The sequence below is a fragment of the Pagrus pagrus genome, assembly GCF_965226575.1.
Source record: "Pagrus pagrus genome assembly, chromosome: 2".
Lineage (NCBI taxonomy): Eukaryota > Metazoa > Chordata > Actinopteri > Spariformes > Sparidae > Pagrus > Pagrus pagrus.
The window spans coordinates 13,513,426-13,585,514 of NC_140186.1; the positions used below are offsets into that span (position 1 = coordinate 13,513,426).

The 72,089-nt window shown below is 38.9% G+C and overlaps 4 protein-coding genes and 1 long non-coding RNA gene across 5 annotated transcripts in view; 1 reads left to right on the forward strand and 4 right to left on the reverse strand.

Moving 5' to 3' along the window:
* Positions 1–6,617: 6,617 nt before the first annotated feature.
* rnf24 (ring finger protein 24) lies at positions 6,618–39,696 on the forward strand. The gene is made up of 6 exons (XM_084345401.1): positions 6,618–7,206; positions 21,145–21,294; positions 25,117–25,159; positions 25,988–26,029; positions 31,600–31,679; positions 35,004–39,696. The coding sequence occupies exons 2-6, from the start codon at positions 21,152–21,154 to the stop codon at positions 35,143–35,145; spliced, it is 450 nt and encodes a 149-aa protein (XP_084201527.1). The 5' UTR covers positions 6,618–7,206; positions 21,145–21,151; the 3' UTR covers positions 35,146–39,696.
* Positions 39,697–41,661: 1,965 nt separating this feature from the next.
* Positions 41,662–42,133, reverse strand: LOC311264503. Its single transcript, XR_014623471.1, has 3 exons — positions 42,063–42,133; positions 41,876–41,930; positions 41,662–41,784 (listed from the first exon to the last, which is right to left on the reverse strand). It is a non-coding gene; the product is annotated as an uncharacterized lncRNA (long non-coding RNA).
* A 2,695-nt stretch (positions 42,134–44,828) lies between these two features.
* On the reverse strand, positions 44,829–49,388 carry ccdc86 (coiled-coil domain containing 86). The gene is made up of 4 exons (XM_084373612.1): positions 48,787–49,388; positions 46,743–46,872; positions 46,581–46,655; positions 44,829–45,008 (listed from the first exon to the last, which is right to left on the reverse strand). The coding sequence occupies exons 1-4, from the start codon at positions 49,281–49,283 to the stop codon at positions 44,850–44,852; spliced, it is 861 nt and encodes a 286-aa protein (XP_084229738.1). The 5' UTR covers positions 49,284–49,388; the 3' UTR covers positions 44,829–44,849.
* A 728-nt stretch (positions 49,389–50,116) lies between these two features.
* On the reverse strand, positions 50,117–62,140 carry LOC311266988 (polyunsaturated fatty acid lipoxygenase ALOX15B-like). The gene is made up of 15 exons (XM_084369754.1): positions 62,098–62,140; positions 61,130–61,298; positions 60,608–60,809; positions 60,372–60,453; positions 58,197–58,319; positions 57,972–58,075; positions 54,269–54,435; positions 53,972–54,115; positions 53,234–53,437; positions 52,952–53,038; positions 52,668–52,837; positions 51,957–52,078; positions 51,711–51,811; positions 51,142–51,312; positions 50,117–50,917 (listed from the first exon to the last, which is right to left on the reverse strand). The coding sequence occupies exons 2-15, from the start codon at positions 61,271–61,273 to the stop codon at positions 50,738–50,740; spliced, it is 2,001 nt and encodes a 666-aa protein (XP_084225880.1). The 5' UTR covers positions 61,274–61,298; positions 62,098–62,140; the 3' UTR covers positions 50,117–50,737.
* Positions 62,141–67,467: 5,327 nt separating this feature from the next.
* The window catches only part of LOC311266984 (polyunsaturated fatty acid lipoxygenase ALOX15B-like), a 12,008-nt gene continuing 7,386 nt past the window's right edge, over positions 67,468–72,089 (reverse strand). Inside the window, exons 13-15 of the mRNA XM_084369744.1 lie at positions 70,840–70,940; positions 68,415–68,585; positions 67,468–68,257 (exon numbers count right to left, since the gene is read on the reverse strand). Of these exons, the coding sequence (XP_084225870.1) occupies positions 68,078–68,257; positions 68,415–68,585; positions 70,840–70,940 (452 nt within the window). The 3' untranslated portion in view covers positions 67,468–68,077. The remainder of the gene's footprint in view (positions 68,258–68,414; positions 68,586–70,839; positions 70,941–72,089) is intronic.

The window sequence follows — 72,089 nt, forward strand, 5'->3', positions numbered from 1 at the left end:
TTTATTTAGCATTATGTCACTAATACATGCTTAATAGACTTGCTGTTCTGATTCTACCACAGGTATCCACTGGGCCCGCTCAGTCAGATTCAGATTAGCTTAGAGTGTCAGAGATGGCTGTTGACTCAACAGGATTTATTTTGTTGTTACAAGATAGCATGAAGCCAAGCAGATGAGCTACATCAGTGAGCCACTGATGCAGACACGAAAGCAGTGCTCGGCCTGAACCAAAGAAGTATGTGACACTTTTATATCTAGGTCTTTGTAATCAGGGTTAGTTCATACACAATAACTCACAGATGAAGACCAGATACCTAAAAGATGTGATGCTTTTATAGACAAGCAGTGACATTTCAAAATCAAAGTAGTCCAGTGTACTTGGGTGAAGAGCTCTGCTTCATCTGTCCCAGTAACAACTGTCATAACTCAAATGCTATTTTGAACAGTCCTGGACACAAATACACCAGTCCAGTACCTGAAACATAATCATGACATCTGTAATACAGTAAATGCTCTGGAGTAGAGGTCATTTTCAGGAGACTCCACAGTAGCCTGAAAAAAGCACAGCTCTGCCCTCTACAGGCCGGGCTGCAGAAACAGTGCAGCTGAGCCCACAAGGCATGAATGACGTGAATCACCCTCTACAGCCTGCTTTCAATGAATAGAAAACTATACAAGTACAAAAATAAACATAAAAACAGTCAAACAAAGCATGTGGAGCTGATTAGGTAAAGACAACAATTTATGAAATATCTCATAGTCTACATATGATTATCCGACATGCAGGAAATACAAGTATAGCTTATATAAAACCTTTTTATACATGACTTTTTTTTTTTTACATCTTTCTCTGATTCTTTAAGTTACATATTGTGTGAAATATAGTGTGAGTGTTTTTGAAACTCCTTCACTTTGGAAGCGAATTGGCTGAACGTGTAACACAGACTGATCACCACTAGAGGGTAGCAAATAAATGTTAATACAATCATCTGTCTCTGCGCAAATGCAACATTCAGCTATTACACATTGTTACTTCATACTCTCTCAGTAGTCTACATAGTACAGTAAGTCTGTGAAAGGAAAATGGCATGAACAATTAATGGTTTTTTAAAATGTTTTATTTGTTTTTTCTGGTAGATGACATAAACGTTCCACTTAAACTCCTGAAAAACAACAGGATGTCACTGAAATATATGTGGTGGAGGTAAGAAGCTGCAGGGAAACCAGTAAAACAATATGTAACATATCTCATAGATGTTTGGTGTACTGTATAATATGCTCTATTGATTTGTATTACAGTAAGTGCACTATGCGTATTTGATGTTACAGTAAGTGCTCCTGAAGAGCTTTACTGAACCTGCTGCTTGAGAGACTGAGTGCAATTTCATCATAGTCTCCTCATCCATCTTCTGTGCACAAGCTGTCAAACAGTTACAACTGGACAAAACAAAGAACTGCTGACCAGAAACATTTGTTTCCCCCTTCTGTCCAGAACTTAAAATGGTTTCACTATTCCTCAACTTTCCATATTTACAAGTAAATATGGAAAGTAAATTTACAAGTCATTAAACCTGATCCACCATTATGTCACCACATGTCTATGATTAGATGCACACACATTTGTGTTAATTGTAATAACGGCAGATTTGTGCTAACTATGGGTGTCATTTACAGAGGTGACTCTAGGGACAAGTACCCACCACTTGTTTTAAGCCCCAATTGTTAAAAATGTTCTGAGAAAACGCTTGCAAAAAGTTTTAAAGCAGAAATAGGCAAATTTTCAACTTTCCCACCTCGCACCATTTCTTTAGCAACACGGCTACAGCTAGCAGCCTGGCTACTGTCCAAAGCCGAAAACCAACCACAAGAATCCCAATTTGACTGAGAAAGCCTGAGGTGGAGTTAAACACCTGTTGTAATAATAGGTAGGCAGGTTTTGTCACTTACTGATCCAGTAGAAAGAAGTCAATTTTCAACCATCTTGAGTCTCGCTGGTAAGGGGGGACACATACAGTATCAGCAGAGTAACAGACTTTGACACAACACCGCCGCTCTCCATTGAGTGAATGCCCATCCTTTCACTCTTATTTTACCTCAGTTTCTATCACACTGCCTCCTTCATCAGCTGAGTTTTTTTAAATTCCAGTTGTTTCACCGTTACAGGAAAAATCGAGCCCTTTCAGACACAATGTCATAGTGAAAGTTGTGGAGATGATGCATATGGATGACCTTTATTTGGTTATTGTGTGTTTCATGCTTAGGATTTTCATACTGTTGACTCTGTAATAGACTAAGCCATGCCCTGCTGATGCACCATTATGCATAAATGTTTCCCGCCTACACTAAACCTCAGTCATACTGATCATCAAACATGTGATTATTTTCTTTTTATAGCCAGTCTTACTGGTTTGGCAGCATTCGTGGAGTTACACCATTCTCTATTTTGGACTGGAACCTGAGAGCACACACGTTTGCAAATTAAGCATTGTTCTTGAAAGAACAGGAGAAAACAAGACTACTATTATGGACCGTATACAGTATTTTTGATCCCAGAGAGAGAAATTATAAACTATCAATACTTTTTCTGATGAAGCAGCTATCAGTTTAGGGGTGCAAGATAATAGAAAGTGTTGTTGAATGCATAATCGTCATAAATGTTGCTTCTTTCAATCATTACTTTTTGTAACTGAATAAAATGACAGTATTTGTCAGTCATTACTTCGACCGACGGCAGAGTAAAACGATACATGATTACATTTCCACAAATCTCATTTTGTACCATTTCATGTGTTTGTGGTGCTGAAAACACAACAGCCTATTCTTAAGCTGTGTGGTAAATCACACAAGACAGTAGTGTATGTGCAGAAGCGGACATAATGGCCATCAACAGACTGAAGGAAGTGTAACATGGTGATTATAAACCTCCTCTCTCCAATTCTTTCCGAATAGTCCCTCCATTGAGTCAGTACCAAGCAGCAGCCTCCTCCTGCCATCCCATGGAAGGGAAGGAGGACCAGTGCCAGTCTTGTACCTAGTCTACAATCCCTCAATGGGCCTTTGTGGATGCTGCCATCCTTCCCCCCCGGACAACCCCCGGCAGCCCATTCAGGAGTGTCACATGGCACTCCCACTCTGCGCCCATCTCACAATGCAGCCCCTGTCATTCGCACCTCATTGACATGCGCTCATAGTGATGTGCATTGGGGAATGGTCGTGCTCCTCCACTAGTTTCAAAGGGAATGAAGTGCCGGGCTGGGTGGCCAAAGTGTGGCTTCCTGGATACGGTATTCATATTTCTTAGGAGGAAGTGCTCGAATGTGTGTGTGTTGGGAGCTGGCAGTGAGTTTCAGCAAATGTGTCACACCAACCTCCCACACCTTCAACTGTCAGTTACCATGAGAAAATGTTTGATGTTATAAATGTTCGCCACACGATGTTGCTCACATCATATCTTACAATAAAGGATGGAAGTCAGATGAATCTTAGTGCGAGGCCATTGTGTGGAAACTGTCACCTTTCATATGAGAGATAAGGTAAAAGAAGGATGGCATTGATCAGGAATGAAGACCCTGGTTCCAGATCTGCATTTCACCATCCACATCTAGGGAATCGATCGTTATCCCAAAGACTGGGTTGGTGACTACGGGTCACTCTGGAACAGAAACTTTGAAAACTTATTCTTTGAAAACTAAAATTCCAGTTTTTTCTGGGCTCATTGCTTGTTTAAATGTTTTCTGTCATTGTTCTGGTATTCTGGTTATGATGTGTACTTGCATAATATTGTCTCATGGTTTGTTTGTCAGCAGGATTACACAACACCTACTGAACGCATCTCCATGAACTTAGAAGGAGGATGGGTCTCAGTGCTACAGGGTGTCACTTTCTGTAACATTGCGAGATAAGGTGTTTTTCAACAATTTTGTTAATTCCTCAGGGAATAATGCGATAATCTTAATGAAAAAAAAGTTTAGTTGGCTGCTATCTATGAGTGAGTACAATTTGATGTGGATAAAGGGGCCTGCTGGGCCTTGGCGGAGGTATGCACTCTACTGAGTGCCATTCTTGTTCTTCTCTTCTAGTATTTAATTTACTGATTTTGGCATTTGCATTTTGTTGTTTTAATTGTCTTTTAACTTATCTGTACAGTATTTTATTTGTACAACCTTGTTAAGAAAGGTGTTATCTAAATAAAGATTATTATTATTATTATTATTATTATTATCATTATTATTATGAAATGTGTGAGAATTGAAGATTTCCCATGCCCACATAACAACAATTGAAATATAATTTCTACAGCAAACAGGTCAAAAGTTGTAGTAATTATTGATATATGTCTTTAATAGGATTTCTACTTCTAGAGAGTGCTCAGTCAAGAGAGAGTACAGCTCTCTCTTGAACAATCAGAGGTGAGCTTGCAGCTCTCAGCCTCCTGCCTCTTTGTGGTAATCTTGTTATATGAGAGCCGATAAATGATACTGAGTCTTCGTGGGCCAGGCAACGTGGATTACTCCATCGTCAGTCTTTCAAAGCCGAGATAAGTGTTTATGTTTAGGTGTTTAATCTAATGTGGACTCAATGGAATTATAATCTAGTCTCAAATCTAGTATTTTTCATACCTAATAACACAGAAGAAAGAAATTATTGGCTGATATACAGCGGCTCTCTCTGCATTGTAGTACAGCACAGAGATGGGACGATTAAGAGCTGATTGTGGCTTAATGTCAAATGTCAACATTCAACTTCAAACTCTCTTGGTCCCTTAGTGGCAACAGAAATCATAAATTAGTCATTGATGGTGTCTGAATTGCCATCTAAAAACAAAACAAACAATCCAAACCTCAATGTCAGATTATTTCACATTTGGGAATACATTGTTTATCTTTGTCGTAAGCTTATTTTGTTCCATCCCCACACACAACATGTTCCAGAACAAATCGACCGTGCCTCTATTGTACAGTAAATGACAAAATCACATGAGGAAAAAACACCCCTAAAAATAGCCATGACGTCCAAAAAGATTTCATGAAGCAATTTTGAGTTGATTACTGTCATTTGTGTGACTGTCTTTCTCAGCCTTCCCCACCCCTTACAGAAAGAGTGGAGAATCACCATCATCGTCATTGAGAAAGAACCAACAGCTCACTACAGCAGGCAGACATGAATAAACACTGCTCCCTGCTATTGTAACAACTACCCTAAAAAATAATAGTTACATTTAGAACCAGTGGTGGTTCTCAATGGTGACGGATTTAACATTTGTCTTTTTTTGTTTGTTTGTTTGTTTGGTGCCTAAAAGAACACATACTAGTGTTTTTAGATGGTTCTTAACAGTGTATGTCATTTTTTAAAATCATCATAAGCATCTTTAGCAGCACTTTAACTTTCTAGTATATGAAGCATATGAAGTGACTTAAAGTTCCACCACGACCATTTATAAGACTAAAATGCAGCTTACACATGAGGGCATGTATATTAATAAACAAACAAATAATAAGTTGATGCAGCACTCGACATGAGTAGCTGTATCACTGATAATACCTCTGTGCTTTTTTCATATGAAATATTTTGGTTATGGAAAATGTATTTGCATTAGTATTTTTTTTTTACAGAAAGATCTGAGTACTTCTTCCACCAAATAACTGAAGCAGACTACCCATTATAACCTATTCAAAATAAGCTGCTCCTGTATATTAGCAAACTCTCCTTTCACATAACTGCAGTTGTCAATATGACCAAATTTATTGTGATTTTTAATCTTTTTTTAGAACCTTTTCTGTACCGAGACGGCGGCCATGTTGGTGTTGGAGACATGTGAGAAGGGCAATGTAGTTCACTGAGCAGTTTAACACAAGACTAGGTGATATTTTACTTGAATAACAACAAACAGCTACTTTTGAGTCCAACGAGAAGTTTAAAAAAAAACTTGGCGGTGGTCATGGATTAAAATACTCTGGCCAAAATCTTGAGGAGTCAGACAACGCTTGTGTATGCAGGGACCGCTTCGTGAAACAAGATGGCAGTCATTCAGTGTTGCGTTCGATCCGATGTCGTTGACCCAGCCGCACACAAAATAGTTACAAGCCTCGGGACTTGCGTTGTACGCCTTCATTTGACTAACCGTGTAGTACATTATGAAGTCTGCAGGACTAAGTAATTTGTGATCTCGATCGCCTCCACGCCAGACAAACCGGCCAACCCATGGGGAAAAAAATGGGACCATGTCCCAATGTGTCTAGACATGCTCTGCTGATACCTGCAGGTCCATCTGAGGCTTTAGCGTATTCACTTTCCTCCATTGTTCTTCACTTCCTGTCCCCCCCATCTGACTTTTGCAAACAAGCTATAGACTTTCACTGACTGATTAGGGCTGCATTTTTTTTTTTTTGGAGACAAATGTGAATAAAAGCTCAGCTGACTTTCTTTAAGCTTGGGCTGACTAATAAACAGGAGACAGTCTGATCTCACCTCACCACTGAGGAACCAGCATTGGTTGCAACTTGAACCATTATTTGGTTCAGGCTCACTTTGCAATCAGCTACGTGACCATGTGCAGCATCCCCTCCTCCTCCTCCTCCTCCCTCCCTCCCTCCCTCTCTCTCTCTCTCAGCATCACACCCCTCGTACACGCTGTCCTCAAAACCTCCAGCGGCACTATACGCGTCGGTCTGTGTGTGCTGAGCCGTCAGGGAGGAGGAGGAGGTGCGATCTAGCTTCTGGTGGTAGTGGGCTGGTAAACGTTTACGAGCGAGACGTGCAGGTCGTCATTACAGCGATTCCCACCGCCAACGACGAGGTTGTTTTGGGGGAAATCACGACGAGAAAGCCCATCGCAGGACCCCGACCCCCCCACCACCACCACACATCTCAACGACGTACGTTCATCCACCGCTGTCTTTAATTATCGCCGCGGAGACCCAGCGAGGCTTCCCGTTAACCACAACCGCCACCAACGTCAACATCACGGGCAGAGGGGGGCTGTGTGATGACTGGGTCGCCCTGCAGCGGTGCTTTGGTTGTGTTGAGATAAGGCAGTTCTCGCGCCCGGACAAGTGTTTGCTTTCAGTTTGGGTCGGTTTGTCGCCCTTGTTTTTTTTTTTTTTTTTTCTCCTTCTTCTTCAATAAAGCCTCCCAGCACCCCGAGTGTGTGTGAAGAAACACGCAAACAGAAGAGCACAGCTACTACTGGGGCTGAGGGAATCGCTGGTGAGTGAACGGTCCTCTTTTCTCAACCCCTCACGTTAGGTTAGCTGCTAACCGTGAACTGTTAACGGCGAATGCACTGAACTTACCCATCATTGTCACAGTACGAGTTCATTATCAATGAAACGCACGGTTTGTTTACTAGTTCAGCATGCGAGTGATTATATAATGCCATGCAGACTTTTTTCCGGGAAGCGTGCTAATGTTTATGCTGTGACTTAATGCTATTTAACATCATTTATGTGGTTGTATTTGGACTTAACGGCCGCTCTGGGTTAACGTTAAGTAGCGCTATGTCATTTGGTAGCTAGGTTAGCGCTGCTAGTTAGCTAGCGAGCCTACGCCCAGTTATCCCCTGTCCTGCAATGAGCTGTAACCACACCACGAATTGATTAGCTACAAGCGTGAAGAGCCCAGCATGCCGTCATGTAAATAACACTGTGTGAAACCATTTAAAGTTAGCTCTCAAAGCGCCCAGTGACGGGCTTAATGATGTCCTATCACCGTGACAATCGCACATTTTTCGCTTATTATCGTCATGTCAGTGCTTCACAGTGACGTGCACTGATAGTGGTTTAAACCTCAGCTCCACTCCATTATCCAGACAGTGATGACCCTTGTGAAAAACGCATGGCAGGGGAAAACAGTAAGGCTTTTCTCTGTGTTTCCGTCAACACTGACAGCATTGTTTGGGCTGTGCACGCCTGAGCTATAACACGCTAATCCTCCGTGGGCATGGTTGGCAGCGGTGCAAGTATGAGACCGTATGGGCTGTATGTGAAGCCTTTGCCCTCCTCACTTTGCCTCCAGAGAAAGGTATATGCGTAGAAAAATGAGTGCTTATGATCTCCCATCTGATTAAGTGCTGCATGAGATGCAATTAGTGTTTGTGAATCGTGCAGAAATTATGTTCGTATTTTTTTTTTTGCTGTGAAATTAGTCATGTTAGTGGTCTGCAAAGCTGTCATGATACCAGAATGTTAGATTTTGACAAAATACCAGTGTAAGAAAAAACACTTGATTACCTCTTTCGACACAACAAACACATCTCAGTACATTTGTAGTAATGTTAATATCTGTGCAACTATCTATTTAATAGTTTTTGTACTTCTGATACTATCGAAGACGGATATCATATTGCTTTAAGCACCAATACTTTTGACTAGAGCTAGACCGATATGCCATTTTCAGGGTCGATACCGATTATTAGAAATCAAGGACACTGAAAACCGATATTTGGGACCAATATTTATTTGCAGTAAAGTGTCAAACACAAAACAGTGATGGAATAAACCGAAGTACGATTTACTTAAGTACTGTTCTTAAGTACAATTTCCAGGTACTTGAGTATTTCTGTTTTCTGCTACTTTATACTTTCTCTCCACTGCATTTAGTTACTAGTTACTTTCCAGATTCAGATTATTCAGTATTTATAGGATAATAATTGTGACGTGTTACCAATCGGATATTGTTGTGGGCGGGACATTGTGTGAGAGATGTTTCATCAGAGCCAAAGTAGCACATTTTTAAATGAGTTATTTGATCGGCAATGTCACAGAAAAATCACTGATACTGATAATTGGAAAATGCTGAATATCGGCCGTTGCCATGGCAGATAATCGGTCTTCCCCTACTTTTGACAACCTCAGTAATCTGTAGACAGAATATATTAAATCTCAACATACTTTTTACCCCTCTTCTGCCATTCGATAGTCTAAGGATCAGTCTTGTTATATGTTGCAATTGCCTCAGAAGGCTTTACATCTGTATGATTTGCTTTCCTTAAAAGGTTATGCTAAAGCTTGTGATAGATGGTGACCTGCATCAAAAGTTCAAATTGATTAAACCTTAGATGCACTGACCTTTTGGTGATACCATGAGTGTGCATCTTGTCCAGAGTGGACACTAAATTGATTGGCACTGTCAGTGAACTCGCTGACTGTGCTCCTTAAGAAGCAAGTAGTATTGTAACTGAACTATGCAGCCCTGATGGTGCAAAAGCATGAATACATTTCTGTATAGTGACTTCTTATTGTGAAAGCATGAGGTCAAGTAATCAGTGTCCCAAAAAACTCTTATCTGTTTAAAATCTGCGGACCTCCACATTGTATCTAATTTAGGTCATTTGACTGACTACAACCTTGCACCAATGCAGGTAATGGGACAATGAACTTTTCCGAAAGTTCAAATTTGATAAACCTTATGTGCGCTGACCTCTGAGAGCGATGCCTCTACAGATTACAGAGTGCAATTTTACCTAGCTGAATGCCATATTTAGGTGTACAACACAAGTCCTGAGGGGCTTGATTTGAGACAGTATTGGCAGAGTTCAGACATGCTTTACATGGAGCCTTAGCACTCACTCAGGGCTGGAGGGGTTAAACATTGCACTGCACTTTGCATTTAACAAATGTGAAAGCACGCTAGTATTCGCATTACCGGTTCTTAAATACATTAAGCTCTTCTCAGCAGCTTTCAGGCATTCATGTTTGGAGACTATTATGTGTTTAAGCAGTTTCAGAAACGATATCAGTAAGGCAGGAAAAATGAAAGATAAACAGACATCTGCCAAAGAATCAACTCAGTCATTATGTCAAAGCAAGCAGCAAACGGATTTATATATGATCTGCAGGCATAAGCTACTTTACAGTTGTAAGGCTTAGGAGAAATGAATACAGTACACAATAATACAGAACACTTAATCATCTGGCCTACAGCTTGTATTACTTTGTGCTGCCAAAGAAGCATCAGGTATCTGTTTTCACAGCTGTTGATTTGCCTAGTATTATATGGACCATCTATCTAGCAATATTGGTAAATCATTTAGCATGATGTTGTTTCCTGAGAGGTAATCCCAGAAAATATTTAAATTTTTCAGTCAAAGGCAAACAATGAATTACATCATTATTAAAATAGCTCATTTACCTATGACTAGTGCAACCTGATCCTTAAGAAAACAATTGTAGCCGGTACCTTCCTTCATTTACATTTAGTGAGGGTTTTTCCCCTGAAGGGATTGTGTAGGTGCTACTAGGCTACAGTCACTGTAAGGTTTTAGTGCTAATACAAGTTGTGTAATTTTCCACGTAAGAGGAAATGAGCATTACTGGACATTCATGAAGTGTAGGGAACTTACTGGAGGGCCCCACATTCAAGGCAAAGGTTAAATAGTCAAATACCACATTCAATAACAGATGTAAGGCAGACTTGTGTTTCCTTTAACCACGTTTAGCCAGTTCATCATGTTTTAAATACATGTTTCTCTCCCCGGAGAAAATACAAGCTTGACTGCTGCAGAATTTGAGACGTGGGTGATCAAGAGACATCCTTCAGTCTCCTCCAGTCTCCTTCAGTATCTGCAGTACTCACATATAATGAAGGTACAATATGCAGGATTAGTAAGAGCGGGAAAGGACCTATGGGGATTTCTTTTTCAATGTAACACAGTATTGCCTTATGCTCTTGTCATTGGTGGCTGAAAGTGACTTGTAGAAGCATGTAATCATCTGAAAGTATATTTATATTTACACATGTTAGTTTAATAAAATAAGACAGGATAACGGGTAGTGTTTGGGGACAAGAAAGTATGGAGAGATAGGTTCAAAGAAGACAGGAGCAAGAGGAAAGAGGCACAGTAGATGGACGGGAGAGCAGGAGGAGAGGCAAGACCAACCACAGGAGAAAGGCTGTCTGGACAGGTCTTGAAGCATTTTATTAAATGTATTTTGACACCTACAGCTGTGTACAAATATGTGTCTGAAGCCCTTTTTGTGTCAGTGGACGTGGTAAATATCTTATAGCAATATGAAGGGGGAAACACTTTAACAACCAAGTACCAAAGGCCTAATTTTGAGACAGTTTTGGCAGCGACGCTTTGCAATCTTAGCATTAGCACTTACCTGATCTTGAACTGGAGTGGTTAAACATTTCACTGCAATATGTGGAGCACAAATGTGAGTGCCTGCTAGTATTATGTGCTCTTCAACACATGAAGCTCTTCTTTGCAGCCATCAAGCATTCATGTTTGGAGACCGTCATGCTTAAGGCATTTCAGGCACCATATCAATAAGGCAGGGGCACAACAATACAAGTAGATTGCCCAGAGAAACGGCTGAGTGCTGTTGTGTATATTCGTATTGACACTCCAACATCAGAGAACACAGCAGGTCCTTTGTATAGGTTGCAATGTCTTTTTTGTCAGTATGTGGGGGACAGCTTTGTTTGAGGTAAATGCCAGCAGAGAGTCGTCCATGAAGCCTGCATGTGCATTTCATGTTGATAAATAACTGACCCCCTTTCGTCTTATCTAGTTAGTCTATGTATCAAGTTCTTGGCAGAGTTTTGGATATTTTTGTGTGTTTTTTTTTGTTACTTCTTAGTTTTATCAACTACTAATTATCACAAATGCTGTTATTCTTGGCCTCAAGCACAAGGAACTTGGCCAACTTTAACACTAGTTTCTCAAATAGATTGACCAAAGTAATGAAACACTGAGTGCACATACAAAGTTGGTCTTAATAGAATATTTTAGATTTAGTTACAGTTTGTTACTTGAAACCTTTTGTTTTTTCTGTTTTGTCTCTGTATTTGTTTATTTCCTGCAGGTCAGTAGTTCATGACCCCAATTTATCTGACATGACTTGCAGTGGGTTAAGGTTGTTTTCATGTTTAAACTTGACTTATTCACTCTCACATGACTACAGGTTTTATTTATAGTGGCCGTGACCCTGCACTTAGCAGACCAAGTCTCATGTTTCTTTGAGGAAGGTAGCCATGTACATTTCATAGAATAAGGCTTGGTACAAGTTGAATATCATCTTTTTTCAGCGATTGTGTTTGAAAAGTGTATTTTCAAATTTAATATCTCATTTCATTACTTAAAGGGGCGTGTGTGTGGCTACTAGATAAACTTATTTAAGAGTCAACAGTCTACAAAAATAGATCAAGATAAAGTAGAAAAGAAAGTAAAAGTAAGACAGAAAATTGGCTTCAGTTGATGAGGTGACATGGTATACTACAAGTAGAAACAAACCCTCCAGAACTAGCACTAGATACAAGGAGACAAGAGTGCTATGAGACAGCTGTGTGTGTCAGTTCCTCTTGTTTGTGTCGGCTTGTGTTACTATCGGAGTCCAATGAGGAATGATGGGCTTTAAGGGAGGGGAGAGAGAAAGCAAAGCAAACGTTTTCAGTTTGCTTTCATTTAGATAAGTTTGGTTGATGATTGAACCTATCTTCTCCCCTAGTCAAATCAAATACGAGGTATTAAGAGGTTCAGTACTCAGTTTGCCGTTGAGCTCTCAGCCATTAGTAAAGACATGCAGTTTTGCTCCCAGCCATTATTCAAGTAATGCAGTTCAGCCCCTAGCCATTAGTGAAGCGTAGAATTCATCTCCCAGCTTACACTTTGTTTTGAATCCTTCATTCCTTTCCCACTTTTTCAACTATTTATACTATTTATACTTTTATCTACTCATTCATACTTTAAACCACAAATTCAATTTGGACTGCATTCAAGTTGAAATTCAATTCAACCCTTTTGTTCCACGTCTTTTATACAATATGAGTTTTTTTCAACTTTTAAGTGCCACCATGCATGTGAATTAGACCCTTTCTCACTTTTGCAACTCTTCATTCTCCTTTCGTAATACCACTAAATACAATGTTATAACTTGAGGCTGAGGTAAGTTGATGGACTTGAATATTTCTGTTATACCAAATGAATAATACAAAAGAAAACATGTCATTATATGGATGAATAATCACACTTTTAGGATGTGGTCACAGATTGTGAGTTACTGGTCAGACATAGCTAGTAGTTTGTCAAAATCTACATTTAGTTTTGACTATATTTAGGCTTACAGTGGAGGAATAGGTTAGGGTTTATCTGGACCTTATACTGTACACCATAACAGCGTGGTTCTGTGTAAATCCCTGCTTGATAACATCAGCATTCGATGCTTGCAGTAATGTCAGATTGCATGTATGAAGTGACAAGACACTGAGCATGTGTTGCATTAGAAATGAGAAATTATGACTGCCAAGGTTTGATAGCTTATGTGTTTGGTGGTACGTGTAGTGGCATTAGATGTAAAGCCAGTAATTGGAATTCTATCAGCAGCCGACATTAGGTTGACCTTGTCAGCTCCACTCAAGTCCTGTGCCTCCCACATCTCCATAACTGGAGTTATAGTTACAGCGACCTACTTACTGTAGAACTTGGACCAACTTTGGAAAAACAAGCTTTTTATAATACATATTTCAGGGCTTCAAGTGGAAACACAGTTGGCCACTTTCATAAGTAATGGGGTGTGTGATCATTAATGTCATCGTCTTCATTCTTCCCAGGAAGTAACATAATAAAACTCTGCGCATTGTCTTTGAGTTTAAACAGAGAAAGGACCTTTTTTAAAGCTTTCTACACACATCAGTCATAGTTGTATCCTAGGTTTGGATGGTGTATGCTTTCTGACTGATCGGTTTACCTCCTCTCTGGCTAAAAGGATGATTTAACAAGCCACTCTTGTCATAAAACATTAAAACTAGGAGCCATTATGTTTTGATGGATGGTCAGATATCTAAATGGCTAGTGCCCTATGATTTACCCTGCTCATATTGTTGAAAATGTGGTATATTTGTTCAGTATCATCATGAATGTGGGCATTTCATTTACCACAGCCAGCACATTTTGAAGAGTCCCTTGCTCTGCCTCTGAGGCCCTAGTGTTTGTTGCTGCCCTTTGGCATATTAAGTTTCAGATGTGCAAATCTCACGGCTGGCCGTGGCTGCTAGTGGAAATTTCCACTTCTCGTTTGGACAGCATCTTGTGAATATGATGATGTGGGCTCATGACATGAATCTCCTGAACCGAGTTAAGGTTTTGGGGTTGTTTTTAAAGGGAATTTGATGTGATAAAAAGGAAAGATTCACAAAAAAAACCAATTAAAGGTAACAAAGGAAAAAGGTAGATTAGAGGTACATTAAATTCCTCTCTTTTAGTTAAGGATTTGGCAAACTTAACCTTGGAACAAAACAAATGGTAATCAGCAGTTGCATGAGACTTATTTTTCCACATGATAACTATGAATTGTCATGGGTCCAAAGTCCATTATCTGTCCATGCAGCCTCTATTGATTATGAATACGGGTATAGAAGAGGACTGGGGAGGGTGGGAAGAGTGGCTTGTTCAGTAGGTTTGATTAAGCTCTACAGTCATCACATAGTATGATGAATTATTTACTGGCTGAGCAAGAAGAAAAGGGAGAGTTCTTTGGTCAGATGTATAAACGTGATTGTGGTTAAGTTAGTGCATTTCTCTGGTAATGGATCAATAATATCTTCACTAAGTTTGCTTGTGTATTTGAATTGGTGCAGACTGAAGAATCATTTTGTCTGTTTGGCTAAATGGTTACTAGCTAACCAGTAGTAGTGAAATGGTAAAAGAAACAAACAAACAAATGGTGTGGGCCATGTGACAGAGGTTTTATTAGGTAAGGACAATATATGGTTGTCTAACATGGTATAATGTGTCTGAAGAAAATTTTGCTTTCTCTGTGTGCAACATTACTAACTCCTATCTGCTCATCATTGAAACTGAATAACATTTTGATAAATATTTTGATATCAATCTTTAAAACTGGTATCACATGAAAATATCAAGCTGAACTGTGATGTGATACATTTTGAAATTGGTTTAAGGAAGTCAGTGTACTTGTTTGACATGGCAAAGTTCACAATGAAACGATGTTGTTACCCAAATAAGTGATGAGTCATTGGCCTAGAAGAGATAGTCCTTCAGAGAGTATTTGAGGTAGGGTAGTTAATTAACACTCAGAAGAATTGGCTGGTAATAGTGAAACTATTACTAGTCGACAGAGGGAAAGGTTTCATGCCGAGGCAGTACTTTTGCGACACTTAGGGAGCGATGTTATCCCCAGGCACAGCTAAGAGTTCCCAGCTCAGCTCATAAAATAGCTTTATTCTATTAAATTCTCAATGGAAGCAAAGAGTATACTGTCCCGACTCCGAATCCTAACAGAATTTAGCATTCATGTTAAATATTTTTTCAGCCCAACATACAAGGAAAGTGAACCCAAAATACAAATGGGCGATTTTGAAGTGTATCATGTATTGTGAATAGTTTACTGGATAAGTACTTTTAAGCTTCTTGGTGATGCCTAAAATGTGCCCATGTGTGCAGTCATATGAGTGGGGCAACCTTTTTTTTTTGTCCAGATTTTTAATATGATGACGCATATTTTGGTTCATTTTCTTTATTGTTCCCATTTTCCTTTTGTTTTGAGGAAAATTATTATTTATTATTTTTGTTTTTAATAATTTAGGTGAGCTGACACTTTAAGGCTAACACAGAAGGTTAAAATATACAGTACATATTTTCTGTTCCATCATACCACAGGAAACCGTGCACAATGAATGTGATTCGCTCACTCACACTCATTTCCTATGAATGTAATGTGCCGTGCGTGGTCTCATTGCTGGTTATGTAATAGGGTGAGGCCATGTGAAAATGTCTGAGTGAGAGAGGCAGATGGTGGCAGAAATGGTGGGATGAGGAGAGCAGATGCAAATCACATCTGCCCTTTCCAAGCAGAAGACGCTGTTTGTTGCCAAGCCATCACGTTCACTCTGAATGCTTTTTAGTGTCATCATTGGATTATCCTCTTTGTGAGATGTACACAAGAACAGTGAGTTTGTTACTGGTATACATCTCTACTTCAGTTGTTGTGCAGTAGAGATAGCTCTGTCAGCGTTGCCTCACTGTACATTCACATTTCACAACTAGTTTTAGGCCAATACCCAGTGAAGCATGCAAGTTTGGCTTTTGTCCTGAGTGGGCCCTTCAGTTTCAAAGAGGGAGAGGGGCAATGGGGTATTTTTAGATGCACAGGAAGCTATTTAGTTGCAGGAAGCATCAAGGAGGGAATTTAGGACCAACTGTTGGACCTTGTGCCTAGACTGTGGAAAGTTTTTAAAGTCATGGCTGACATTTGCCCTTCTTTTTTTTCTTTTTTTAAAATTCGACTGTAAGATTTGTTCAAATTTGTGGGAAACAGAAATGTGTGGCAAATTAAAACCCAACATTAGTTGTCTTTGCAAGCTGTAGAGCCACTACCAGCTGCCAGAGGAGCTTCAACAGGCCTTCCATAGACTACAAATCTGTTTAACTCTACTTGAAAGACTAACACTATTTTTCAAAAAGGTAATTCCTCATTAGGTGTTTTGATGATGGTGATCACTCTCATCCAATCATTCAGTCATCCTCTGTGGCCTATAAGGAAGCAGTTGTACATCTGTTTCTCCAGTCGCTCAGTCACATTTTTCCTTAAATTTGTGTATATGCTGAATTGTATCTATATTGATTTCTGATTATTTCACAGCAGTTACTACAAGGAGGAAGGGGTTCAACTGTATTGCTCAATGGCTGGTTGCATTATCATCCTTTTTTAGTGGTAGTTCAGCAGTACACGTTGGTTCATTTGTAACAGACCCCCTGAGTTTGACGATGCAACACCCCCAAAAGGGTGCTTCTGGTATGTGGGTTGTTTACTGCTAAGGGGTCCGATTTCTAGATTGCCGGATGAACCCATGATCCACAAGGTCAGTGAATCTTGATACTGTAGGGGTGTTGCACTGAGCAAAGGGGACAGCCTTAGAGCAGAAGACTGACTGAAAGTGGAACCTTTAAAATCTGTCATATGGTCTTACCTGCATTGAATTACATACTCACACCTCCTAAACTCCTGCCAGCAAAATGACACACGTCTGTCCTGTAGCTGTCCATAGAACTGTAAAGGTGGATTTATGTGTCTGCATCGGGCGTTACAGCAGGTCTGATATAGCTCCCTTAGGCGCAGAAACTGAGTTATACTTTGGTGTAGGTGTTGATCCGTTGATTGTCATAGCACCACAGCTACTTTAGATGGATGATTCATAGATTATCGGGCCATGTCATGCATCCATACATCGATTTGAATAAATTGTGATAGAGCAATGTTTGCCGAGACTTGCCTTGTTTCAGTCTGTTTTTTGTGGTAATTTTTAAAGCTAACTGTTGATGGTTTAAATCATCAAGCCAGAAGCCCCCAAGGAGTGAATTGCCATAAATATTTATATGTTGAAGAAACAGAGCATGGACCACAAGTACATGACATTAAAACACCTAAGGCACACCTACCTAGCTTGGTAACCAGCTAGCTATTGGGAAAGATGACGTCTGACATTTTATCTTTGCCTCTCCAACTGGTGGTAAATAGCTGACCATTAGCACAACACTAGACCTATTTAAATGACTGAACAAACTGCAGATGTGAACGATTATTCAGAGGTCTGGAACCAGGCTAGCCCCCTCTGGCTTTTGAAATGTAAACTACTTTCATGCATAATTAATCTATCTATTGTTACGTCAGATTGTTTGATGTCTTCACTATCGATAGTACACAGCTCACTATTTAAAACTGATATGCCAACAAAGAAGTGCTAAAAATGTCCACATCACAATGCGGAGTTGCTTTTACATGCATAGGAATTAGCTGTTGGTAACCTCAGTGGCTACAGGAATTGTGGCTGGCAGCTGGCAATAGAGATAATCAGTTGATGGTCAAAAGGAAAAGCAGTTTTTCTTTGTCTTTGGGGGTAGGGTTGTTGTGGCTGGACTACTACTAAGGCTCCAGAAGAGTAAAGAGTGATGTGAAGGTTAAGAGTCAAAGAGTTAAGTAGGGATTGAGTTATGTTAGGAGCTTGTTTCAAGGGAGAGAAAGAGAAGGCTATGTGAGAGACAAGTCAACCACTGAGAGGGGTCTCAAGGACAATTCAAGTAACTTCTCAAGGACTTGAGTTATAGATCTATAGACATTTCTGCTCTTCAGCATGAAGGCGCCACTTGGGTATGTGCACAGTGTGTTCACCGCCAGGCAATCTTTATTTAAAGTAACTGGAGAAAAGTAAATGTATCAGTGTGCTAACAAGACGTTTGCTAGTTTCATTTCATTTGAGCTTAAACTATTTAGCCTTTTCTCTGTTTTGTGATCTTTTGACTTATATGGAATTATTTCAAATATATACGAGTTGACAAAGGTTACCTAATCACACACTCCGAGGAATGGAATGTCAGCAAGTCAGTGTCATGTATTTCAGGAGGGGCTTGTTAGTTTGTATGAAAGGCATGTAGCTCCGCAGCATGATTGTGTATTCAGATAAGCAAGAGGGAGGTTTTCTGGGCTGTGGAGGCAAAGACTAAGACAAAAGCAGGTCTTCAGTTTGGCATGGAGCCTTGAAGTTGGGCAAAGAATACCAAAATGACAATACTGCATGATTTATCTACAGCTGATTGTTAGCTGGCGAAATCAACGGCTAAAATGTTTGGAAACTGCACCTGCTTGAGTCATTATTTGATATAGATATGGTTGGGAATTGTGCACACAACTATGGCTGAACAAATGATCATGACTACACCTGGACCTGAGAGGAGATGTTGCCTCTCCATCCAGAAGCCTCAGTTTATAGGCGTTTAATTTGATTACAGTTGAGTGTAGTTTCAGTACCTCTGTTCAGACTCTCCAGGCCCCAATACAATGTCCCGAAGACAAGAGCTGTGTGTTAAACAAGTGTTCCAGTGTCAGTAATTCTCTCTCCTCATGGGGACTGTTGGATGAAGTTCTCATGGCAGTCCTGTTAGCTTGTGGGTGAAGTATCCTCTTGTTTGCCTTTTCATAAAGCCAGCACACTTGCTCAATCTCTTGTCTAAGCTATTTGTCCCATCAGTAGATGTATCTTAAACGCTGGACACAGTGTCCCAGCCACCATTTGAAACCCAAGGACATGATGATGCCGTCTTTTGGCTCTCACATCAGCAAAACATGCCAATGATATTTACTGTGAGTGCATGCACACTGTGCTCAATTTGCCAACTTTTATATGTTTAACTTGCCTGACAACATATGGTGTAAAAAGGCAGTTGAAATAAGATTATCTGGTAACATGGTGAGAATTTGAAACATGGAAAAAACACTTCAGGTTACAAATCCTGTCAACCCTGTTCTTTGATATCATGAGCCAGGTGTCACTGACACTGTCTAGTGGCTCCGCATTGAGGCACCCATCATGACTGCCAATACTGTCTGGAGTAATGTTACATATAGGTATTGAGAGAATGTTCCCTGTACTGACATACCAAAGTTATTTAATAAAGAGCAAGTTTTGGGGGCGCTGTTACATAAATATGGTGTAATCATGAGCAGGAGAGGATTGTTAATGGCCTCAGCAAAACCTTCAAAACTTTCCACTGTCCAGAGTGTGGAGGAATGAAGCTCTCTGTTTAGTGAAGAGGAGGGGCACAAGACACGGTTCCCAAAGGAGCAAAGTTATTCCTGTCCTCGCCTCCTCCTCTTCTCTGGGTAGGCGTAGACATGTCTGGTCTTGTCCCTTTGGTGTACTGAGTAAGAGAACTTGACCAATAGATCCTTGTTGGTGTGCTCTGGCTTTTTATGAATCAGCTCTTCAGAAGGATGCTAACACAATATGAGCAAATAAATGTTAATATGTTGCATTTATAAACATTGTTTTCTTTTTATTTTTACTTCTTCGTTAGCAGTGCAACAGTATGTCTACTGTTGACTTTCATGATAGAATTTGAGGTTTCAGCATCAGACGAATTTAAGCAAGCCCTTTACCAGGAGAGTTCTGCTCTGTCTCGTAAATCAGCTGTGCAGGAATGGCCATTGGCTCATCACTGGAGGGAGGAGATAAAGGGGCGAAGTGCATATTTCTCCATGACCTACTGTGGCTTTGTATTGAATTACTCTAATATTTACTTTACTTTACTTTACTTTATTTGTCTGTGTTTCTGGGAACCAAATCACCTTTCTACCAATACTGAACCAGTTAATCAAGTTTAAATGAACAGGTGCACCAGCTGACATGGCATGTACAAACCATGTATGAATTAGAAATTGGAACAGTTTTAATATATTGACATGTACTATGTCCAGCCCATATTATGTATGTTTGTTAATGTAAATTACATATATGTATTTGTATAAATGTGTAATATACAAACTATACATATAAGCATAGAATATTATGAACATATATATAAATTATTGTTTTAATGTATGTCTATCATATATGCAATGTTTCCCCACATAACCAAGGATGCAGGTAATAATCATATATTGCCTTATCTGTAACCTATATGGCAGTATCACTCTTGATAGAGGGCCATATACGTATGTCATATATTACATTTCTGTATAGGTAATTAAAATGTTTTAGTGTGTAGAGGCAGGTAGAAGATAAACAGGGATGGATTTTTTTTTTCAAAAGTTTTAAAAGTTCAGATCCAAATAATGTGTTCATCATCTATAGCCCTATCACATATGCTGTAGTTTAAAAGTCTTCTGTTGTGTTATATATTGTAGTATTGGAGGACACAAACACACACACACACGACCCAGAGTGGACTGACTTTGCATGCTGTCGCTCTTTCTCAAATGCCAATCCAGACAATTGACTTTAAGATAAACAACAATGTGAAAAATTGCTGTTGAGTCATGGTTCAGAATGACAACTCCCCAAAAAACATTAAAAGTAGGCAAATTGTGTTTTCAGAATACTGCCAACTGAGATCTGCCTCCTAAAACATGTTTCAAACAGTCCTGAACAGCTGTTCTTGAAGACGTGGAAACCTTTTACAGGCTGATCAAGCCAAAGATAACATCAACACTTACAATAACACTAAACTGAAAATGAAACCCAGCCCTGAAATATGTTCCTGTAATACTGAAAGTGTACTTAAGTTCCAGTTTTTCTCTGTGTCATTTATTGGTGTCTCATTATTGGTTGAGGTTTTTTTTCTGTCAACAGAGTGTATTTAAGGGTGTGTGTAAATACTTATAGACTCTGTCATTTGTCTCTCTCTACCAGAATATCCATGAGCTCCGATTTCCCACACTACAGTTTCAGGATGCCAAATATAGGGTTCCAGAACCTTCCCCTTAACATCTACATTGTGGTGTTTGGGACAGCCATCTTTGTCTTCATCCTCAGCCTCCTCTTCTGCTGCTACTTAATAAGGTAAGACCCATGCAACCATTAGCTTTGGATTTGGCTCAGCTTACAATTTTTTATCGTGTTTCACGTTGCTTTGCTGTTTGGGTTTGTGGCAACAAGTGTCATACAGGGATCTCTTTGGCGAGGCAACATTGTATCAATGGGGGCAACAAGTTTGTAATCTGGTGGTAGTGCAATACTCATACACAGCCACTTTCCAAAAAAACAGGTTGTAAAACACAGAAATATGTATTTTTCAGCCTTTATTTCAGCCTCACACATTGATACCTCCACAAATATAACAGCACTGAAAGATTGCTGCAGTTTTATTTTAAAAGGATGTGGTGCACTCTAGTTTTGCTTGTCCTACAAGGTCACATTTACACATTCAAATTAAAACGCAAATTCCAACCATTGTTGCTTATCATTTAAACAGATTTTAAATTTACATGTGAATTTACAAATCACGGTGCTTTGTTCAGGAAAGGCTTTGTGCAGCCTGAAGACCATGACAGCTTTGAACGTACTGTACCTCCTTTGACAAGCAGATTGTCAGAACCACCACTTATGTGAGACTTGAAAATTATAATGAGGACTGAATGTTGATTGTTCCCGACTGTCATTATGCATCTTTCCTCATAACACCTCCATGTACATTTCAGGTCATGTTGGCTCATGAATTATTTGTTCAGAAGTGCCCTCATGTACTTCACTGTAGCTGTATGAACAATGGCAACTTTATGTCTGGTAATCTTAAAAGTAGAAAGACAGCCTTGAAGGTCAGTACTAAACTTGTGTGCACCCTGAACTTATGTTCTTGAAATCTATGCAAAATAATGAAATTAAATGTCTAATATTTGTGTAGTTTCTATCCAACAAACTGTATGACACTTGTCACAAGGGCTTTTAGTTGCGGCTGAACCAAAAGGATGTCTTTTTTTCCCTTTCAGAAATGTGTGATTTTGTATGTCTTGCTAATAGTTATTTCACAGGATGTTCAACAGCACAGTTTGGAGAAAGTAGCTATGATACCACAATTTGGTAACTTTAAAATCTAAATCTATATGAAAAATGATAATATGCTGAGATCCAAAGCTGCTTGTCTACATTATTAAGATCATGGCACTTGGCTTCAAAGAAACTCTAACCCTTTTATCTTTTAGAGCCACGTCCTCACCAATTCCTACAATTACTAAATTACCATATTAGTATTCATTATATTTGCCTTTGGATGTTTGAGTATCGTATTTATAACCATTAATATTTACAATGTTAAAGCTCCCTTCTCAAGCATATAGCCTTGAGTGTAATCCAGTAATTATTTCCCATAAAGGAAAGGTGGAGGTGGTTACCAGTCATTCCCTTGCCCCCCTTTTTAACCCCACTGGTGTAATCAAATTGTCCTGGCTGCTGTCGCTGCAAGGGGTTTTCTCCTGGCAGCGACAAACTGAACCCAAATAATGTCCAACATTTTTTATCTAAGACAGTGAGAAGCAGCAGTTTCCAACAAAATTCACCCCTCGCCTCCCTGTCATATCCTATCTTGCAGGGCAAATGGTAAGTAGGTTAACAACTACTCTGTTCCACCAATTCCTTATCTAACTCTAAAGTTGCACTTTATGACTTTGATGCAGTACCATGATTCATCACTGGAAGTCAAGATAACCAGCGTTAACCACTGAAGGAAAAAAGAGCGATTTTGCTCCATAAAAGGTGTCTAAAGATGCAGTCTCCCAAAGAACTTGCCCAAAATAACTTAAATTATATGGACCACGATGCATGATGATTCTTGATAAAGGCCACCTTAACAGGGGAATCCTAGGGTTTCAGTGCAGCAGTTGTTTACACTGACAGTTGAACTAAGGGACCAAGGAATTTACGTTAGAGCTGACGTGTGACGAGTCATCATTCCAACAAAAATAAACATTCACACGTAGTTTGACACAAGGCAGACTCTCACAGAAATACTCAACCACCTCCATCAGTGAGTCTTCATTCCACACACGCATGTGTGAAATATGCAATGCAGTATACATTACAAGGAATGAAAAGTGTTTTATGAGCATGGGGTGTTTGTTAATGTAAGGGGCAGGAGGCCTTGAATTCATGCACTTGGCCTAAAGGATTTTTGAATAAGCAATGTAAAGAAACTTGTCCAACACTACAATTTGTAACATTTATTCAGTCTCATGAGTGTTCAGTGAAGTGACCCAACCATTTGGACATGCTTTACTACACTGCTCAAAAAAATTAAGGGAACACTTTAATCACACATCAGATCTTGATGAATAAATCATTCAGGTTGAAAATCTTCCAGAGTGCCTGTGAGCACTCCCGACAATGCTCGGCATGCTCCTGATGAGTCGGCGGATGGTGTCCAGGGGCATCTCCTCCCAGACCTGGATCAGGGCATCAGTGAGCTCCTGGACAGTCTGTGGCCATACTTGGAGAAGTTGGATGCACCGATGCATAACATCCCAATTGGATGTAGGTTTACGAGAGGGCCAGTACCAGTGCTTTTGCCTCTCCATTGCACCTGTTGTCACTTTCATTTGCACCAAAACAGGTGAAATTGATTCACAATCACTTGTGTTTCCTAAATGGACAGTTTGATATCCCTGAATTTTAACTGACTTGGTGTTATACTGTGACGATTAAGTGTTCCCTTAATTTTTTTGAGCAGTGTATAATCATGGCTGATGGACACATTTATGAGTTGCCCATTGACTATAGTCAAATTATGAGAATGATGATTAAGCTATGGTTTTAGAGGAAACTTGGATGCCTGTTTCAACTGGGCTACTCTCCTTGCTCACTTTGACTTTGTACTCAAGGTCCATTGAGCAACCCCCATTAGTCACCCAAGGCCAACTCACCCATGACCAGTTGTCCACTACCCTTGGGAGTATCTGCACCTTTTCCTGCTGACCTCTTTCCAAATGTCAGTTTCTCTCCTAGACTGTGCTGCTTGTTTTACAGATCCCTCTCACTCTGCTGCGAGAGGTTAAGGTTACTTATAATGGAGGTAAATCTTACAAACCTATGAATTTCTCCTATCTCTCTTGTTCTCTTCCTTTTTTTCTACATGTTGTGTTCTCCTTCTCAGTACCTAGATTATTTTCTTCTCCAGTGCTCATGTTTTGTTTTACTCATTTACAAGAGCGATGTTTATTAAGAGTTAAACATTGATTGCATCTGTGGTGAGTTTGGTAAGCCATTTTAGAGTGCCTCAACAACCTGCAGTAATGCTGTTGTTGTCTGATTCAGACCGATCTGTGAGTTGACCTATTACTTTTCTGTTTTGACAAGAAATTAAGGCCTTAATCATATCTGTCAATATGTAACTTGGATTTCTACTCCTGTGCTAAGCAAAACAAATACTAAACAGAGTTCAGTAGGGTGTTATTCTGGCTCTTTCTGTAATTTCTTAATCCAATTTAAAAAAAATTTCATTCAAAAAGTCACATGGTTATTTTACTGCCGCCTGCCTGTGGCAGAATGAGCTTTAACGCAGAGCATACACAACCCAAACATGTTTATTTAGAATAGCTGTCTCTTTTTCAGATATGTAATTTTATAAAATATAGAACTGGTATGCATGCCAAGTTATTATTCTATTCTGTATGGATTGAGAATTGCCTTTTAATTATAACATCCATTGGATACCACAGTGTTAGACTAGAGCAGATTGGTATCAGAAGGCAAGTATTTAATAAGGAAACTGCATACATGTGTGTCAATTTTCTCTCTTTTTCAGGGATGTAGAACTACTTTGTCTCTGTTTTAATATAGTCAGTCGGAGCCACTTACTAATCAAAAAGATGTTTTGTCTTTACGTCTCCCCAGGTTACGGCACCAGGCACACAAAGAGCTATATGCATACAAACAAGTAAGCACTCCAGTGACACACACACATATGCACACTGTTCAGAAATGTGAAATAATACATGACTTAATTTAAGCAGAAAATAAGTGTCAGAGTATGTGTACTTTAGCAGAGATTATCATGAAGTGGTCCCTAAATATCGCCTTAGCTGGCGCAGGAATTCATTTACTGACTCTTCTGGCAGCTTCAGGTATTTCGAGGGTTGTGCTGCTGGATGGATCTAGCCCATTCAAAATTATTTACAGGTTTTTGGTGAGCAAGTGTACTACCAAACATTATGAACTGCACTCAGGCTGAAGGGAAGCAAGTGGCTCAGCTGGAAAAATCTGCTTCACAGTTAGCTCGGGCTGAGCATGATGGCAAAGTATAGCCTGCGATGCTAGTAAGAGGGAGTGATTGAGGGCATAAACATGACTCTCGTGTCCTTCAATTATGTAATGTAACCAACATGCGAAAACAGCCAAACATGTCAGAGATAAACACACACTCACACACTGGTGTAGTAGATGCAATTAACTCTGTAATTTGTTTCCTTCCTTACAACCTGTCAGCTAAAATCATTAATTTGCAGCTTCTCTGTGGGTTATGTAAGACTCTTCAAACTCAAATAGTACACACAGACAGACACACGTTTGTGTACTCACATTTTCTGTAAACCAGCAACTATATTATATTACATCTGATATTTGTGTGTCTTTTACTGCCTGACTGATTAGTTTCTCATATCACTGTCATTTTTGTTTATCCAGAGGAGCTGGTTTCTGTCACCGTATAACAGTGTTTGTGTCAACCAGTGACTAATCTCTCCTCATCTCTTATTATGCCTTTCAGGTCATTCAGAAGGAAAAAGTCAAAGAGTTAAATTTGCATGAGGTAAGCAGCTCTCATCTTCTTTTGTTCAGTTATTATCAGTTACTACAACTGTTTCTGTATCTTGTGGACAGAACATTCTGTAATGTAACCTGACAAGTACACACTGTACTGTCCTATCAGGTAATTTGGACGAACCAGTCGCGATGTGCTACTTAATTTGAACAATGCTTCTGCCACAATGTTTTCCATTTACTCCGGTCATTTTTTGTACTCACATCCTCTTGGATGTTCTGTTTCATGGAAAGCCACAAACCCCACACTGTGCTCTCCATTCATTTAAGATAAAGGGCTAAGGCTCATGCTGTCATTATCACAAACGCTGTTCGCTTCAATTTGGATAATGAAAGATTCCTAATGGTACACACTCCTGGTAGGTAATATGATATATGCCTGCAGATAGTAAATTATCTGTTCTTCTGTTTGTGAGAGTTTTCTGGGTTTAGTTTAGTTTGGCACAGCGATGACATACAGATAATTAAGGGTGCATAATAATATCAGCACTTCATTGGTATCAGCAGATAAAGGTTTTAAAATGGAACATCAACATCAGCCTGAGATGAACATTACTGCTTATATGACTTGCCGTTAAGATGACACACATGACTAAACATTTTCAGTTTCTTTTTGCGTGTGCTGTGAAAAACCATGGATCTGCTCCTTCATTCACATAATTTGGTTAGAATTTAAATTAAAATGTGTTATTGGGTGCACCTAAATTATGAGCTGGTGCACCTAAATGAAAAAGATAGGCGCACCAGTGCAGCCAGCTCAAAAAGTTAATCTGGAGCTCTGTACGTACATGCAACCTGAACTGTTGACGACGTATTTTTGAAAATAATTATATTTCTGCTATCATCATAAAAGTAGGTATAAATATATGTTAATTCCACTATAGGAAAGTCTTGATGTTTTCTGCTCTATTAGGTGGAAAAAATAAGTGCATTTATCAGTATTGGAATCCACATTTGGCCAAAATCCAGTATCGTACATCCCTGTTACTTAACATTCAGTACATGGGTCTTGTGTCTTGTGATGTGAAAACTAGCATCTTGTGGTCAAGTCATGAGTGTTCTTCCTTGTGCTTTTATGTAATGCTGTATGTCAGCTCAGCTTGGTTGGAAAGTGACATCCAGCAGTTGGTGAGTCAAGTGGCAGCACTGGCTTTGGTGTGGAAAAATGGTAGTCCCCAGCAAGGAACACTATCCCTTTAACACTGTTGTGCAAATGAAATGTTATCAATAGCATCTTCATGTGTGCTTGGACACAGTTCCTTGTCATCAGTGTTGGAATTTCCCACTGTTCCACCAGGCCTCAGACTGTATTGTTTATGTTATTAGAAACGGAGAGAAAGCATCAGAAGGTGTCATGTGAGTGAAAACTGTGACAGAGTAACCAAGCTGTATTTGTTTAAGGACAATAATACACACATGCACACGCACAAGCCTGGGTGGATGACCCAGTTTTAGAGGCTCCCACGCCAAAGGATCACCCTGGAGATATGAGTATAGACTGAGCTGCGAGGACTCGATCTCAGCATTTTAAAAGAATTTGTAGAATAGGAGTGCTAATACGGGATCAGTTTACTGCTCAAGTCATGTTCAAGTTTGTTTGTGTAACCTGATCAGTTAACCTTTTTGTAGTGTGACTTTGACCCCTATCCCCAGTGTAAAAAAATAAATGTCAAGAATTCATGTAATACAATACGGTATGAGAGTAACGCTGCTGTATACCACTGATCATGTGAAGAATATCAGTATCAACAATCAACACGCTGGGGCTCAAACAGCCTTCCCCGACCCTCCAATACCCAATAAAATAATATCTATTGACAGTAGTGTTGCTTATTTTAATGTTCTGTGGGTCAGACTGCAGTTTGCCTTTCATTCAATTTGCGCTCACAATCTGTGTGTAATTTGTGAGATTTACTAAGACCACAGATCATTTTGTTGTCAGCTACTCAGGCTTAAAATGATGGATTTGCTTCAAATGAGCAAGCTTAGAAAACAACCAAAATGTGCTAATGTAGAAATATAAACACTCAGCAATGAAGTGATGGCATTAGAAGACGAACAACTAAGATCACAATCAGTGATTCCCATTCCTACTTACTGTATCTCCAGTTATTTTTGCAACCCTCATTTTAATGCATATAATTGATGCCTAGAATTGCACTTAACTGATTAGGCACAAGTTGTACGCTGGAAGGATAAAGGCATCTACAGTTGGTTGGAGCCTCCTGCAATCGCCTTTGTGCAGTGTTCTCTAATAAGTCTCAAATCCTTTGTGATGTGCTGCTTCATTATCATTTGAGAATCACTATCAATTTTTAGGTTGGCATTCTCAATATTAATGGGTAGGATTGTTTCCTGTTGTTTTTTTTCCTATCCGTATGGGCTTGATTTAATAATACCACATTTAAAACCTTTATCATAAAGTAGTCGTATATGGCATCATAAAGTTCAGTGTAACCACTGCTGTTTTCATTTTGATATTGTAACTGGTTCCATGTTGACAGTGTTGTTGGTATTAGATTAGATTGAAGGCTTGTTAATATTTATGGCATGATATAGTCAGGAAATGGCTTTCACTCATATCTCCATGCTGCATATTGACATTAGTGCCGACTTTATATATTTACTTTTTAGATTGATAATTTGTGAAGAGTTTATGGCACGTTTTTTTATCGTTTAAGTCCAGTAAGACATCCAATACACCATTTATCCATACTAGTATCTTTTCCGTCACTTATACATTTATTTTGTCTTTGTGTCAGTGTCACTGAACTGGTTTGTGCGTTGTGTTTATTGCCACCTGGATTTGAATTCTTTTTTGAGGCGATGATGTTAATTTCTCTTTACACAACAGAAAAGTTGGTGACAACAGTGAAAGTAGTTGTGCCAAAGATAAGAAACCAAGGGCATCATGACCTCATCACTAAACATCCAGAAAGAAAGGGCCTGTTGGTGTGAATACCCATTTAGGATAACCATTGTTTTTGAGGATTATTCTAAGCCTTGGTACTTCTCTTCTTCTCACTAATTCTTATTTTAACCCCACTCCATTGCTTGGCTTTCTTGGATCAAGCCTTTTTTAAACAGTACAATATCTTCTAACTTGTTTCTGCTTAACATCTGTCAAGTAAGAAGAACAATGAATCTTAAAGCATGCTTGTCTTGAGGAGCATAGGTTAATTTGTTGTTCTCTGATCTAATCCATGATCTTATAATGTTTTTCCTCAAAGTTAAGTTCATGCGTTTTGCATGGAATTTGTAACGAAAGCTTACTGGGTTTATTCACTTAATGGGGAGAAAAGGGTTCTGTCAAAAGTTGGCGCAGGGTGCCAGATCCCAACTGTGAGTGTGACACCGTAGACAAGGCACTGAAAAGAACAAAAACACTGATCTATTCACAAATAAAGAGAGCAAAGCTGACATCTTAACAGAGGATTGTTCTGTGTCCAAAAATCATCAGGAGTGAGAGCTAAGAGCCCCCATGCTGTTCTTTTCATCCCTCCTTGTCCATCCATCCCCCATCAAGTAGAGTTGAGAAAAAGAGAGTCTGTGTGGCCAAAGGAGTAATAGTTGCAGGGTTAGACAGCCAAAAAACTAGTGTGCCAAATTAAAACCCTCTCTCATGAAAGTGTTACCCACTGGTTGGATGAGGTTTGGTGATGGGAGTGCTGTGTAGACTGTATTCGTTTTTGCCCATTTTCTCACAATTTGAAATACCCAGTTCACCGCTGTTGTCAATGTCATTGCAACTCTGATGTTGGTCTGGTAACGGTGTGGTCAGCCATCTGCCACCGACATTATATGTGGTGTTCTGAGTTGTACACTCTTATTCTGTTAAAAAATATATATAAATATAAATGCATATTAAGTTATATTGATGGTAACTATGTAAATATATGTGCCACCTTGCATTACCCAAGATGTACAGTAGTAACTACTGTATGCATAAAGCACTTGGTGTGGCATGTGGTCCCCTGGAAGGCCTGCAGACTCGCCAATCCAAGGACAATCATAATGGTCCCCTGCTTTGCCACTCAGACAGTAGACGAAGAAATGTTAGTGTCCTGGGAAGTGTTCCCTGGTCTTATAATTGAAGGTGAGGGTTAGCGCGACGGGGAGTGCAGCGTCTCAAAAGTCTCAGTACCAGTTTAGACTCCTGTGGTGTCTTGATTCACCAGTAGATTTAATCTAGCCCTCACCGGGGGTCATGACTGGAATATAATAAGGTTGTATATACAAGATGACAAAATGATTTTCCTTTGCGTGGTGTCTGGTCTGACCTTTAGGGACAGAGTGAAGAGCTCTCGAAGAGAACATCTGTTCCTTTGCTTTAAAACAAGACAATTGAGACGGTTCTGCCTTCAGGTTGGGATGGTTCCCAGACACCCATTATACTTCCCTTTGGATGTGTATCAGGTTTATTAGTTTATTGGGATCCCCAATAGCTATGCCATGACATCAGCTTGCCTTCCTGGGGTCTGAAACAGGCACCTTTAGTATAAGAAGAGACAGCAGGCAACTCAGAAAATGCTGGATGGATTATACATCCCGCCTGGACTTGGGATCTGTAGGAAGAGCTGGAAGATGTGGATGGCAAGAACATCTGTTTAATCTGCTGTTACTTCAGTCTAAAATAGCAGGGAAAGATGGTTGGTTGGGCCATTGTAGCTCATGTTTAGTTATCACACTTCATACTTTTTCAGCAGAATCTTGCTGAAATGTATTCATCCTAGATAGTACCTGGGATGCATGTAGAAATTGTACATGCATCTTATTTGCAGTATAACAAGGATATACCAGCAGTCAGTTGTTTAAAAATCAACCCAACAAGACAACAAAAAGGAACGGAAATTGACAATTTGGAGCTGAAAAAGATCTCCCTTGCACATTTAGTCTAGACTTGCAGGTCATGACATTTCAGTGTTGTTCCTGCTGAACGCCTGCATGAGTATGTGTGTAAAACAAAGGCATAAAAAGACAAACAACTCCAACCTGTCCATCAGGATTTCCTCAGTGACCCCTAAAAGGACACCAGTTATCACTACGATTAATCAGTTTAATCTATTTTGACAGAAACCAACAGCACTGAGATCAAAGACTCAGAGTGTCTGGTAGAATGTCGTGCGATAGATAGCCAGTAGAAACGTGGTGTGGGTCAACTTATGTGGCTCTGGCTGTCTTTCAAATCTTTCAGTCTTTATTAGTCTTTGGCTTTTCAAGCAAAAGCTGAAAAAAAGATTCTTCCTCTCTATCACAGTGATCTTTGGCCACTAACGGTAGCCTCCGTCCACCAACTGAACAAGTCCCCAGTGTTAGAGTTATATAACAGAGCATAGCTGGTCAGTTACAGCTCTGTTGTTTGTGTCAAATTCTTTGCAGATGTTGGCCAAAGTTGTCTTTTTCCATGAGTTCTTGACCTCGGCTGTTTGTTTCCAATCTACCAACACAAAGATCAGATTAAAACTGAGAGAAACAAACCACCAAAGAACAACCAACAAATTCAAAGCTGTTTCATTGCCTACTCCAGAAAATATGTCTAACTGCTCCTCTCTCTTTCAGATATGCGCAGTGTGCTTGGAAGAGTTCAAGCAGAAAGACGAGCTGGGGATCTGTCCATGCAAACATGCCTTTCATAGGAAGTAAGTATAAGGTTTTGTTGACATTCATTAACACACAAACTCATGTGTGCACACACAAAGAAGTGAAGTATTTTTTAATGTGTTCTTATTTCTTACCCACAGTGAGTAGATGGTAAAGAGAGACTAAAAACTAAAGTGAAGTTATTGTAAAGTTATTGCTCAGATGAAGTGTATGTTTGTGTCCTGACAAAAAGTTCAAAAATGTATATTTTTATACACTAAACTAAAGCCATGTGTGTATGAAGTGGGGAACTACACAGGACATGATGGATTGCTTGAGCCAACTTTATCCCACACCCCCTCCCTCTCTGTGCCCCGGCCGTTTCGACTGAGTTGTTTATATCAGCACGACACCTCCCTTGGCCTAGTTTCTTCCCCCAGTTGCAGCAAGAGTGGTCACCACTCACTGAATCCACTGTATAAACACCCCCTTTAGTGTGTGTGTGTGGACACAAGTAAAGCCGTGCTGTTTTCCAGAAAAAACAGACATTCCAAGCAGACCGTTACCAAAAACATTCAGTGGTGAAGAGCATGCTGTCTTCACATACAGATAAACATAAAACGTTAACATAAATACGCTGCCAAAATCAAGGTTAAAACACTACATTTATGCTCATGTTACATACACTTTGGAAGTTACAACTCAAGTTACTATAATAACTTGAAGGGTTCTTGATAAACTACCATTGATAACTACATTACAATTTCAGCCTAATGAATCTCGCACTTCCCAACTCACACACAACTGCAACAATGATGTGAGGTTGCTACTAACAATTATTTTCATTGTTGTTTAATTCAAAAATAATCTGAAGATTGATGGATCAGTTGTTTTGTCTATATATGTCAAAAGATTACCCGTTAAAATATCCCAGGGGCCAAGGTGATGATGCCTTCAAATAGTTTTTTTTTTACTGGTCAACAGTCAAAAACCCAAATATATTAAACTAACACTGCTATATAACAGACTAAAGCAGCAAATCCTCACGTTGTTTAAGTTGGAACCAAACCGGTATTTTGCTTTCTGGCTTGAAAAAAAAATGGCCAAGAATAATTGTCGATTCATTGTCTGTCAATTGGCTGATCAGCTAATTGACAGAGCTTTTTAAGCTCTACATTAAAGAGGTCATATTATGCTAATTTTCAGGTTCTTAGTTTTATTTGGGGGTCCTAGTAGAAAAGGTTTACATACTTTAATTTTCAAAAAATGCATTATTTTTCTCATACGGTGCATTGCTGCCGGATCCCTTTTCACACTGTGTCTTGAATGCTCTGTTTTAGCTATAGAGTGAGACATCTCGCCTCTGTTCAATCTTTGGTGAGAGTTGCACATGTGCATTACTTAATGGGCAGGATGTGGCCAATCAGAAGCAGAGTAGAGCGGGCCAAGCAAGGTAGTGTGATCCATGACTGCGATATAGCTGTATATATTTATAATATATAAATATATATATTTATACAACACTTGTTACATAGTCACGCACATAGGTTACGGAAGTAAAGGCTCAACTCCAAACCAGACGTTTCAGGCAGTACAGGAGCAGTGTTTTCTGTGGGAGAGAGAAACTCCTTTTGGCCTGGACCTCTGGCTACATAACACAAAAAAAGGCAAGGCAAAAACACAGAAAGCATAATATGACGTCTTTTTATGTCGCTCAGAGATCAGAGAACTGTTGGGTGCAGCAGTAATATGGAGGCTAGAGACTGCACAGCTGCTGCCTCTGTGTCAGTGATTGACAGTGCTGTCACCCCAGCTGAATGTTTTGATGTGCTATGTGTCACATAATGCTTGACCTTACCCACTTAGTCAGTGTGGTTGTAGAATGTGATTGTGAGCTGAGTATATTTAGCTGTGGTACGTGCATAGCCACCACATACTGACTCTGAATAGCCGCCTCCTCCTACCCCAGTGATTCAGTACTCCTGTGGGCAAGGAGAGTGAAAGCTGGGCCGATGAGCTGCCCCTGAGCCACTCAGGACTACAGAGTAAACAGCTGCTCATAGGAGATTGTATACCACTGAGCATCCAAAAAATGTTTTTTCACTGTGACATAGTGACTGCAAAGGTTTGTAGTTTGCTTCCTGACAGAACAGAGGCTGTGGTCAGCTTGGATTCTTGACATCTACAATGGATTCATATAATAACAAGTTTCCTTTGTGAAAAAAATATAAACACTGAAAGGAAATCAAACCACTCGTGCACTGTTGAACCCTTATCTGCAGTCTGTCTGTATTACAGACTTTTTAGGGTAATACCATTATCAAAACTGGGGAGATTCAAAAAATGGGATACACCATAATGATACATGTTCATTTTTTTCTTTTAACATCATTAACAGTCACTTTTTAACGGTTCTCTTCAATTTGTTTTTTCAGAAATGGTGTGTCAAAGACATGTACTGAGTGGGACATTATACATTTTATAGATACATTTGTCTGTGCCCTCTGGTGGATACATTATGTAATGGCAGCATGAGCCAATACGATACATTTATGATAAGCTAAATTTATCTGAGAATAACAGATATTGTACTTTGTATTAGAGCTATAGATATAGATATTATTGGCCGATATTGGCCTATCAGCTATATAGCGGTACTGGCGTATATGTTGTCTGATATGCAACGATATGAAAACATTATCCAGCAGAATACGATGCTTGGGGTAAATTTATAATAATTAAATTCCCAGTGACGTTCACTGTTTCAGTGCTCTGATGTCATTTTAAAGGTTAATGTTTATTGTTAAGCTGTAAAATATTTGACTTCTATTATGTATAGATATCTTTGATAATCACAATTGAGGGATCAGTGTAAAAAATGTGTTTACAAAATGTGTTTAAATATTTATACTGTGTTCAGGCTTATGCGCTTGTGGCAGAACACACAGGCGAAGAACCGATTAACATCCTTCCTCAGGTGTTACAGCCAGTGAGAGAAGTGACTGCTAGTTTGAAAACAGCAATGATTGGCGTAGATGCTGTTAGCATCAGTTATATCAGAGCTAGAGAGTTTATTTAGTTGAAAGAAGAGCAAAGAAGAGCACTTAAGGCTTTTCTCTCACTCCTCTCCCGACTGATTCGGTTTTGATGGCTCTGCTGGTGGTAGCCCTCTCCTACTGTTGATCTGAGCCCATGACCGATGGTGATAGACAGATCCAATCACCTGTCAATAATTTTTTGAAAGTACCTGTCCTTTTCAGTTTCTAGCAGCTCATTTTCATTTAACCGTCCAGTGTATCAGGTTAAAAGTATGATGCTTCATTCCAAAACTTAAACACAGGCCTACTCATATTGAGGTGCTCACTACTTTTTCTTTCTTCCAGGTGCCTCATCAAGTGGTTGGAGGTGAGGAAAGTGTGCCCGCTGTGCAACATGCCTGTCTTGCAGCTCGCCCAGCAGGCCAGCAGCACGGATGCCCCTGTGCCAATACAGCAGCCTCTGCCCGGGATCGAGAACCTGGTGTAGCGGACTCACAACCTCTCGTACAGTACACTACATTCACTCATCGCATCATTCATACACCCACCTGTACAGGTACACTTCAGTATGAGTCTGTGGGCAGACCGGAGAAAACTGGAGTTACTGCGCAGATACTCACAAGAACTGTGAATCTGCACCTCTCTTATCATTGTATCAGTTCTCAGAAAGGATTTCCTGATATCAGTTCGGACTGATAATCAACTGCTTTCATGTTTTTTTTTCTTTTCGCGGACAATGAAGAAGTTGATGAAGAAGAAGTTTCGTTCTTGGCCAAGATGTGGTCGATAACTTTCTCACAACCAAAGCACTTTTTCTGGGGACACCAGCTAAAGACCAGGAGAAAACAAACAAAAAAGCCAAGAACTACAACACACTAAAACATAAATTGTTGTTGTTTTTTTTTTTTTTTTAACAAGCACTTTACGAGAAGTCGAACCTTAATTGCTTGTGATCTTAGTAGCAAGGTCATGTTTTATATTTTATCATTAACTATTATTTCTATGTACAGTACAGAGCAACATGGGTTTTCACTTTTAATTAGTAAACTTTTGATTTTTAAGCATAAAAAATATTTGAAAGGGACAACAATACCTACAGTATGTCGGTAGATGTCAGGAAATTGGACAATGCTTTGTGTTCTAATTGCGCACACACACACACACACACAAACACACACACAAACACACACACAAGAAATTAAGCTCAAAGCAACCTCGAGACTTTACGTCTGACTAAATGTGAAAAGTTTGAATGTGTTGAAACCCAGAAATTTTCACACTAAGCCTACAGAATTTTGTTTACCCTCATCTCCTGTTTGTCATTTGCTTCAATGTGACTCTTGTTATTATCCGTTTATATTATTCTGTCAATACAGGAAGGAGATTCAGTAGAAAAATTGTATTTTCATTAAAGGACTATACCGGATAGCTTCCTGTATATACGAGTACTGTTAGGTAAGCGGAGGCTTAATATAAACTGTCACCCCGGGCAGAAAAACAATCCAGGACTTCTCCAACAGAAAATCAGACTATTTCAACTACTGTGATTATCTAAACCAGTATTAGTGTTATAAACTGGTGCTTTATATATAGAGCTGTTCAACAGAACAAACACCAGAAATGAGGAAATATTAAACAGGAAGATCTACAATACGTAACCTTAATGTTCCAGTTTGATTTTGCTGATTGTTACAGTGGCTTGCTTCTCAAAACAAAATTACAAATGTCCAACTAGTGTCGCATATCCTGCAAGAAGATGATTGCTTATTTAGGAATAGACCAGGATGAAGCAAGCTTTTGCCTTCCGAGCTGTTTAACACCTACATGAAATGTGCTGCAGACACAGTTGCAGTTATTTTTGCTTCCACCCTGATAGATTATTTGTATTTATTTTTTTTAATTTATTATCATTTCTTGGTACAGCTGCGTAGATCGAATGAGTAAGCAGACCGACACCTGCATCAGAATCACTGCCCTCAGCATATCATCAGCATATTGTTTGCTTAAGATACACACTACTTTGTAAAACACACACACATGCACCGAGGGAGGGGCTCGAGCCGTCCCCTGCCTGGGCTGCCAGAGAGTCTGTGGTCAGCAGGTTGTAATAATGCAGCATTTTCATTCATACACAAACACACACATACAGGGTAGTTGTGCTTTTTGGCTGCAGCATTCTGGTGCTTTCGCCTCTCTCCCTCTTTCTGTACGGTACAGGGTGCTTTTTGTTTTGTGCCACACTACAGTAACTCTGAGCCCCCTCTCTTTTTGTCCGCATCCCTTGTTAGTTGCATTTAGTGAATGTGCTGTGGGTAAATGTGCTGATCTACAAGGGTTGCTTGAAAAAAAAAAAAAAAACAGCTGCGCTTCAGAGTGATGGACCTAAGATAAGCTGGAGAATGTCTTTTACCTGTGATATGTATTGTCAGATGACAATCATACATTATGTTTCAAGGCACAATCTGTCCAAATGTAAGCAAAGGATTAGTCTCACTATAAGAAAATAAAAGTTGCTCAGGACTGACACAATTAATCTCATTTTGCAATGTGTTCTGGTGCTGTAAAAGGCTTCCAACATAACCAGAGCTGCAACATTTAATCACTTGATCGATTAGTTGTCGGCTATTAAAATTTTCAAAATATTTTGACAATCTGTTTGAGGAATTTTGAAAAAAAAAAAAAAAAGCCAAATTCTCTGATTCCAGTTTCTTAAATGTGAATATTTTCTGGTTTCTCTACTCCTCTCTGACAGTCAACTGAATATTTTTAGACAAGACGAGACATTTGAGGACTTTGGGAAACACTGATTGACATTTTCACCACAGTCTGACATTTTACAGATCAAACAACTAATTGATTATTTGAAAAATTAGTCAACAGATTAATAAACAGTGAATATAAGCTGCAGCCCTGGAAGAACAAATAACTAAACAGGCCTCTGATTGGTTTAGAAACAACAACAACAAAAACCAATTTCAGTCTAACTTAAAGTCTAACACAAATATCTTTGTGAATATACATAAAAACTCAATAAAATCGATTGTGCTTTTAAAAATGCAAAATCCCCAACTACACTTTATTCCCTACAACAAACACTGTCATGTAGTTAAACAGATTTTATGGATGGTTATAAAAAGAGACAATGCGTTTCATCCTTTATGGCAGGTGAGCATTGTTACTCTGACCTCTGTGGTGTGAATGTTTGTCATCTCTGTTGACCGTCTGCCCAACGCCCCACAGGTATGACCTCCTGCGGTTGGGTCAGAGCGTGCTGCAAGGTGAAAATGTCAGCTCAAAGATGAGAGCCAAAGCAGGATTCTCTCTCCTCTGTGAAGCGTATTAGTCAGTTGTTCCATGACCTCTGACAGTAATGCAGCACTACGCCGCTGCTGATGAGGAACTATTAACAATTTAAAGCAGCTCAAATTCAAAGAGAAACATTATCCACATTAGCCTTATTTGAACAAAAACTGCCACAATTACAAAAAAAAGAAATCAACCAGGGCTGTGTTAATTTACAATCTCATAACCTCTTCACTCTACAGTACATTAATAATACTTTATCAGAAAGTCCTTGTTATTGCCTCGTCTGTTCGTGAAGAGGTTGTGGTTTTGTATTCAGTATGTTGTGTGATGTACAGTGTTTGGTACCTTTTTTGCTTCGTTGGTTCTGAAGAGGCTGCGACTGTTTCTGAACGTATCTCTCAACATTCTCCTTCATACCCTTATCCCCAAAGCATCACTCTATAAACTATACATTGGCGAGTATTTCTGCCACTGTCCCTGAAAGATGACATATTTTGTAGCTCAACGCTAATAACACAAGTCTTAAAGCTTTGTTCCTGCTAACGATGTGTCTCAGAATGTAAGGTTCGCGAGAGAAAGCCAAGAATACGAGAAGATTTAATGTGAAAGCATGCTATTTTGCATAGTGAAGTTGCCACTGATATCACCATTTTTAAATGTATGTAGAGAGTAGTATCAATAGTAGTTTATTTATACATGAGGTGCACAAAAAAAGCTCCCTCATAACAAACTAAATGGCAGCTGAACACTTCCTGCCATTTGGCCATCTTAAGTGTTGTGTTTGATTGTAAACACTTTTAGCCTTTCCACCTGAACTTCCCCGTTTCCTTCCTGTGTGCCGTCCTAATCCCACTGAAAACAAAGTGCCAACTCAAAATGAGCTGTTATGAAAAAAAAAAAAAAGTCCCGGCCAGTGAGAAAGACGAGATTAGACGAGGGGTCTCTGGTCAGATTGATGTCCAAAAAAAGAATGGAAACTGAGCCAGTCGTGAATATAGAAATAAATGGCTTCCCGCAACTGAAATCACCATTGACGTCAGTGCTGCTTCTGAGTGAACTCCATTATAAATAGACGAGACACAATCAGATGAAATGCGACAGGCGGGAACACCGCTTCACATCAAAGATTTAAGAGAAGAAAGCGTCTGAATGATGGCATCGGAAAGCGTTTTAGTTAAAAAAAAAAAGAAAACAACAGAAAAACGTGGTGCACACATCCTCTGGAGATGAGGGGTTTCATTATATTTCCATGGTTGGTTTTAGCGACCAGACCGTTTAGGATTTTGAATCTCTATCACTGCCTCCCTGAAGTGAACTTTCTCTGTTTGTATGGTGTGTTATTTATTCCCATGTAGCTCTCGTAGTGCCCTTCCAACTCACAAAAAACTCCCCCTTCTCGGTCCAAACAAACCTCCCACCTTTACCGCCGTACCTGACCACCCTGCCCCCCTAAACCTGCCCACACACCCCTTTTTGTTAACACTGATTATGTTTGTGGACTCTCACAGACATTGTTTGTAAAACTAAGAATTCTGCAGCAGAATATTTTTGGAGACAATTGCTGTACAGTATTTGTAAGCTCTATTTTTGTATATTGCTATTTTGGAGAAAATAATATGCATTTTTTTTTTCTTTTCTTGTTTTTGCTAATTTCATGTTTATTCATTTTAAGAAAATGTTGCATGTGACTGACTTGAACTGTAAATAAAATTTCCAAGTTTTGGGAAGAGCGGAGTGTTTTCTTTCTTTGCCTACACAGTCAAAATGTCTTTCAGGAAAATCTACACTATATATGATCCAAAGTTATATAATGCTTCAGGTAGATCGCATTATATGCTAAATTGTTATTTTTCTACCTCATACAAGTGAGACAGGGTTTGTTGACCAGATTCACTTAAGGACTGATCGCAGTCTGACTTTATTTCAAACTGATAACTTTTTAAAGCTTGTGTCATACCGCCACCTTGTGGTTAACTTACAATAGTTTAAATGCATAACTGGTCTATCTGATGACTATATTTACATTTTCCTCATGATTTCACTAATTAATTTAATAGCAACATGTTATCATGTTTTATACTGAATATAATGTTGAGGCCTTCTTTTAAAAGGCTGGAAACACTGGAAAGGGAATTTTAACCATCCAAACTATTGACACAGCAGAGACATCAGGTGGGTTTAGAAGCCCATTTCCTCCAGTAAAGGAAAAACTGAGATGAAAATTAAGCTTAATGAAAAATTTTTACCCATGTAAGAATAAAAAAGGCAAAATGAGATAAAAGTAAAAAATGTGCAATTGAAAAATAAGATGAATGAAAAAGTTAAAATAATGAGATAAAAGTAATCTTTGGATAAAGTCATAGATATGAGATCAAAATGTAGAAATTATGAGGTACAAAAGTCAAATTTTTGAGAGAAAAGTCAACAATTATTTAACAATTTACCTTTTATTTCAAAATGAGACTTTTTTTTATCTCATAATTTATTTTTCTCAAATATTTATGACTTTAGTTTTCATCCATTTTTTTCTTTAACCGGCAGAAATGGGCCTCCATAAGTAAGAATATTTAATATCTGAAGTTGAAGCTAACCTCAGAGATTGTTGACACATTTAATACATTATGTATGAACACCTTTAACATTGTTGGGTTATAGCATTGGACATTTTTGTTTAAAACTGGATCAAAACTGATGCAGCAGAACAGGAGATATCACCTCTTTCTTATCCAGCGTAGCTCTCTATCTTACCTGACGCCTACATGTCTGCAGGCACTTTTATGTTAAATAGGCCACACACCAGTAACACGTGTGGAAATGATCAGACAATCATCCTATTGACTAGGGTGGGAACAACAAATCAAGAAGCCTAAAGTGACTAAACACTTTGAAATAATGACAGAATACAGCCAATCAAACTGCTTCTAACAAACACTGAATGCCGAAACATGAAGTCAAATCAAATTAAAAAGAACAATGCTTATGGAGCCAGAGTTTGTGACACTTTTTACTTTATTATCAAGATTTTACAGTGCTGCAAAAGTCGAGAAACATAATTTATATGATATAATTATATATAATGTAAAATTACTGATGACCCCATTTTATGATGGGCGGTTACTTCTTAAAACATGAACACATGGCCCTCACATGAAGGTAGATTATATCGTCATATAGGTATACCATTCATTTTCACACAGTCAACTAAGTATCCTCTCATAAATGGAAAACACTGGTACAAGTTTAGTCAACAGCCGTGAAATGTTTCGAGGTGGTGACAAAAAAATTACAAGCCGAGATATTCTGAGTTCAACCAAACTTTTATTCTAACATGTTAACACACTGGATCATCTAGATTTTCCAAACCTATCAACACATGTTTCATAACATGATGATTATATTTTAGCATAAATAACATTCCCGGTTGGAAACAATGACTGTAGTCTGTGAAAATAGATACCAAAACCCAGTTACACTGTAAAGACGAACTTGTAGAGCACAGTGCTGACGTAACACACAACCAGACTGCTCATGTACATGATGCCGGCATGTGCAGCAGCAGCAGCGTTGGTGGCAGTGGTGTTTGTCGTTATCGCCGTTGTGGCTGCTGTTGTGGCAGCAGCAGTTGTTGTAGCTGCTCCAGTTGTAGCTGCGGTGGTTGCGCCCGCGTTTGTCGTGGCTGCAACTGTCGTGGCTGCGACCGTCGTGGCTGCAACCGTCGTGGCTGCGACCGTCGTAGCTGCGGCAGTGGTGCTGGCCGCTGTCGTGGCTGCAACAGATGTTGTAGCTGCTACGGTTGTGGTTGCCTGACCATTTGCTGATGCTATTAAGCAATAAATAGAGCGTTAGTAAAAGACAGGGCTGTGACCCTTTTTCAAAAATTGCAACTCACAAGAAAAATTAGTTTTACTTACCGATGATCAGGAGTTGTATCAGAATTGGAAGTAGCATCTTAAATCTCCGTTGCATCTAAAAAAAAAAGAAAAAATATTTTTTTCTTACATCAGAGATTTCTAGCAAATATCACTTAAAGAATAAATCTGAAAAATGCACTTAAGTCAGTTATCTACACAGTAAAAGACAGAAAAAGATTATACATACCAAACTTCTCTGGATTTCACTCATTAACAGCTGCTCTCAGCTGTGACTTCGTTCTCTTGCCTCGCTCTTTAATCAGTTCACCCTCGGATGTGCCCCACTCTGAGTTTGTCTGTCTTTATATAGTCAGTGATGGACATGAAAAATGATGTGAAAGAAACACAGCTTTAAATACATATGATGGATGATCATTCCTTCCACATTGTTCACCTCTGTGTTGCAAGTTGCTTTGTTCATCTGCGCATTTTTAAAGGACGTCACATTATTCTGCTGCAGCTGAAGGGATTTACAAAGCAAACAGGTCGGTGACGAACTCGAGGAGCTGTCTTGCCATGTGATACAAAGACCGCAGTGTGTACTCGATGACTGTGAATTATTTGTGCAAAGGATGCTGAGGCAGAACTTAAACAATGAATGTGTCATGTAAAGTCAGAGGAATGAGAATAAACGAGAGAGAAAAGAAGCGTGTCTTTGTACGCAACCTGCTCTCCAAATTTACTCTTTAGGTTCATTCAGGACAGTGTTTTTGACTCAAACTATGTCTTGTGATCATGTATGTTGCATTACAACGTTATGCGTCACAGTCGTTAGCAGTGTGTATGAATAAAGCTGTACCATTGCCGAACATTAACAAAACATTATTATTCAGTTTCAAAAACTGCTCCAACCACTTCAGTACGTTCATGACCTCATGTGAGAATCTCAGTCGACCTCATGTTGACTTTGAGCACCTCAAATCAAAATGTCCAATAGCTATTGATAAAGGATTCAAACAGATTGCTAAGTGACCAACAAACAGGTGAAACAGTTGGATAAAAGTAATGTAAAAAAAGTGGTTTAAAATAGTTTTTTAAGTTTTTTAAATAACAAATGCAATGGATAAATGGCTGAAATGTCCAGTTCAGTCCAGTCCTGGTCTTAAAATAATATCTCAATTTCTTTTTAGGCTCAAGACACAATATATCTTGATGTTTTTAAATGTCCTCAAAAGGACTTCATAAATGCTAGAACTGGGTGACAAGATGACAAAATGTTTTGACCAAAGACAATAAACTTTAGGGACGGCAATTTGTACTTTCAAAAAATATGAACACGATGAGATTTTTGATCAGTTATCATCATTAATGTGGATACAGTGACTAAGTGGGTAAAGCAAAGTATTAGAATAAGTAGAACAACATTACTTCAATTTACTGTATTTCAGCCTTTAAAACCAGGAAAAGACACTTATGCCATATCACAATATAACAATGTCCAAAATCTATGGCGATATATAGTCTGATATCACGGTTATTATATAATATCAGTATATTGCATAGTCCTACTGCCAAGTGGTAGTAGAGCAAATGTAAACTCGACCAAACACAACACGCACTGATAAAAACTGTAAGAAAAAAAATCACATCCAGTTGAAAGTACGTTTAAAATATAGAAATATGGTTATTACTGTAGTCAGATATTTAGTTAAGTATACATTTCAGCTTATCTATTAATATGCAATCGTGCAATCGGTTAGTCATGCATGTATCAGAAAAGTAAAGCTTCCGTTGTGTGTTTTAAAAACATATTCAAAAATATGTAAACATTTTAGTTAGTTTTAGACTGGAAATTCTTTTAGATATTTGTATTTTTAAAATGTTTGTTAAACATTATTTAAAGCAGGCACTACTTTTCCCCTCTGTCTGACCCCCTAGTGGCAATAAGGCCCGAGGCATGTGCCTGGATCAAGCCCAGTTGTTGATGTAGGTCGGTGCTTTAGCGTATCTGACATGGCTGTAGGGCTACATTAGAGAAAAAAGGTTTGGGGCCAAAATGTGTTTCATTCATATAGAGGATGAACTGTGACCCAGTCACTTGTGACAGTCTCTCGCTTAACACGTTAAAAAATAAACAGTGTGTCTGTCCCACCCAAAATTCTCACACACTGTACATATCAGGTGAAACCACAATAGACAGAACTGATTGTCTTAATTAATAGATACATTGTTTTTGCCTATAAAATGCCAGAAAGTAGTGAAAAACAGCCTGTTATCATTTCCAAAGGTCAACTTGAAATAATAATAAATACAAATTTCACAGCACTCATATCATCAGCACACAAAGGGAATATTTACTTATACAAAGTGTTCTTACCAGGTAATTTTTTTAATAATAAGGATCTAACAGACCAACATCAGATCTTCCAATATGATCTGTGGTATGCTAATATATAGTTCACCCTGTCAGATTTATCAGTTGGGTTTCACAGTAAACCTACAGCATGACTTCATGGGTTGACTCTAATGTGAATACCATCATAAAATACCATTACTACACTTTAACGCAATTAGTGTTCATTCTGTGTATTGTGTAGCATAACAACTTTAACAATAAACTTAAGATGAAGGTAAACGCTTCTGTCTTTATATGACAATATACACGGAGGGCCTCAACTTTACAATTGAAACACATATATTCAGCATACCTTCACTGAGCCTTTTTTATCCTTTGTGCAGCTTTCCTGGCCATTAGTGTGATGGTTTTAATAACAATTTAAATGTTTTTTATTTAAATACATTTAAAAACCCTGCGAGTGAAACAACGATGGTCATATGTTTTGTTTCACAGACACATAGGATCTAACAATGCCAAAAAAAACCACACAAAACTATTGTATTTGAGAATACTTTTCTATTTAGAAAGCTTTTATTGTGTTAATGTGTAAATAAATCCTCTCAGACACGTGACTGTTGTATTCCAGACATCCAAATATAAGACATGTACACAAAATACTGAACAAATGCATTTTTATTATGTCACAGGGTCAAGCTTATTACTTTTTTGCCCTTTGGCTTTCACATTCTGCTTCTGTGACTTCTGCGACTTCTGCAGCAGGGCCAGTGTGTCTCGCTTCTCAATTTTCCTCAGTTGTTTCTTCTTCATCCTCTTGATCTTTGTTGTGTTCTTGATCTGTGATACAAAAAGAGACAAGAGAATATAAGCAAAGCTCAAATCACCAAGAAAAAGACTGTGTGCTTATGCTGCTAATTAACAACTCCCTTTTCACTTGACTACCTTTTGTGTTTGTTGTACGAGTCAAATTATGAAGCAGTTTACAACTTTCATTGTAACTTTGAAGCAACATTACGTTGAGTTGTGTAGGCATTTTGTGCAATTTGGTGCCCCCTACAGTTTCTGAGTGCAACACCACTGTAGTGATACAAACCCCAGGTCTGTAACAATTTGTAAGATGTAATGTGGGCGCTAACTCATTACTTCATAATAATGTTATGTGTTGAAAACTTGTATGTTGAAGTAAACATGTATGTAAAGCTGTGATCCTAAATTCTCACTGAAGTTACATAGAGCAGAGACACCATTCACCTTGTTACAAGACACTGTACCATCAAAATGATTTTGAAGCTGTTATTTTATGGTAAAAAGTTACATAATGTTGCTTTAATTTTACCCTAAGGTGTAAGAAAACATATTTCATCTAACATTTACCTTGTGTAACTAGGGCCATATGGTATGAATGAATGATATTAATACCAATATATATATATATATATATATATATATATAAAAAATGTGGCAAATACATGCAACATACATTTTTTTCAACAATTATTAGTGTTCCACTATTTGTGCAATTAATAATTATGGTTTAAAAAAAAAATTGCTTACTTAAATTGAAAATTGTCTCTTTGTAAAGATTGCATTAATGTTTTTTGGAGGCTCATGTTCCATTTTATGCTTATTAAGTCTTAAATTCTCAAACTCAGACTACATCCAGAAGACTTTAAACTTATTTTAAGTATTAAATCAATAAAATTCTGAATTAAACATGTTTTTCACAAGCTGATACAAAAATTGCTAAGGAGTGAGACATCTCGCCTCCTTCTCATCTCTGTTGAGAGTTGCAGCACTGATCAGACAGCTGATGAGCACTGAAGCCACGAACAACGGGTACTTTCATATATTTTACTTATGTCTCTCTTTCAAACTCAGCGCTGACTGAACGATGTCTTTATTTTGGCCATTGAAGCAAACTTCAGGGCCAATCGTCTGTTAAGGGACATTAATTACATCATTAACAAAAGACTGGCGGTGTGGCACAGTGAAGCTGCAGCCCATCTGTACACGTCAAACAACAAACGCTCTTGGTTTTAACGACTTGTGCATGCCTGGTTGTAGTTTTTGTAAAAAAAATGATAATATTTACCAGTTTTACAATATAAAATATGCTTGGCAGCGGAGGACAGTATGAGGAGGTATTAGCTCTGCAGATTGGTTTTCCAGTTCTTTTTTTATCCACTCGAACTAAAAAAGCTACCGAGAAGCATTTTAACTTTACTTTTTGTTTGCACTGTTAAAGGCTCATGTTAACACTTCAGTGGTTTATTATACAGTTTGTTCTCTTATATTCTGTAGACTACATGTACAAACTGTAAATGGTGTGTGTTGTGGTATTAGGGTGTCAGAACATAAACTTCATGAACACTATGTGAACAACAACAACAACAACAACAGTTGACCTACCACTTGCACAATCTCTGCTTTGCGTTCGTTCTCTGCACGACGTTTCAAGTTTTCTTCTCTCCTCTTCCTCTTATCCTATAAAGCCAGGAAATATAAAATACATGTAAAAGGTGCAAATACTTAATGTTACGAAGGTTAAATTGTCACACAGCTTTAGCTCACCTCTTTCTGTTTGGCTTTCTCCTCTTTAAGCTGCAAGGAATACTGTTTCACCAGCTCTTTCTCCCGCTTGGCTGCCATCTTCTTTTCCCAAGAAGAGCACAGCTGCTTATCTCTCACCACTGCAGAGAACCTAAAACACAAAATCACATACAGCAGGTTAATAGATAACACGAGACTCATTCCAGCAGTGTATCTATTGAATAAGGTCAGTTGAGTATTGTTGCAAGTATTTTTGATAATGTGTGAACATTTTGGTATAAATTCCCTTCCCTCCTCTATACAATAGAGATATAGAAATGACACAACTATAAGAAGCATCGTCATGCAGACTTCTGCATCGATGCAGAGCCCGAGCATAAGTGAGATTGCAGGCTATGTTGGTTTTCATGCAGCTTTTTATATTGTAGACTGTTGTAGTCTGAATTTTAAAGGATTCTCTTCATAAAAGAGAAGTTCGATTTATCTTACCACTTGTATTTAATAAAGAAAAAAAGCTATGTGCAGTAATACAGAAAAGTGAGGATGCCAAGCACTGAGACGCATCGTGAATTGTTGTGCATTCGAATCACTGACAGCTGAATCGTATTTGAATCGTGAGGCCAGTGAAGATTTGCTCTTTGCTCAGTATAAAACGGGTTTCTACAAAATCAAATTTCTTTCAGTGAAATCGGCCAAACTTCTCAAATTCATCTGTTACATTTTGCTTTTACACAACCTGCCATACAGTGACATAGGAAAAATTGTTGTCAGCGTTAACAGCGTAAATCTGCTTTTGTGAAGTTTCTCTTTTTATTCTATTCACTTTTTTAATTATTTATTATTTTTCTCCAGAGAGCTGCAACAATCAACCAATTAGTTAGCAATCATTTAATTAATTAATAACTATTTTAATAATAAATAAATCAGTTCAAGATGATTTTTAAGAAGAAAAAAGAAATAAAAACTGACTCCAGCTTCTTAAATATGAATATTTTCCAGTTTCTTTACTCCTCTATGACAGTAAACTGAGTAACTCTGGGAAGACATTAAAGACATTAAAGGATGCCACTGGTCGACATTTTGCACAATTTTCTGAGATTTTGTAGTCCAAACAACTAACTGATTAGTCAATAAATAACCAACAGATGGATGGACATTAAACTGATTGTTGCAGCCCTATCTCTCTGTTCATCTGCAATTATTTCTGTCCACCTGAATTTCCTCTCTGGAGATCAATTAAGAAATATCTAAAATTATTTTTCAAAATGATGTTATATCTAATCCAATGATAACTTTAACATGACATATTTGGATAGTTGCAAATACATCAGGTCCGATTATAAAATTTTAATTATATTTCAACACCAATATTATAGTTTTTTAAGGGCAGATACAGATATTTGCAAGTGATTTACATTTGCTGTAAAAATCAAAATCTAGGTGTCAAAATTAAGAACAACCAATGGACTGATGGAGAAGTACGGTTCTTAAATACAATTTTGAGGTACTTTACTGGCATTTTCTTTTTCTGCTACCTTATACTTAGATTTCACTACATTTATTTGATAAATGTATATACTAATTACTTGCAAATTTGGATTATTTTCTTGTTTATAGGCTTTTAATTGTGATGTGTTACCACTCAGATAGTGCTGGGGGTGGGGTGAGAGGATGCTACATCAGAGCCAAAGTAGCACATTTTTAAATCAGTTTATCGGAAATCTGACATAAAAATCAATGATACCGATAATCTGAAAAAAGATGGATATCGCCCCGATAATCAGTCAGACGATAAATAGTTTATCCTTAATTAATTTATTGTTGGGTAGTTTAATCTATAGGGAGGCAGCCTATTTTATAGACTGACATGTTTTTGTTTGTATAATCTTAATCTGAAAAGTAACTAAAGATGTTAAATAAAGTTAGATCAGTAAAAATGACAATATTCCACTTTTAACCGTGTTGGAGTGGAAATATTAAGTACCCTAAAGTGAAAATGCTCTGTAAAAGTAGGAGTACCTCCAGCAGAGTAACGTTACTTGAGTAAATACTGAGTCTTTCTCACCTCTGCTTGTTGCGGTTCTTCCACACTCTCCCAGATTTGGGTTTTCCCAGCGGGATCGCCGGGCTCTGGTTTCCACTTGACCCCAGACGAGGCTTCTTCTTTGGGATGGTCTCGGTACTTGTGGGCGCTGTTTCTGCCGGTGCGGGCTCGGGCAGATGACTGTCTTCGGCTGTGCGTGTGTCCGCTGCAGCCTCGGTGTGCGGCTCCGGTTCAGCGGCCATGCTGAGCTCCTCCTCGGGCAGACTCTCGGGTCTCCGCTCGACCACCTCTGTGTTTTTCTCCTCCACCGCCGGCAGCTCCTGGAGGACAGACCTCCTTGTTCTCCGGGTGGGAGTCCTCACCGGGGCTTCTGAGTCTAGCAGTGCGGCTGGAGTGCGCACTTTGCGGCCGCTGCGGGTCCGTCTGGTCTCAGGCGGCGGTTCCTGGACCTCCTCCTCCTCGTGTCCCACCTCAGAAGCGGTGTTTTCTTCTGGCATAGCTCTCTGCCTCTTTGACATGTTTTTAATAAACTGAACTTACCACATTACTCTGACAGACCTGCGTACCCACGTGTGACCAACACCAGCGTTGTGTACGTTGATATACTTCCGCTTCTGTGGCGGATGGCAAAGATCATTGGAGCGCATTACCGCCACCCAGTGGTCGGGAGGGTGAACTGCAACCTCCATTCTGCACTAACGTTCTTCTTCTTCTTCTTCTTCTTCTTCTTCTTCTTCTTCTTCTTCTTCTACTACTACTAGGCTACTACTACCATATATATATATATATATATATATATATATATATATATATATATACATATATATATATATATAAAGGCCTTTATATATATGACTACTACTACTCCTCCTCCTCCTCCGCCTCCTCCTCCTTCTTCTTCTACTACTACTACTACATCTACTCCTACTCATGGATGTACTACTACTCCTACTTCTTCTTCTTCCTCAATTCTTCTTCTTTTTCTTGTTCTCCTCCCTCAATTCTTCTTCTTCTTCTTCTTCTACTACTACTACCCATAGACATATATACATATACACATAGACATATATCTGATCGATCCAAACTCCATTCAGGGAACAAGCATTTTAAAAGTTGTTTGCTTGTCATCTAGCTGACAGACCTGATGAAGCAGGAATTTAGGCTTTATACAAGGCGGCATTATGATGCTGTTATTTCGGCGTCCTTTTGATCCATTTATTGCAGTCAGATCACAGAGAAATCGCTTTCATTTGGGTTCATACCGATGTAGTTTGCGGTTATTTTATTCATTATCAAATTCTAAATGCGGCATGCTTTTTCAGAGAACAAAAACACTGAAGATGGGTGTTATATCAGCTCTTTATTAAATGCAGAATAGAATGAGAGGAACACACCTTAGTGTCTAAGGGCAGACAGGTGTTGGAGCACAGGACCTTGGAGACAAGATCTCTTTCTCTGGTGACAAGAACCTCCATTCTACTGTATCAAGTAAACTATGTTCTGTGTGACAACTACAAGTTTTCACATGAGATGAAACAGACATGGTGCACTCAGAGTTTTTGTCTTCCTTTCAGTAATAGGTTAATTTTTTTTTAACATACAGATACATAAAACAACATAAAGTAAATTTAGCTAAGCAAAGGTCCCTACAATTATTTAAAACTTCATCACGACAATAAGTCATGAGGCATAGTTTACTTCTACAGCGTTACAATCAATGTGCTAAATAATATCATTCCCCCAGTAATGTAGTTTGATTAGATGCCCTGTATGTTCACTAACAACATAAGTTTTATAATGTGGATTTAGGATATAGAAGAGTACATTTTCACCACAGTTTAATCAAGTAGACTGTATGAAAAGAGAAAAAGTACAGTTATCCTTTAAAAACTGAACATGCACATCCTTTCTCACTTTTGGTAATGTGAACCTGACTTTTGCTCACCGCTGAAGAGCTCACACCATCTGATACTCAGATGGCCACACTATTTTCTACCTTCTCTGGTTGCAAGTATGTGTATGGGACTTTCAGATCCTCATTTCTGACTTCGATGCGTGTTTTCAGTATTTTAAGTTCTCCATCGAATTCCTTTATCAGCTTGCGGGGAATCTCCTCAGTGAAATGCTCCTCCGGATAGTCACCAAGAGGGACCTGATGAGATTAATCATACATTCAAAGTTTGTTTATTTATTTTTAAAACATTTGTTTATAAAACACAGACTATTGGCAACATAATTTACAGTTATAGAAAGTGAGCAGGGTGTCTTGCATTGGCTCAAAGGTGGTATTTTGGTTGTAATGATATATTGACTGACAGTAATTTACACAACTTGAATATTAAGTGTGATTAATGTAATTGTTCATGAAGCACTTACAAAGTCAGTGGACTGCTTGGTGAGCAACCACAAGGCGGCCATTCCATGAACTGTTGTGTTGATGTCAGGGAACGTCTCCAGCATCGTGGCCTCGTCTGATGCTCTCTTTGTGGTTGGTGGGGGAAGTTGCAGGGAGGTGGGGGCGTTGGGCATCCAGCCACCGAAGTCATACTGCAATGAATAATTCACATTATGACTGATTAAAGAGGCCACAGTTATATTATATTATATTGTGTTAGCCTTTCAATGCATCTAAATAAGTAATCCTCAACCTTTTTTTCTGCCAGCGACCCCATATCCATTATCCAGGCCCCTTACCGTCCCCATCAGATAAAATGTAGGTTAATTGCTGTCCCTGAATGTTGATGATTAATCTGTTCATAATTATGATTGTTATTAAGATTGTTAGCATTGCTATTATTTATATCATTTGTCATATTAATTATTATTACATTCATTATTATTGTTTATTTATATTATTTATTTCTCTTTCCAGTTTTGAGAAAACTGCAAAAACTCATAAACCCATTCCACAAAAATAGCATTAAACCAGTATTAAGAAGATTCACCTGTCCAGAGTTGACAGCCGCGTGCTGTGCTGAGCAGGTGAACATCACCATGGTGACGAACTTGACCAACTCAGCCACAGAGGTGAAGCTCTGAGGAATTCCTGAGAATTAGACAGAATAGACTCCACTGTTTAAAGACATCTAGATGACTATATTAAAGTTTGATTTATGCTTGCATAATGATAATAAAATTATACATTAATGTACAAATTTATCATTAGGGTTGAGTTTTTCTTTAAAGCCCACCTGTGCAATCTTGGGAGAGGAATCCATGAACAAAAATGTCTGAAATCCACTTCTGCAGTTCGGGGTCTTCCTTTATCTCAGCGTCAGTCTTGTAGTAGTAGCTGAGCACTCCCTGCACGAACCTTTAAGAAATGTGGATACATTCTGTAAAACACATATCTAGTTGAATTGTACATTATTTATAAACACAGCAGTAGTAAGACACTCTGCAAACTGAGCCACACACATTATGACTGACTACAGAAACGGCAAAACAGAATTTTCTTTGACCGTGACAACGTGCTGGTACCTCCCTCACACCGGGACAGACTCCCAGCATACAGCCCCTGAACCAAAGAACGAGTGAACAGTGGCAGTCGCTCAGTCGCTAAACGAGGACCATAAAAGCACACATCCCCTGAGCCCAGTGAAAGAGGGGCTACACACTCCTGTAGTGGCTAATGTTAGTATAAAGCACACAGCACCTGAGCTGCGGCGGCAGCGACAGCCTCCTCCGGCAGCTAATGTTAGCATTAGCCCACAAAACCCGCATTAACTATCAAGCTGATTGTTTAAGCCCATCAGGTAAACATATCCATACAAAGACATTTGTTTTAAAATTAATAGTATAGTAATATTAAAATGTAAAATTATGTAAGTTTGTCATTTTGATTTTGCATTAATGTCATATCAGCTATAAACATAATGCATGGTGGAAACTGCCTACAGCACCTGTGGATGAATTTCCACAGCCTGAGTCCATCGTCCCTGTAGTAGAAGTTTGGCACATCCTCCAGTCCACGCTCAACAATGTCATCTGGTATACAGAGGGAGCTGTAGGTCATCGAGGACAGTGAGCTCTTCAGGATTTCGATCATACCCTCTCCACCAGATGCTGCAAACTAGGGAACAGTCAAATATGTTAAAATTATAGTAAGAGAAAAATACTATATATGATATTGAAAGAAAAGAAGTGTTTAATTAATGGTCTACTGGGCATGTTGGTCATTTCGTACCTGTGTGAAAATCCCAGTCTCAGATATCAGAAGATTTCGAGCCATGATGTTGATCTGCAGAGTGTAGCGAGTGTGAGGTACGAGGAGCTGAAGGAGAGAAGGAACTTTTTTAGTTACACCATTACTTCTTAATTAAGTCAGATATCTTGATGCTTCAGTGTGAAAAAAATGTAAAAATATACAAACTAAAACATTTTGGTTCATCAACTTTTTAAGTTCCCAAAACCAGAAGGTTAATTAGACTAAAACTACAGTAGGTTCAGTATTCTCCCTCGCAGTTACCTTGTACAGAGGATGCACCATGGGTAAGTTGCGCAGCAGTGACACTGTGAACACTTCAGCCAGCAGGTGAGTGCGCAGCAGGTGAACATTGAGTTCATGCATGTTGAAATCTGCACTTCTCACAAAGATCTTGGCCATCAACCAGTCGTACTCAGAATCAGTAGGAAAGAAGATGGGATTGTCGTCTGCTGAAGTCTGCTTCAGCTGCAGGAGAAGGAAGGAGGATGTGGTTCATTCAGTCCGTTCGATCCATCACCAGGACTGGTCAATAATAAATAAATACTTTTTGTATGTTTGACTGTTTACTGCAGATCTTTTCAATTTGATAAGCTGTTTATCCCTTCAAAGGAAATTAATATTTTCAGCAATAGTTGTGTGTCATGTAAATATAACTGACTTGACTTGTGTTTGAAAAACAAACACAAACACAAGTCAAGCCATCATCGGCTCCATGATGGCTTCTGGTTGAAACTCATTTGTTTTTTGCCCACAGTAATTAAAAAGACTATTTATCTATAGCTGGCGTTTTGTTTATTTTTGATTCTTGTCACGACCGTGCACCCGATATATTGTTTAAGTTTTGGATAACTGTGTGCTGATATTTTTTCATTGACTTCTGTGTGTGACTCTACTGTCAGCCTGTCAAACTTGGATATGACTATTGGAGAAACATTTTTACATGACTTGGGCATGTAGTCTGGCATTCCAGCTGGTGTGATATTTGAGAGCTAATCTCACCTGAATAGCAATCGGCATCAGCTCATCTTGAGGTGTTTTGTGTAAAAGGACCAGGGGAGCCATCAAGTACTGCTTCTTCCCATTGATGGTGTTTGTTTTCACACCATCCAAAAGTTTGTAGTCCACCAAGAAGATGTTGCCGTTCTGTGAGAAAAATGAGTTAGGATGAGAAACGACTTGACCCACATGTACAGTGCGGATATTATGTATACTAAGTGAACATGTAATTCCAACTGTACATATCATGTGTCAAAACATGACTGTAATACTAGGATCAGTCATGGTCAAGACAATCACCTCCATTTCTTCTTTCAAGCTAGACTGACCACGGATGAAGACCATGCCGTCAGTGACAGGAAAGTTACTGGGCAGGGCAGTGCAACGTCTGATCAACATGGGGTTGACACCATTCAGATACTGGTAGCCGAAAAATGCATCCTCCTTCCAATGTTCCTGTACATATTCTGGAAAAAGAGGGAGATTTACCTCACCGAGTTACAGTACAACCTACTCAATCCCTGTTATTGTCCTCCACTGCATGTGAAATGCTTGTGTTTAAGAGACATCAGAGTCACAGACATGATTATGTCACATATTTTCTCTTGTGTGCTTAAAATTAGGAAACTTCTGCATGTTGAGATACACACAAATTCCCTTCTGTATTTCTTTTTCCATTTTTCAAGTATTCAGTCAAAAGTCATGGCTTATCTCAGGAATAAAAATAATTATAAAAGGTTTAAGGTAACATAATAAACTCCAGTTGAATATCTGAATAAATATAGTTGAATGTATACTATCACGCAGCAAGTATCAAGAATTCCATCAAACTCCCACACGGAAAGAACCTATATGAGGATATATGCGCATATATGAAACCTATATGCAGCTTATCTGCACATATATGCCGCATATATACAGCATATATGCGCATATATCACACCTATATCCATCTTATCTGTGCATATAAACAGCATATATGCGCATATATGAAACCTATATGCAGCTTATCTGCGCATTCTTCTATATTTTTAACGAATTATGTCGTTTTGATCTCACAGAGGTCAGTATGTCTGAGTGAACGCCATCACTTAACTTGTAACGTCTAAGTTAACAGACGTACGTGAGGGGACGTGAGGTCTGGCATCACTTCGCCTTACTGTTAAGGGCACGTATCAAGAAAATTCAAGATTGCTGGACCCTAGCAAGTGATGTGACGGAATGAACAAAGGAGGAAAAACATTAAAATTCATCAAAAAACCTGTTAGCAACGCACAATTTTTCACTGTGCCGTTGCAGAAATCGTGTTATCATCTATATTTTGCATTCTGGGACCCGGACTTCAGGTTTTGAAAGTTTGCCACGCAAACCGGTAAGTACAAAAGTTCGGCAAAAGTTACTGTCGTTAACGTTACTTCAGGCCCAGCGTCGTAAAAATCTGCCGAGGACATGTCTCATAAATCTCGGTGAAATGTTTTCATAAATGCAGTTGCTGCAAATTTGAAAGTTTATTTTCTAATCAATTATCTAATTGTCATTGCAAAAAATTATATGTGGTGAGGGAGTCTAAGGGAGTTGCCCTCGCTGATAAGGAATTGACAAAATAAAACATTTAATCTGTCCCTGCAGGATTTGTGTGACCTCTTCTACAGCAGTTCAAGGTATGTTTTAAATTACGAATGCAGTCACAGGTAAATAAATAGTGTTACTTTAATTAATAATAGTAAGAAAAATGTATCTATATTTAACATTTCATGTAAAAAAATTGACAACTCCACATTATTTTTACACCTAAGTATTTGTATGTGTGCAGGTGTTTGCTGAGTTCCATCGCATCACAAATGTGAATCCACGCAACCAGTTTTACTGTGAGCTTGACCGATACACACCAAAACTAGTTGCATTGTATTGGCAGAAGGCCTCACGGACTGGGAAGACAGCAGAGGCGCTGCGAGAGATCCTGATAATTTATGACTTTGAAGTAAGTTTATGTTTGACCTTTCCATGGGGACAATACTTATCATAATGTGTTGCCATAACAGATTGGGATATTGACTAAAAATGTGAAATTTGTAATTGTTTTGTGATGCCTAGATAGCTATGTTATGCCAGGGACACAGACCGGGTGTGCTGGCAAAATATTTCTATAATGATCATTATATATTTTATTTTCAATCTAGGAACAACATGATGTCAACATGAGACGCACTCTGGCCCTTCCCGTGCTTCCAGGCTATCTCCGTGAGGAAGACACTGAGTTCTTCAAAATCTGTAATGTAAGTGTGAATATTTTGTACAGTGGTGCCACTCAGTCAAATATATTTACAAAGATGAACAGAGAACCCTGCCATTGTTTGTATTTAGTCTAATTTTCATTGCATCTCAATAGAGTGCATCTCAATTACATTACTATTTTGCTTTTTTGTTGTTTTCTGGGTTTTTAATACATTCTAAGCATTCATAGTAAGTATAAGAAATAATTTATTTTGGCTTTACAAACAAGGATTGTGTCACATCCTTCTGGATTTGTCCTTAAAATTGATTTTTTTTTTTTTGCGTTTTGCAGGGTGAAGAAGAGCTGGACACTGCTGACACTCCTTTGGCGCTCCTGTCTGTGGTCCCTGACACTACTGGTGCCATCCACTTCAGCCCTGAGAGCATTTCTATTGTGATTGAGGATGAAGTTGTTGTGAGTAAGCTTCCCAGGTTGGCTGATGCATTTGTACTGTTGTTTGGGTTAGGGTTTAGGGTTAGGGTCTTTGGGTACCGTTGGGTGCAGAAAAGTGCTAGAAAAGTGCAGTCCATTTACCACTAGCTATGTTTACATGTGCAAAATTTCTAAATCAGATTAAAAATTTGAGGGATTGGAAAATCTGAATCCACTGTTTACATTCGTGCAAAATCAAATAATCCAATCATGCACCAAGCTTTATTCAGAATAACAGCATTTTGACATGCGCAGAGCTGTCTAATTTCCCTAAAGCAACAGCAGAAGAAGTTGTACTGTACTTCCACCTGTGTTGTAAACAAACCAACAAACGCGGAAGTGGCTCAATTTTTCCCATCCATGATTTTTCTCTGCTAGGGATGCACATGATTAACCGTATAACTGTTAACCGATAACAATAACTTCGACCAATTAATACTATCGGTAATTTTCTTTTTATTGGCTCCTTATGTCGTCAACTCATGAGAGCGTGTTGACACGTGCAGATGTTCAATCCGATCAGAATCTTCCAATTGACGTGTTTACATGACGCATTTTTATTATGTTCAGCCCTTTATTCTGAATATATGTGGCCATGTAAACACAGCTACTGTAAGCACTTTGGGTTCCTGATGAAGCGCTATATTATTATTATTATTATTATTATTATTATTATTATTATTATCATTATAATTATAATTATACTGTCTTCTCATTATTTTTGTCTGTGATGCTAAACTGAAGAAGTGGCCGGCAGCCACACGAGGGCAGATCGGCACATCCATCAATTCCAAGCTCACCGAGCTTAGAAGAGCACAGAAGAGAAGGAAAAATTATATTTTGGTTTTTCTATTCATTTTTTGATTTTTAATGTATTATTTATGTTCTTGTTCTTGTTTTACTTGATTGTTTTAATATGAATAAATTATGTAAAGTTCTACATTTTGGGTTTTTATTTGTTTGTGTAGGCTATGTAGCTATGGATTTTAATAATTTTAAAATCTTTAATGTATAATTTTTAATAATGTGCATGCAATTACATGTAAAGACACTTGTACATCACATATAGGTACATATCTAGGTGAACATATGGGTGCATATATAAGTACTTATATAGGTGAACATATAGGTGCATATATAGGTGAACATACCGTTTTCTTATATTATATGTACATATATATTCATATAATATATGAAAACGGCCAATTTTATGTATGTTGCATATATTCGAAACCTATATTCAAACATATATGTTTATATAGGTTCTTTCCGTGTGGGTTACCATAATAGCAGTACCTGACATGGCAGTCTCTTTGCACTGAAATGCCCGATCGATACCATCAATCTCCGTCCACTTCTCCTTGAGGTCAGCCCACCCCTCCAGTTTCAGCTCAGTCAGCCTGGATAATAAAATAAAAAATAGTAACTTTATTGTTTTGCATCAAATAGTTTTGATAAACAGGCAGAGAGACAGGAACATAGTCATAAAGACAGATATCTTAATGAATTTGAAGACTTTACCCTGTGACTGCAGTGAAGTCAAACTGTATCTTCTTGGTGAAGGAGAAGCGGACCTCAGGAGGCAGAGAAGAAGGGTCTTCTGCGTCTATGCAGTGAGGTATTCCATCTGCATACACTTTCCAGCTGGGAAAAAACAAAGAGTTGAGCTTCCAACGGTTAGATACCAGTGTATTTGCTGTTTTGATCTAGAGTATGCAAGCATAATATACTTGACACATATTCATGTAATCAATATTGCAATTTTTCAACATACAGTATGTTCATGCAATTTAACAAGAAGGTAATTTCTGAAGAAATCACGAGATAATGGAGTAACAGAACACACATGTGCTAAAGATGTGGAATATTTTAAAGGTGCTATTTGTAAGAAAAGCTGATTTTTGAGTCTCATTCCCAACTCGTCAAAAACTAATGCTTTGGGCCATCCCAACCTCATCCCAAAGTGTCATTATTAGATGTGTTGGGAATGAGACTCAAAAATCTCCTTTTCTTACAAATAGCATTTTTAAGCGTTGTTGAAAAGCTGATGCTCAAAACTGAATTTTGATCATGATTATGAGGAGCCTTAATAATGGGGTAAGAACGAATGATCAAAATAAAAGAGGTAGAAAAGCCGCTGAAGGAGACTGAAGACTTAAAACATTGGGAAAGAGTCAAATACTATGAATGGGACATAAAACTTATATAAACTCATAATGTGTCAGATAAAGCAAGGAAGTCCATTCAAATACTGTAATTATACAATATTTGAATTAGTGCTGTCAAGAGATTAAAAAAAATGAGAGATTAATTAATTATGATCTGTAATTAATTGATCTAATTAATCTCTTTATCAATCTCACCTAAAAATTGCTGAGAAAAGCCCTCAAGTTGAGGTATTTCCATTTAAATTCATTACATTATTGTGTATCTGTTAACCCCTCGTCTTCCACTATGTTTATCGGCCTGCAGTTCATCGCTATCCACTTGGCAAGAACATTCGTCAGCCTGTCGGTCGCAGACTTGCTCATTCGCGGGGAAGAGCTTTGCTATGGCTCGCTAAATTACTAACGTTTTTGCTGCTAACGTTAGCTGTGGCTGCACTCGCGACTGGGTGCTTTGCGTTGATGTGGTAGGCTAAACTTGAGCTGCTTCGGTGGTAAGCAAACTCCTTCTTACAAAGAAGGCTTATCACTCTACATTTACCTACTGTGCCGTCAGCTTATGCTAAACCATCCCAAACACAATGACAGCCAATCAATGTCCACTTCAGGGTGTGACTGACCATTGTTTTCCACCCCCAACAACTCAAGCCCAAGAAGCCCAACGCATAAAAACAGATTTTATAAAAAGGCAACTCGCATACAGAAACAGTTAAGTTAGAGATTAAAAATTAGATTAACGCGATTAAAAAACATAACGCGCTAAATATGACTGTAATTAATTAATTGCAATTAACGCGATTATTTGACACCCCTAATTTGAATGGACTTCCTTGCTTAAAGAATGACTAAGCAGATGAACATTGAATACAGTTAAAGTGGTTGGAAAAGTGGGAAAGACATAAGTGCTGCAAAATATAATGTGAATGTGTTTGACTGTGTGTGTCCATGTCTGTGTATCAAACTGCACTCATTAGCAAATCTGTCTCAGATGTCTTGCCAGTTGTAATCAAAGGCTGTCATGGTGAGGGTAACTACTGTTTGACTCAAGAGCTCATTTCATAGAGATTTTAGCTGAGGTTGACCTCTCATAGTCTCGCTTCTCCCTCAAAGACAATAACTGCTCTCACTTCAGTGGAAATTGTGGGACTTGGCTGGGGGGAAGAAAGACAAAATGATGGCCTTGGGTTTTCTAATTGACTTCGATTGTAACTAAGCTTCAGATAAAGTTAAATATTCTGAAAAAAGTTTTGTGGTTATAATGCCTTAAATCTTGAAAAGAGTGTTTAGCTGAAAGCATGAACGAGCAGATGAAAATTCTTGAACAAGTGTAAAAATGGGGGATTTTTGAACAGTCCAACATTCAATTTAAAGTGGAATATATTCTGCAGAAAACACTGAATATTTTGAAAAGTATGTATGATGTGAAAGATAAAAGTAACCCTAACCCTATCATCATATCAAAATATTTCCAAACAAGTCATGTTAGTTTTGGGTTGCATGAAACTAAAATGTCTAAGCTCTGAGATCTCACCGATAATCTTCGGCTCGCTGCTTCAGCTCTTTGTCCCGACTGTACCTGCTGAGAGGATTCTTGTCTTCACCGACCCTCAGAGCTGAAAGACCACAAGAAGGTTTCAACTTGTTGATATGTTTGTATAAATTTACTCTTTATATACTCTTCTTATAATCTAGTTTTCACAACTTCTCTTTCTTGAATGTCTCATTATGTTGAACAGCGCACGTGTCAGACAAGCAATTTCCACAAACCTGTTCCCTCGCTGAAGCAGTGCACCTCGCTGTCAGTGATCCAGCGGTAGATGGGAAAGGTGTAGGTGTCTCCCTCAGGGGATTTTACTTCCACCTTGGCAGGGAACCAGTTTTCTTCTATGAATAAGTAAGGCAGTTTTTCTAGCTCTATCAGAACCAGCTTTCCAATGGATTTAGGGCAGGAGAGGGTAAAACTATACTCCTGGAACAAAGACAGAAAACGTTTGGAAAACATCAAGGTGAAGATGCATTTTATTTGATAACCATGGACGGAGCTGTAACATCACAATAATTGGCATACAGTTACTGAAAGTAGAAGGAAACTTTGCATTACATACCAGCTTAAGGAACTCATAATGGGATTTTTTTAGGTTGTGTTACAGCACAAACCTTGTTGCAGCACATATAAGTCTGAGTTGCTGAGGGCTTAAATCAGCTTTTCTAAATTGGTGTTAAATGTGCCTTTGTATGATCTCATGAGGAAGTGTCCTATACAGTTTTAGAAGGATATTGGAGACTTACTGTTCCTGATAGGAAGGATAAAGGTCCTTTGGCCCACGTGCGATCGCTCTCCTCATCTGTGCCCACCAGCTTAATGTAGACATTGTTTCTAGTGGTGGCAAAGGCGCGATTTCCAGTGAATATGGTCACTTCATAAACCACCATTTTCACTCTGGAAAGCAGAAGAATCCTGATGGGGAGAGAATAATAATAATCATTCTCATCACCGATTAGGTTGACTGTCATTACATGAACCTGAATGCAAAAAACTTTAAAATACAGATATAACAACTAATTAGTTAATGTTCAACTTTTCAAGAACTGAATAGAAACGTGTTTGCTGGAGCTGTGCAGCACTAGTGTTAGTAGAAGAGTAGCCCTAATTCAGACCCTCTGCAGACTGGAACAACACATGCTAGAGGATAGAGGATAATGCACATTATAAGGCTCATGGTGCCATGGTTTGGGTGTAAGTCCCCATCTTCCTACTTTAAGAAAAACTTCCAACATATTTACAAACTTCACACATGCATACGTATGTTGATTGCATGTTTGATTACACTTGTAGCAATGTCTGAATGTTTTTTATATAATAATGATATGACAATTAGCACCTCTTTCCGTTATAAGTGTTAAATGCCTTCAGTAGTGCCAAGATTGGTATTTAGAGTATGTGTCACAAGTTAACCACCGGAAAAACAATGAAACTGTGTCAGACTCTCTTTGCTAATTTGACAGATACTATATATTAAAAAAACACCACTTTTTGCAGTGTCCCAGTAGCTCAATTGGTAGATAATGTGCCCTGTGTACAGAGGCTGTCTCCTTGCCACTACCCAAGGTTTGAAACCACCCTGTGGCTCTTTAGTGCAGGTCCTCCCCACTCATTTTCTCCCCATTTCCTGGCACTCTTTCTTGTTTCTTGTCCTATCACAAAAAAGACTCTAGTGTAAAATAAAATAAATAAAATAAAAAAGCTACTCTCTTACCTGTTGATGAATTCCTTTGATGATCAGCTCTTCTGATTAAAAATGAAACACCACTGATTTCTATTTTATAGGTACAGTTTGGTAGGAGTGTCATACCGGTGACTCAACTCTGATGAAGAAATGTTGTTGTTGATATTCCCTTTCATAGGAAACATTTGGTTAAAAGGTTTCAAATTCTGCTGAAGCAATCTGTGACTGGCCACACCCCATATCTGTTAGTAACCACACCTGTCGACAGAATATTGTTTTCATCACTTTAACACAATCAAGGTTGTCCAACCATGATCCAGCCTCTGCCCCCCATTTCTTGAGAAAAATTGAGCAATGAATTTACATGTTAAAATAGCACCATTAAGCCTGGTGCCCATTCAAATCTGTTAGTTTTCCTGCTCTTGCACATGCATCTATTAGGCTACCCATCCCAATCAGACAAATTAAATACAATGTTCTGTGAGCCAGTTGGGTTTGATTATGAGGCATTGAGGCATTTAAATACAAACTTAATACTCATTTTGTTGCCTTAACTTTCAGTTAGTGCTTATTCTTCAATTAGTTCAGCCCTCACAGCTATTACCATCATCATCTCAATTAATCTCTAAACCCAAGAAGTTATAGTCCATTTTTGTCCTGCCAACGAGACCACAACAAAAAAAACTGTAAACTTTTGATAAACACTGCATTTCTCCAATTTGTGCTGTTTTTCTTTTCACCGCTCACTTGTGTTTTACAATCTACATATATCTGTATTTTTGTCATCAGAATTAGCATATTTTCCTTCTTTATGCTAATCTTCCTCATGTGGCCTGTCCTCTTCCTGGCCACCATGGAAGTGGTCATGTTGGGGCAGCTGCCAATTGTGGCTGCACCTGGGATGGACCCTCTTCGGAGTTGGTCCAAAGTGCGCCCTCCCCACTTCCAAGCAGGTAGCCCTGTTGTAATGGAAATGTAAATCCCTACAACGCTGGGCTGATGTTGTGAGTTAAACTGAGTCGAGCCAGGATGCCAGGAAAAACACCTCAGCCTGCTCAACCAGTTGTGGCATCAGATGTCAGCGCCACTTTAAAACCCCCACTCAGCTGAGTTTACCTGCTGAGTTTACCTATAATTGTAACAAGACAAGCTAAAGATTGAAACCCCTCCCCAAATTGATTCTCCTTTCATGGGAAACAATTAGAAAAACAGTTCATATATATCCACTACCTGTTTGGTTGAGGTAACTTAAAAATACAAGTTGGAGCACTTTGCTGAAGTAAATTCTATGGATAGCAAATTAATCTGTTATCTGTTATGTGAACATAACTGCCAACAGATAAATCATTTTAATTGCTTTATTGGACACCGACCTCTGTGGTTCAGACAAGCTCCAGTTTGTGTGCGACATTTCTTGAGAACAATTGAGAAATGTATTTCCTTGTTAAAATGCCAAGAATCTGTGACATCAAGTTTCATTTGTTGTTCCCACCTTTGAAAGGTGCCAGTCACGCTTTGATCCTACACAAACAAGTGATAGGGGCAGAGTGGCTGTGACAGAGACACCATTCATCTTATGACAAGACACTGTACCATGAAAATGATTGCGGAGCTGTTATTTTAAGGTAAAGGTAAAAGTAAAAAGTTACATAATGTTGCTTTAAAGTGGTGGCATCAGAAGTCGCATCATTTTAAAAGTCACACCCAGTTGAGTTTACCCATAGCTGAGACGAGAGACATCAAAGATTAAAACCCCTCTGCAAGTTGAATTTTCCCTCATGGAAAACAAACTGTCACTGGCCACACCCCGTATCTGTTAGAAACCAAAACTGTCAACAGAATATTTGTTTTCACTTTAATGGACACAATCCAAGCCTGTTCAAACAAGCTCCAGTCTGTGAATGCATTTTCCTGAGAATAATTGAGCAATGTTTTAACCTCCTGGATGACCCTATGGCAGATTAAACCCTACCCATGCCCTTCCAGAATTTTAATCAGTTTTAATCACTTTGACCCAATCAAGGTTGTCCAACAATGATCCAGTCTCTGCCCTCCATTTCTTGAGGAAAATTGAGCAATGAATTTACATGTTAAAATAGCACCATTAAGCCTGGTGCCCATTCAAATCTTTTAGTATTTTTTTTCTGCTCTTGCACATGCATCTGTTAGGCTACCCATCCCAATCAGACACATTTCTCTAAATTCATATTCAGCCTTTGATTAAATACAATGTTCTGTGAGCCAGTTGGGTTTGAGTATGAGCTGTAAAGTTCTGATGGATGAATGTTACCGGTTACGTGAACTGTCACTTATTTCACCTTGGGAGTCCACCAAAATCTGTTTCTGAAATTTCCACAAGCGACAAATAAGCAACTTTGTCTGATCTCATTCAACCTTACATCCCACTTTGTGCACTGCTCTCTCAGAAAATAGGGCTCCTGTCCCCAGAGTTAAAAAGAAGTCAGATTGCTGCAGGGCCTTTTCCCATCATGCCCCCTTTCTCTGAAATATCTTTCTTGCTGACATCAGACAATCAGACTCACATCTTCATTCTTTATGCTAATCTTCCTCATGTGGCCTGTCCTCTTCCTGGCCACCATGGAGGAGATCATATGGGGCAGCTGCCAATTGTGGCGTTCAGTTGAGCCAAGCTGCGCCTGGGATGGACCCTCTCTGGAGTTGGTCCAAAGTGCACCCTCCCCGCCTCCAAGCGGGCTGCTGTGACGTCTCTTGACCACGGCCAACCTGCCAAAAGAGGCTGTGTTGTGAGACTGAACTCATGCCTGTGCAGAAAACCTGAGAGAAAGGCATTTTAGTTTAGTCAAACTCCAGTGTCCTTGGTCATACTTTCAGATATCTGGTGTATTTTAATGTTTCACTGTGTTTGCTTTCAGCTGTTTCAGAAGTCGTGTTAAGTTCCTGCTGGCGAAAAGTTTTTATTGCAAGGAATTTATAGGAAATGAAACATGTTTGCCACCAAATTAATGGAGTTTTGTAAGCAACTTTTTCCAATAGTGTTGCAGGGAGGAACAGTGTTTACAACCACTTCTCTGACCACTACACAAGCCGAGCATGTCATCAGTTGAAGACACACCTTCAAGCAGGTAGTCCTGTTGTAATGGAAATGTAAATCCCTACCACGCTGGGCTGTTGTTCTGAGTTAAACCGAGTCGAGCCAGGATGCCAGGAAAAACACCTCAGCCTGCTCAACCAGTTGTGGCATCAGAAGTCAGCGCCACTTTAAAACCCCCACTCAGCTGAGTTTACCTGCTGAGTTTACCTATAATTGTAACAAGACAAGCTAAAGATTGAAACCCCTCCCCAAATTGATTCTCCTTTCATGGGAAACAATTAGAAAAACAGTTTATATATATATCCACTACCTGTTTGGTTGAGGTAACTTAAAAATACAAGTTGGAGCACTTTGCTGAAGTAAATTCTATGGATAGCAAATTAATCTGTTATCTGTTATGTGAACATAACTGCCAACAGATAAATCATTTTAATTGCTTTATTGGACACCGACCTCTGTGGTTCAGACAAGCTCCAGTTTGTGTGCGACATTTCTTGAGAAAAATTGAGAAATTTATTTCCTTGTTAAAATACCAAGAATCTGTTATCTCACGTTTCATTTGTTGTTCCCACCTTTGAAAAGTGCCAGTCAGGCGTTGATCCTACACAAACAAGTGATAGGGGCAGAGTGGCTGTGACAGAGACACCATTCATCTTATTACAAGACACTGTACCATGAAAATGATTGCGGAGCTATTATTTTAAGGTAAAGGTAAAAGTAAGAAGTTACATAATGTTGCTTTAAAGTGGTGGCATCAGAAGCCACATCATTTTAAAATACACACCCAGTTGAGTTTACCCATAGCTGAGACGAGAGACATCAAAGATTAAAACCCCTCTGCAAGTTGAATTTTCCCTCATGGAAAACAAACTGTCACTGGCCACACTCCATATCTGTTAGAAACCAAAACTGTCAACAGAATATTGTTTTCACTTTATTGGACACAATCCAAGCCTGTTCAAACAATGGCAGATTAAACCCTACCCATGCACTTTACGGTGACCTTCCAGGAAACAAAACTACACCCACTGTTATTTTAATGTGTTTTCAATGTGTTTTCAGTGTGTGTTTAGCAGTGGTGGTCCTAGGTTGCATGATGCCTTGGGCGAACCTCACCTTCAGTCAGATCTTGCAAACTCCACTGCAAAAAGCACGTTCATGCTCTCACAAGAAATGACTTCATTAAGAATGATGACTTTACATAAACTCGAGATGCACTGGACTACTTATTGGCCTCTCAAGGAGGAACTGCTGTAATTGGAACTGAATGTAGTACGTTTGTACCCGACTACAATGCCACATTACAGGAAATAACGAACCATTTGCATAACATTGCCAAGACATTTCTTAACCCTGTCAGTGTTTTCAGTGTGTGTTTAGCGTTTTCAGTGTTTTCTTTAAGTTCAGTGTTGTCAGTGCGTTTACACTGTTTTAGGTGTTTTCAGTGTTTTTAGTGTTTTTCTGTGTGTTTCCAGTGTTTTAAGTGTGTTTTCAGTTCAGTAATGTTTGTAACTAGAAATCAAACTCTTCAGTGTATTCTGTATGGAAGTGTGTGTGTGTGTCTGTGTGTACCTGTGCTCTTTATGATCTAAATCCCCATCTTGCCTTCAAAGAACAGAAACATATTTCAAACATATTGTTAGTCCTCAACGATTAATCGATCAATTGACTAGTTGTTCACTATTACATTAATCACTAAGTGCGTTCTATAATCGATTAATTTGAGTAGTTTTTCAAGAAAAAAAAATTAAATTATCTGATTCCAGTTTCTTAAATGTGAATATTTCACATTACAAGAATGACAACTTTCGGAAAGATTGCGAGGAAATTTTATGACAAATCAGGGAGCTTGATCCCCAGAGTCTACTGGAGGGATTAACTGCTCGAGATGTAAATGGCAGGACCTCAAGTCTCACTCTATGTGCTTTACTCTGATCCAACCCCCGAACCCAGATTGAAATGTTTTCAAAAAATAGAATCAGTATAGTGGAAAAAAAAAAAACAGTTTTGTCTCATATCATGGATAAAAATGGCAGCTTGGAGATGGACCTAAAATCACTTAAAACAGATAGATCAAGAGAGGGCTTCTTTTAAAGGGGGTGCCAGTGGCATTTTTGAAATTTAAGGAGGGAATACCAGCAGACAAAGAGCAGTTAATAATGTCTTATATATCTATAAATACAGCTTTTAAAAACCTGAAGGGCAGGTGGATCATTTTGAAGTGCAACAGTCTGTCCAGAACAAACTTCTCAATGCAGCAGCTTCATGTTGTGAAATTAATTATTAGTCGAATTCTTCTGTTTTTTATAGAGGAAATACACCCAACAGATGTTTCGAATCATTTCTTTATTATTATCATAGTATTATGAGTTTCTATAGCGAGTGTATAAGGGCAGACAGGTGTTTTACAGAAACAACTGACTCATGGAGCACAGGACCATGGAGACAACATCTCTTTCTCTGGTGACATGAAACTATTTTCTTCCATTAATCAAAGTATTTTAAAACAGAGTCTGGTTAGATGTTTTCTCTTCCTTTCAGAAGAGTATTTTTTTAAACATATAGATACATATAACAACATACAGTAAATTCATTTCAGCATAGGTCACTACAATTATTTAAACTTCATTGTGACAATAAGTCACAAGGCACAGTTTACTTCTAAAGTGTTACAATCATAATGCAAAATCTTTCACCCAGTAATTTAGTTTGATCAGATGCCCTGTATATTCATTAATAAAATAAGAGTTACGATGTTGATTAGGATTTAAAAGAGCACAGTTAAATAAAGTAGGCTGTATGAAAAGAGAAAAGTTCAGCATACAATGATCACGTGCTGAAGTATCAGTTAAAAGCAGAACATCCACATCCTTTCTCACTTTTGTTAATGTGAACCTGACTGTTGCCCACCGCTGAGGAGCTCACACAGTCCGATACTCAAAGGGCCACACTATTTTCTACCTCTGTTGGATTCAAGTATGTGTATGGGACTTCCAGACTCTCGTTTCTGACTTCGATGTGTGTTTTGAGCACTTTAAGCCTTCCTTGATATTCCTTTATCAGCTTGCGGGGAATCTTCTCAGTAAAATGCTCCTCTGGATAGTCGCCAAGTGGGACCTGGTGAGATCAATCACACATTTAAAGTGGAAATGAGCAGGATGTTTGCAGCGGCTCAAAAGTGGTATTTTGGCTGTGATGATATAAAGACGTACTTTACACAACTTGAATATGAATAGCAATTTATGTCATTTTTAATGAAGTACTGGGCACTTACAAAGTCAGTGGACTGCTTGCTGAGTAGCCACACGGTGCCCATTCCATGAACTGTTGCGTTGACATCAGGGAATGTCTCCAGTATCGTGGCCTCGTGTGTTTTCCCTTTACTGGTTGGTGGGGGAAGTTGCAGGGAGATGGGAGTGTTGGGCATCCAGCCATCGTAGTCATACTGCAAAGAATGATTCACATATGACTGATGAAAGAGACTATGCTTTCTGGATTTTCCCTTTCCTTTAGTGTTTTAAGCAGCTTTTTTTTACCTGTGAAATGTCTGCAAAGTTACAAACCCATATTCCACGCCAAAGGGAGCCATTCTCTTCAGACCGGTAGCTCCGCCCATATTTTATACATCTAATGACTTCCACCAACTGAGGATATCAGAAGAGGATTTACCTATTTTTGGCAGGAATGTGATGAAAATGTTCCACCAATGACTGGAAGCCTATTGAATTGTGTGTGCATATGTTACTCCCGGACTGCATTAGTAACTTCACAAGCTGAAGGCTGTATGAACATCAGAATATGGTCTGCATTATCAGCGAGGGTCAGTAACTGCACAAGCTCAGGAGTAGATTGATACTGGATGTCTGTGACCTGACTTCAAACTTAAAAAAATGAGGTTTTGCTATGTGTTATGTCATTTTACTGTTAAATTTCTATGTAGCATTTGCCTGTTAATTAGGCAAGAGCATGGTGCTCTGACAATGTATCTATTCTGGGGCACAGTGACGTTGGACTAATATTGGGATATTCAGGGACAGTCAAAAGAAACTGTGGACATAAGGCCTCATCTGAAGCCAACTAAATAATTAGAGTAGTCAGCTAGTTTTAGCTTTGTGGTTATCTGACGCCCATTTTGCCACTGGATCCTCAGTGGTATATGTTGCTGCTATGTGTAAAATGACTTAATAGACATGCCCTGAAGTAAACATTACAGCTACCTGTGAAAAAGAAATGGTCAAACTGCAGGAATTTATTAGTTTGCTACAGTAAAACTATAGAAAGACTATTACAAAGCTGTAACATTTAGTGGCCTGTTGAGTAGTGAGGCTGAGGCTAATATGGATCAGATTCCTTCTGCATCATGGTGCAAAGTTTTTGGTTCAGAAGCGATCGTTGTAGTGATATTCACGGTAGAAATGCAGCTAGCTGGGAGCTTAAAACACCGGCAATGTCGACCACAAACATGGCAAGCAGCGTTGGTTCGGGAGGGAGAATACAAGTAGTGCAGCAATGGACAGTATGAGTAATGTGTGGTTTTTTTTTAAATACAGCATATAAGCCTGTTCTTGTAGGCACCTTAAATAAATGTGTGAACCTGTACATGAGCATAATTTGTCCTCTTAATACTTTTTGAAGTGTAGCATTATGATCATGCTGCAGCAAAATGTATTTTTTAAAGATCCCTGTTTTTAGTCACGTTAGCAGTGCAGCCTCTACGTTAGTACACACTGAAATATCTTAGCAACCAGGCCTACTGGATGTACCGTCATCATGGTCCCCAGAGGATGAACTCCTAAATTTTCCTCTAGTGCACCATGAGGTTCACACTCACATTGGTGAATGAATGAAATGGAAACTTTCAGCCTGATTGCCTTTGAATTTGTTTCTGACATTCATCTTTTCCTCAGGATGAACTGTGATAACATTGGTGATCCTCTGACTTTTCATCAGATCATAATATTTATTTGTAAAATAAGATTGTAGTAAACACCATACCTGCAAAAATCATTTCTGAGTAGGTTAGCATTTGTTGCAATCAGCTCAAAGCACCTCTGTGTCAAAGTGTGACCCATCTGATTCAACTGTGTTGTTGTTCCTAAAATACCGTAATTAATGTTGCTTTAGAACAATTATTTCTGAATACGAAAGTCTGCATTTCGAGCAAGTTGTTGTGGCTTCATAGTTGAGTGCAGGACTCTTGCCCAGGAGACTGGGGTTTGTGTCCCGACTGAAGCATATTGCTATACTATAGTCACTTACTATTTTTAAGTTAAGTTCTATTATATTTCTGTCTTTATTTAGTTTTCTGTCATTGTTTGGTTAGGCAGCAAAATTAGCCTACTTGGTTAGGTTTAGGAAAACATGGTTTAGCTTAAAATACACCCTTTTAACACATGTTTTTTTCCTCAAATTGCAAAGCTGTCACATAACAAAAATGTGATTGGTCAGTTTTCATGGAGCAACATTAAGCATGATGTTCAAGTAACAACAGTAACAGAGCGCTATCAGATTGTGCAGAATATACTGCCTCAGGTACTGTAGCATGGCTGTAGACTTCAAGACTTGCTTACAATACATAAAACATATCATTTTTTTTTTTTTGGCCAGAATTCATTATTTTCGTTCCAGGTTAGAGAAAACTGCAAAAGCTTATCAATTCATTTCACGAAAAGAGCATGGAAACTGAAAAGAGGATTCACCTGTCCAGAGTTGACCGCTGCATGCTGTGCTGAGCAGGTGAAGATCACCATGGTAACAAACTTGACCAACTCGGCCACAGTAGCAAAGTGATGAGGAATTCCTGAGAATTATACAGAAAAAAAACTCCATTACTTAATGATGTCTAGATATCTAAATTGAAGATTTATGCTTGCATTATGATAATAAAATGGTACAATGATGTGTCACCTTACCCCCCTGAAGAATCACCACCTTACCATGGTGGAGGGGTTTGTGTGCCCCTGTGATCATGGGAGCTATGTTTTCGTGGGGCAGTGGCTCCTGGTAGGGCCAAGACAAGTTGGTCTCAGGGGAGGGACCGGACTAGGAGCAATTCAGTAAGACCCTATGATTCGGAAGACACAGGAACAAAGTATCTCGCCCGGTACGGGCACACTGGGGCCCCCTCCTCGAGCCAGACCTGGGAGGGAAGCTTGCAAGCAAGCGTCTGGGGGAGCAAAGTGGGAAAAGGACCCTCTTGGCTCAACACCCACAGGGGAGAGAAATGGGGTCAGCAATAGTGCATTGTGTATTGGGCGACAGGTGGGGATAATTACAAGCCACCTGCTTAGTGCAGTGGTGTTGGAGTTCTCGCCTCTATGCGATTGAGGGTTGCTGGGGGGAAGGCTCTGACTTTAGTTTGTGCTTATGCAGCGAACAGGAGTTCGGATTACCTGGCCTTCTTGGAGTCATTCGGTGGCGTCCTAGAATGGGCTTCATCTGGGGACTCTATAGTTCTTCTTTGGGACTTAAACGCTCACGTGGGCAACAATGGGGAAACCTGGAGGACAGTGGTTGGGAGGAATGGCCGGCCTGATCTGAACCTGAGTGATGCTTTGTTATTGGACTTTTGCGCTAGTCATGGATTGGCCATAACGAAAACTATGTTCGAGCATAAGGTGGTTCGTAGGTGTACTTGGTACCAGGCCATCTTAGGCCAAAGATTGATGATTAACTTTGTGATCTTATCAGACCTGCGACACACAGATGAAGAGAGGAGCAGAGCTGTCTACTGATCACCACCTGGTGATGAGTTGGATCAGATAGCGGGAGAAGCTGCAGGACAGACCTGGTAAACCCAAACAAGTAGTGATGGTGAACTGGGAACATCTGGCGAAGGCCCCAATCCATTGGTCCCATTGGTCCCGAGATTGGGGACATGTAATCCAAATGGGCCATATTCAAAGCTGCCACTGTAATGGCAGCTGCTAGGAGCTGTGGTCAAAAGGTC

Excerpts from the sequence above, each read along its gene's own strand:
- rnf24 (XM_084345401.1), top strand. The coding sequence starts at position 21,152 with ATGAGCTCCGATTTCCCACACTACAGTTTCAGGATGCCAAATATAGGG. Across the intron at positions 21,295-25,116 it reads TTCTGCTGCTACTTAATAAG|GTTACGGCACCAGGCACACA; the intron begins GTAAGACCCATG and ends ACGTCTCCCCAG. Across the intron at positions 31,680-35,003 it reads AAACATGCCTTTCATAGGAA|GTGCCTCATCAAGTGGTTGG; the intron begins GTAAGTATAAGG and ends TCTTTCTTCCAG.
- ccdc86 (XM_084373612.1), bottom strand. The coding sequence starts at position 49,283 with ATGTCAAAGAGGCAGAGAGCTATGCCAGAAGAAAACACCGCTTCTGAG. Across the intron at positions 46,873-48,786 it reads AAGAACCGCAACAAGCAGAG|GTTCTCTGCAGTGGTGAGAG; the intron begins GTGAGAAAGACT and ends TTTGTGTTTTAG. Across the intron at positions 45,009-46,580 it reads AAGCAGAGATTGTGCAAGTG|ATCAAGAACACAACAAAGAT; the intron begins GTAGGTCAACTG and ends TTTGTATCACAG.
- LOC311266988 (XM_084369754.1), bottom strand. The coding sequence starts at position 61,273 with ATGGTGGTTTATGAAGTGACCATATTCACTGGAAATCGCGCCTTTGCC. Across the intron at positions 60,454-60,607 it reads CTGCTTCAGCGAGGGAACAG|CTCTGAGGGTCGGTGAAGAC; the intron begins GTTTGTGGAAAT and ends GTGGTCTTTCAG. Across the intron at positions 58,320-60,371 it reads CAGCGAGCCGAAGATTATCG|CTGGAAAGTGTATGCAGATG; the intron begins GTGAGATCTCAG and ends GTTTTTTCCCAG.